Source organism: Rutidosis leptorrhynchoides, chromosome 2 (genome assembly GCF_046630445.1).
Source record: "Rutidosis leptorrhynchoides isolate AG116_Rl617_1_P2 chromosome 2, CSIRO_AGI_Rlap_v1, whole genome shotgun sequence".
Taxonomy (NCBI): domain Eukaryota; kingdom Viridiplantae; phylum Streptophyta; class Magnoliopsida; order Asterales; family Asteraceae; genus Rutidosis; species Rutidosis leptorrhynchoides.
The window spans coordinates 511,245,839-511,317,927 of record NC_092334.1 but is presented as its reverse complement, the minus strand read 5'-3'; the positions used below and the strand labels follow the sequence as shown (position 1 = coordinate 511,317,927).

Sequence of the window (72,089 nt, the reverse complement as noted above, 5' to 3'; positions counted from 1 at the left end):
TAGTATTATTACCCTTATTATTACTATTTATTATTATTATTATTATTATTATTATTATTATTATTATTATTATTATTATTATTATTATTATTATTATTATTATTATTATTATTATTATTATTATTATTATTATTATTATTATTATCATTATTAAGGCAAGTAGTATTATTATTGAAACTAACTTTTTATCAAAATTGTCACTTTTATTATTAAAACTATTATTATTATTATTATTATTATTATTATTATTATTATTATTATTTATTATTATTATTATTATTATTATTATTATTATTATTATTATTATTATTATTATTATTATTATTATTATTAGAATTATCATTATTCTTATTATTATTATTTTTATTATCGATTTTATCATTACTTTTAATATTATTATTTTTATCATTATCATTATTAGTAAATCAAATAAAGATTTTCTATATATATTATTAACATAAAGCATAACTATATTATTATTTTTGTAATAAATATTAATTATCTATTTAAAATATATAAAATAAATGGGTTAATTTAGTTATTAATGTAAACATTGTATCACTAATAATAATATATATCTTTGTTCAATTACAAGTATAGTTATTAATATATATACAAATGATATAGGTTCGTGAATCCGAGGCCAACCCTATTTTTGTTCAATGTCGTCATATGTATTTTTACTACAAAATACATTAGGTGAGTTTCATTTGCTCCCTTTTTAAATGCTTTTGCAATATATATATTTTGGGACTGAGAATACATGCGCTGCTTTTATAACTGTTTTACGATATAGACACAAGTAATCGAAACTACATTCTATGGTTGAATTATCAAAATCGAATATGCCCTTTTTATTAAGTCTGGTAATCTAAGAATTAGGGAACAGACACCCTAATTGACGCGAACTCTAAAGATAGATCTATCGGGCCCAACAAGCCCCATCCAAAGTACCGGATGCTTTAGTACTTCAAAATTTATATCATGTCCGAAGGAGGATCCTGGAATGATGAGGATATTCTTATATGCATATTGTGAATGTCGGTTACCAGGTGTTCAATCCATATGAATGATATTTTTGTCTCTATGCATGGGACGTATGTTTATGAGAAATATGAAATCTTGTGGTCTATTAAAATTATGAAATGATTATTTATGTTAAACTAATGAACTCACCAACCTTTTGGTTGACACTTTAAAGCATGTTTATTCTCAGGTACGAAAGAAATCTTCCGCTGTGCATTTGATCATTTTAAAGATATTACTTGGAGTCATTCATGACATATTTCAAAAAACGTTGTATTCGAGTCGTTGAGTTATTCAAGATCATTATTAAGTCAATTATAGTTGGATATATTATGAAATGGTATGCATGTCTGTCAACTTTAGATGTAATGAAAGATTGTCTTTTCAAAACGAATGCAATGTTTGTAAAATGTATCATATAGGGGTCAAGTACCTCGCGATGTAATCAACTGTTGTGAATCGTTTATAATCGATATGGACTTCGTTCGGATGGATTAGGACGGGTCCTTTCACTATGACCATAAATTCTAAATTAAATAATAAACATGATATCAAATCCAAAATCGTAATCTAATTATTATAACTAGGTTACGGCTACCGCGCGTTGCAGCTAGTGGTTCGATTTGTGTTTCATTTAGACGTTTTATTTTAAAAAATTGTTGATACAAACATAATAATGTAGGTAAATTATATACGAAACTGAAAACAAGGATACATATTATCACAAACATAATAATATGTATAATAAATGATCAAGATAATAGTGGAAAGTTAAACGATCTAACCGAATTGAAGGTTGAACCCGGCTTGTGTTTGACACAATTCCCTTAAATAGATTCTTCGTCTACCAAAGGGCTCTTAGTTTAGCGGTATGAGAGGAACCCTTCAACCAAGAGGTTGTGGGTTCAAGCCTCACTTGAGGCAGTGAGTTGTAAATATTCGTGGTTTTGTGTATAGATTGTAGGTTTGCCTTTCAAAAAAAAAAAAAAAATAGATTCTTCGTCTGTTCCCATGGTACACCGGTCCGAAGCAGCGTACTGCCGGACTTGAACACTTGTCTGAAAAGAAATCGGAACGGAGAGACCTTGTTGCGGCTGAGAGGAAAAAAACTAAATGTGTTTGTGCTCTCTAGTTTTTGGTGTTTCTTTCTACAAGCCAAAGACCTTTATTTATAGTGAAGACTATAGCTTTAGGTTTGCTCCCACAAGTGATGTGGGACAAAAAACACTTGACTTAATCTTCAAGTTAATTTTGCACCAAACTAGCAACTTTGGGACTCGATATCTCATTCACCTTTAATCCGTTTTGGACACACTTTAGGTCGTTGTAAAGCCCTCGTCAAGGACTACAAAACCCATTAAATAATTTTTAATATATATAAATTTATCATATATTAATTAGTGTCCAAAGTTGATGAAAACGCACTTGTTTTATCTAATTTTTCCAACAAATAATTAATACGGAGTAGCATAATAATTAAGCAACGTTACCCATAACGAACGAAACAGAAACAAAATTATTCGTATTCGTATTCGTATTCGTAGTGAACATTAAAGTTAAAGCAAAAAAAATTAAACACGTTAAATTTAAAAGACAAAAAAGACAAAAAAGAAAAAAAGAATGGAATTAAGCACTTGGTTTAAAGTGGTACCATGACATGAATAAGATTGGAGTGAAAAAATTAGGGAGTAAATATTAAAGGGTTGCCATGGATAACAATAATAATTTTCAGCGTTGGATTTAAAAATATAAAAAAACAGTAACACTGTTCGATCCCGAGTCAACCGGGTAGCAATAAGGCAACAGTAGCAACCTAAACAATCTTCTTAAATACATTTTTTATTTTAACATATATAAATTATGGGATGAAATGTTGAAGAAGGCGGTTTGAGTCCGTCTTTTGTTTTGTGTCATTGTTTTTATGCTTCATCTCTATGTTAGTTGGTTTAGTTGCTAGTTGGTTTGTTTCGAAAGTTATTTATGTTTCTTGCATTATTGGAGGTTCGGTGATAGATAGCTTTATAATTTTGTTAGATTCACTTTTTAAGTTCGAACCTCTAAACTTTCGTTTTGCATCTTTCGGTGCAGAACGTTTTCTTTTGAAAAAAGTTTTCGTTTTTATACGAGTTTGCGTTATATATATATATATATATATATATATATATATATATATATATATATATATATATATATATATATATATATATATATATATATATATATTGGAATGATCCATAGCTAAGCACTAAATGGGGTACAAACTAGATAAGTGAATTTGGGCCTCTCATTTTATAATTTTAAGAAAAAGTCTAATTTAATATGAAAAACGCGGAGGGGTAATATGGTCATTTAATAAAAGTCTGAACACACTTTAATTTAACGAGATTAAGTCCGGCCGCACGTTGTTGCGGCGAGAGTCGTATTGTGATATGGTTACGTTTTCATTGTCTCCCGAAACAACCTACATACCAGAGTGTAAAAATAGTATACACACGACTGGACATCACCAAAAGCGGAGACCGAAGCAAAGACTAAAGACTCATGCACATAAAAATGACAGTAAAATTAAGCATAGAGCGGGTGTAGTTTAATACAAAAATAGAAACAACACATACCTAAATATTAAGTACCGATTCACTACAATAATAGATTGCTTACTAATAGAAAGTTACAAATTGCAGTAGTTTTCAGGAACTCATGTGGCTGAGAAAATGGCTGTTAAAGCATCTGTATCTATATAGTCTAATAAACTTCTAAAATGATGATGTCATCATTAATCTTAATTTTCATAATGATGATGTCATAATTATATATTAATTTAATTTAAAAAATAATACAAAATCTTTTATAAAAGGAAATATTAATTTCTCCTAAATTGTAATTTTATTTTGCTAAAAAAATTTAAAAGGCATTTATTATTATTATCATTAAAAATATAAATATAAATACTTAACTTTGAACGAACTTTATGTTTGTAAAATCAACGACAAGTTTCTTAGTCGTAATCCGTGGTTCCACAGGACAATAAACTAAATGACTTTTATTTGCATTCACTTAATACGTAAAACATATCATTAAACGGTTTCGTTTAAACAAACCTCCACGGGTCATTTCACTAGTACTGACGTAATTAGCCATAAAACAATATAAGTTTCAATAAATAAAATTACAAAAAAGAAAGAATATACACCCCGTTAGCATGAATATATTACCGGCAACATTAAGTTAAAAAGGAAAAAGAAATCCTATTATAATACACAACATCCAAAAACAAACCAATATGAATCAAATAATATACCGGTATTGCAAATGGCTGCTGACTTAGACAATCAAAATTTGTATCAGTAACTTGAGAGAAAAAAAAAACATTTATTAACACATATGACTAAAACGATGCTTATCATTAAAATCATAAGGTGAATCGAGATGAAGCAAATAACATACGAAAGGAAGCAGTAAGAACATACCTTTTTCGATCTGCAGATGGCTGTTGACTCTGGCCTTCGGAATTGCTATTAATAACTTCACAAATAAAAAGAATTTTCCATCCTTCCTCCATGAACAAAACATTTAATTATTATATCAATTCATAATGGCCATATATGATGAGCAAATTTACTGTGATTAAGATGGAAAGTATTTAGCAGGTACGGAGTACTAAACATTTAATGTGTATACTATCCATCCATCATGTAATTAATTTGTAAATGCATAAACATCTTGCACATTAATTATAAAAGGCATATCACTAAATAAAGAGACATGAATCAAAACTACTACGCGATTAATAATTATCTACAGAAACAATGAATCTCTATGCATACACACTAAATAAGGTAGTACAAAGCCCATAAAACAACACAATTAACAAAAAATAGCAGTGAATATAAATTGCATAAATCAAAGGATTACAAATGCAACTCACCTTAATCAACATCAAGTCGCCGAGTCCCGGTCTATCGCCCCTCAAATGGATGTTAAAAAAAGAAGATTTTACATATATTATGCAATTGCAGCAGATAACAAATTATGGTTTATTGCGGCATATAACGCTGAATTTTTATGTCGATCGCAACAAAGGAAGAGGCAGAAATCTGATGCCAATCGAAGCAAACGGAGAGGCTGAAATCCAACAATAAAAGTACCTTAGAAGCGATTGTAGACAACAACACAAAAGGTGTATCAAAGACAAAAGAAACATCATCTGCATTTTACACAAAAAAAGCTATAGTCATCAAAAAAAGAAGAACAACAATTCAGTAACACAAAATAGAAATAAATTATCAACAAATACCTGCATTATTAGAACGTCCAATAAACGGCAGACCACTCTCATTATAAACCATAGATGCAGCAGAATCAGAAGATCCAACATTTCCATTTCGATAAGTTTGTCCCACAAATTCAGTAACATTAATATTATATCTGAGAGATGACTTCCTATTACGATTGTTTTTCGCAACCAAAGAAGGCATGGAAGCATCATTACTTGCACCATCATTCATAGATGATGAAGCAGCACCCGATGGTCTTGTTAAACATTCTTTTAGGCGGCATTGTAATGCCAAATAACAACCATTTAAAGTAACAAAATCAACTACAAACCTCGTATTAACTAATCCTTACTATTCGTGTACTAAATAAAAAATACATATATTTTCACAAACTGTAATTTGTACACAATTTATTGTTAAAATACAATGCAAATTTAGAATAATATGGAATTAGTAAATGTATATGGGTAAAATATCTAGATATTAATATGTATAAGAAAATATCTATATATTAGAATATGAGAGAAAAATCTAGAAATTGAAATGTAAAAGAAAAATCTAGATATTTATAGGTTGTAGAAATATCTAGATATTTATATATATTCATGGAAATATCTAGGTTCTAGAATGTTCCATGGAGTAGTATAAATATGGGAGGAGATTTCATTTGTGTTGTGTGAAGTTGTGAGAGTGAAATAAGAAGTGAGTTGTGAAGAAGAGGAGAAGAGTGTGAGTAGAGAAGAAAAGCTTGTAAGTAAGTAATATTGTAATTGTATTTTGTATTAATAAAAGTGTTCTTTGTTAAGTTTCCCGGATAAGCCTTAGTTTGTGTTTAAGTTCTTAGTGCACTTTTGTTGTTCTTATTATATGGTCGGCTCTGCCGCCTAAGTAATACATGGTCGGTTATACCGCCTAAAGATATATGGTCGACACTGTCGCCTAAGTACATTGTGCACTAAGGATTCATAAAATTAAAGGCTAACCAACGTCAAAGTGTTGGTGTAGTGAGTCTAGTATAGTCTAGATCCTCTATAGTGGGTGTGTTGGGCTTGTCAAAGCTTCCAACAATTGGTATCAGAGCGGTTCGTTCGGGACCATTGCTAGTGGAGGTACTCATCGGTAAACGTTGGACGTTTACATCGTCTTGTTAACACCAAGGCCCTAAGGGAGATTCTGTCAGAGCACAGTTAGGAACTGTGAAAGCTCATAGGTCTGGGACCAAGCTTATTGGACGTTGGACGTCATGATGGCAGATCTTGCAAGTACGAGCAGTGGAATCAAGAGTCTCAATAACCACAACTATGGTTATTGGCGGACTTGCATAGAATCCTACCTACAAGGACAGGATTTATGGGAAATAGTTGCTGGCAGTGATACAACGCCTCCACCGAAAGAAAATGCCGAAGCCTTGAGAAAATGGAACATCAAGGCTGGGAAGGATTTATTTATACTGAAGACTACAATCGAGGAGGATCTATTGGAGCACATCCGTGACGAGAAAACACCAAAGGCAGCTTGGGAAACTTTTGAAAAATTATTTTCAAAGAAGAATGAAGCACGCCTCCAGTTCTTGGAAAATGAGCTCGCAGGTATCTCACAAGGAAGTCTATCTATTTCTCAGTATTTCACCAAGGTGAAATCTATTTGTCGTGAGATATCTCAACTTGCTCCTGAAGAGAAAGTGAGTGATGCAAGGATGAAGAGAATTATCATCCATGGCTTAAGATCCGAGTATAATGGATTTATAGCCGCTGTGAGAGGATGGCCTACTCAACCATCATTAATAGAGCTGGAGAATTTATTGGCTAACCAAGAGGCATTAGCCAAGCAGATGAATGAAGTGAGCATAAAAGGAGAAGAAGAAGCACTCTTCACCAATAAGAAGAAAGCTATGTCTCGAAGACAAGAGGCGATGAAAGAAAGTAAGACATATGGGTGGAAGGGTCACCTAAAATCAAAAGGCAACGCTTCAGGGGGAGCTCAACAAGGAAGAAGAGATCATCGCCAACAATACGGGGAAAATGATAAGAGAAAGAATGGTGAATGCCTCAATTGTGGCAAGAAGGGTCATTTTGCTCGAGATTGTAGATTCCCCAGAAGGCGAACTTTCGAAGGAAATGTGGCCGCCGCAAGAGATGAGAAGAAAGAGGTCACATCCGAAGCAACCATTAATGAAGAAACATGGGATGCAGAAGCTGGACTCTCTGTTGAAGCTGACATAGATGATCAAGCTCTTACAACAACTTTAAAGTCAAAAATAAACTACAAAGATGATTGGATCATCGATTCTGGGTGCTCAAATCATATGACCAACGATGGGACAAAGCTGCAAGAAATGGAGGATTACAAAGGAAAGAGAGTCGTGATGACAGCCAACAATTCAAGGTTGTCTATTTCTCACATTGGAAAGACAATAATTCCAAATGAAGGCGATTCTCAAAAGCTCCAACTCGAGAAGGTGTATCTTGTCCCTGGCCTAAAGAAGAATTTACTGTCAGTACCACAACTGACAGCAGAAGGGAATTATGTGCTCTTTGGACCAGAAGATGTGTCCGTATTCAAGAGAGTGAAGGTGGTTGGCAATCCAATTATGCAAGGAAGAAGAATAGAGTCGGTCTATGTACTATCTACTGAAACATCATATGTGGATAAGACTCGAAAGAATGAGACGGCTGATCTTTGGCATGAACGTCTTGGGCATGTGGGCTACAACAAGTTAAAGGAGATGATGGTAAAACACATAGTAAATGGGCTTCCTCAAATTGATATCCGAACAGATACAATATGTGTTGGATGTCAATTTGACAAAGCTCACCAATTGCCATTCAAGGAGTCAGCGCATCAGTCCAAGACACCACTAGAGCTAATACACTCAGATGTCTTCGGACCAGTGAAACAAACATCACTTGGAGGTATGAAATATATGATGACATTCATTGATGACTTCTCAAGATATGTGTGGGTTTACTTCATGAAGGAGAAGTCGGAGACTTTTCTGAAGTTTAAAGAGTTCAAGAACAAGGTAGAAAGTGAGCTCAATACTAAGATTCGATGCTTACGCACAGATAATGGAGGAGAATATTTATCAACCGAGTTCAATATCTATCTTGAGAAGCACAAGATCAGAAGGCAATTAACTTGCCCTAATACTCCACAACAGAATGGAGTGGCAGAACGTAAGAATCGTCATCTTGCTGAAACCTGTCGAAGTATGCTTCATGGTAAGAATGTACCAGGAAGATTTTGGGCCGAATGTATGAGGACGGCTTCATACGTGATTAACAGACTCCCACAAACTAAGTTGGGATATATTTCACCATATGAAAGATTATGGAAGATCAAGCCAACCGTCAACCATCTCAAGGTTTTTGGATGTGTATGCTACGTCTTCGTACCAGATCATCTACGAAGCAAATTTGATAAGAAGGCAATCCGATGCATTTTTGTCGGTTATGATGAATCAAGAAAAGGATGGAGATGTTGTGATCCAAATACTGGAAAGTGTCATACTTCAAGAAATGTGGTATTTGATGAAGCTTCTTCATGGTGGTCACCTCAAAAGATAGAGCTTCCAGAATCTCATGGATTAGAAGAAGTTCCAGAAGAAAAAGAAGAACATAAAGAGCACATATCAGATCCAATTAAAGAAGGAGATGGATCGTACTCTAAGGAAACGAGTCCATGGAAAATTGGGGTACATTAATCTACATCCGAAGAGGTTCATCCAAGCCAAATGGATGCCGAGGAGCATGTGCAAGAATTACGGAGATCAACAAGGCCGAGGCAACCTAATCCGAGGTATGCCAATGCTGCTCATGTGGATGAATCAATACCTATTGAGCCTTCCACTTATGAAGAAGCAGCACAAAGTCAAGAATGGCAGAAAGCGATGGAAGAAAAAATTAATGCTCTAAAAGAAAACCAGACATGGAGTTTAGTTCCAAAGCCAAAAGATGCAAAACCAATATCTTGTAAATGGGTTTACAAGGTGAAGACTCGATCAGATGGCTCCATTGAAAGGTATAAAGCTCGACTTGTTGCTAGAGGTTTTTCTCAACAATATGGGCTGGATTATGAAGAAACGTTTAGTCCAGTGGCGAAGATCACAACAATTCGAGCTCTACTAGCTTTAGCAGCTAGCAAATCTTGGAAGCTGTGGCAGATGGATGTCAAGAACGCTTTCTTACATGGAGAACTTGACAAAGAAATTTATATGGAGCAACCAAGAGGCTTTGAGAACAAGTCCCATCCTGACCATGTCTGCAAATTAAAGAAAGCACTATACGGCTTGAAGCAGGCTCCAAGAGCTTGGTACGGGAAGATTGGCGAGTTTTTAGTAAAAAGTGGTTTCACAGTTGCTCCTTCAGATTCTAGTTTATTTGTGAAACAAGATCAAGGAAAACTAGCCATAGTGCTAGTATATGTGGATGACTTAATCATCACGGGAGATCACTATGAGGAGATTCAAAGAACAAGAGAGAATCTGTCTATCAGATTTCATATGAAGGAGCTTGGAGAACTCAAACATTCTCTTGGACTCGAAATAGACCAGAAAAGAGAAGGATTATTTCTGGGACAACAGAAATATGCGCGAGATCTTTTACAAAAGTACGGAATGCTTAATTGCAAACCTATCTCAACTCCGATGGATCCGAATACAAAACTGCGTGCAGATGAAGGAAAAAGTCTTCAAGATGTTACCATGTATCGAAAGATGGTCGGAAGTCTTATTTATCTCACACTAAGCCGGCCAGACATATCTTATGCAGTTGGAGTGGTTAGTCGATACATGAGCAATCCGAAGAAGCCTCACCCTGATGTTGTACGACGCATCTTAAGGTATGTTAAAGGCACTATTAACTTTGGCATTTTGTACAAGAAAACAAAAGAATGTCACGTGACTGGATATTGTGACGCTGATTACGCTGGAGACTATGATACACGACGATCAACAACTAGATACATGTTTAGTCTTGGATCAGGAGTAATATCATGGTGCAGCAAGAGACAACCAACAGTATCCTTGTCAAGCACTGAAGCAGAATATCGATCGGCATCGTCAGCAACACAAGAAATTACATGGTTGAAACAACTAATGGAAAATCTTCATCAATCAACAGACTATCAAGTAGAGCTTTTCTGCGATAACCTATCAGCTATACGTCTAGCAGAGAATCCAGTCTTTCATGCAAGAACAAAACATATAGAAGTACACTATCACTATGTTCGCGAGAAGGTCCTTGAAGGGGAGATCAAGATGGTGCCAACAAAGATAGATGAACAGGTAGCAGATATATTCACCAAGAGCCTAAGTAAACCGAAGTTTACAAAATTCAGAGAAGCACTTGGAATGGTCTGCAAGACATCGTTGGAAGAAAATTTGCATTGAGGGGGAGTGTTAAAATACAATGCAAATTTAGAATAATATAGAATTAGTAAATGTATATGGGTAAAATATCTAGATATTAATATGTATAAGAAAATATCTAGATATTAGAATATGAGAGAAAAATCTAGAAATTGAAATGTAAAAGAAAAATCTAGATATTTGTAGGTTGTAGAAATATCTAGATATTTATATATATCCATGGAAATATCTAGGTTCTAGAATGTTACATGGAGTAGTATAAATATGGGAGGAGATTTCATTTGTGTTGTGTGAAGTTGTGAGAGTGAAATAAGAAGTGAGTTGTGAAGAAGAGGAGAAGAGTGTGAGTAGAGAAGAAAAGCTTGTAAGTAAGTAATATTGTAATTGTATTTTGTATTAATAAAAGTGTTCTTTGTTAAGTTTCCCGGATAAGCCTTAGTTTGTGTTTAAGTTCTTAGTGCACTTTTGTTGTTCTTATTATATGGTCGGCTCTGCCGCCTAAGTAATACATGGTCGGTTATACCGCCTAAAGATATATGGTCGACACTGTCGCCTAAGTACATTGTGCACTAAGGATTCATAAAATTAAAGGCTAACCAACGTCAAAGTGTTGGTGTAGTGAGTCTAGTATAGTCTAGATCCTCTATAGTGGGTGTGTTGGGCTTGTCAAAGCTTCCAACATTTATTTCGTGCTAGATCTTAGTTTTGCTAGTAAACCGAAATATAAAGTTTGAACAGTGGAGTAATCTTTGATGAACAATTATATGTAATATCTTAAACTAATTTCACATTGACCGCCAGTTCTTACCGTCAACGTCAGGTATATTATAGTAACAAAATCAACTACGTTACTGTAACAAAATCAACCACACATATACAAATTAGCATCCCAAAATCAATTTCAGGAAAATAACGTAAACACATCTGAAAACACGCAAACCCAAATCAGGAACCCTAATTGGGTAGACACAAAATAGCACAATTTTAATAGACAATGTAGAACATAACATAGCAAAATATCTGTCGCAATAGCAGATCAGCGAAATCTACATTTGTCAACGAACAGATAGAGCAATATCCCCAAATATAACTCAAGCCCTAACTCATATTGTCCTTCGCCATACAGTTTCCACTATGAAAATGAAATTATAAAAATTAACCTGATTACGATTTCAATCGCAAATTAGAGAAAAGAGAGTTGGAGAAAGAGTAACCTGAATGAATCATATGAAGGCTTAAAATTGATTCTTCATATACTCTGTGTGTTGACGTTCGTTCATTCCGGGACGACATTTGGAGTAATCGATTGAGCGGAAGTGGTGAGCAATCAGATATGTGGGAGCGGTGTTGGAGCTGCTGGACATTGGTGGCGATGGAGGTGATGTGGCGGTGACGGAGCTGGTGGCGATGGAGGTGATTGTTTGGGTGTGTAGCGTGGTTAGTGTGTTACTCTGTTTCTTCCTAATATGTATTATAAGGGTTAATTGTCGTTTTTAAGTAATCAAACGGCGTATTTAGGCACGCCTTTTAGTATAAAAGATAATAAAAGTAAATAAATAAATAAATAAATAAATAAATAAATAAATGAATGAATCTGGACATCTATCGCATTCAATCTGTACACCTGCAACCAACGTTTATCAACACAATTTGAACATAGAGAAGTGATCTACATCAAAAACCTAACGATCGTATATCATCAGATCGGATTAACAACTTTAAAACAGTGAAGATTGAGATCGTGTTCATAGTTCTTCATAAACTCGAGCTGTTTTGGTTCATGGATAAATTTGGAACGACTTAGCAAAAACTGTAAGTATAGAGTTGTTCACAATCATTATGTGAATGTTTCTGCAAGTTTTTAGCTCTTAATTCGCTAAATCGAATGTGAATTTGTGAGTCAAACATCGAAATCAAAAAGTCAACAGAAATTTTGAAGATCGAATTCGAAGCATAGATGTTGTTTCTGATTAAGCTAATGATTAACGAAGGTTAGGAACATGATTTTCAACATATTTCGTGTAGAAATCACGACCTAAAAACTTATAAATCGAAAAAATCATTGTTGAAGATGAAGATTGCTATTTCGTTCATGTTCATCACAAGAGTCTTCAATTTTAAATGAGTTTTGTTCTAAGTAATTGTGACAGTAGCCAATCGTTAATGAAGTTAAGTAACTGACTGCTATTTTTTGTTATATTAATACGGTATTAAAATATGTTCAGTTAAACTGTAGGTACTCGTGTATGCATTCATTTGTATGTATTCAAATTATAAATATGTGGAAATTGGCTGAACATGTGTTTGAATAATGCGTATGATGTTTGCAGGACTAGCTTGATAAGTGAATGGTTTAGAAACGGACTTGTTTATAATGCTCCTAAGGTGTTTGAGGAAATGCCTGTGAGAAAGGCCTGTTTATTTTACTACTTTTAGGTGATTAAATATTTAAGTTCTGTTATAAATGTAATTTTTTATACAGATTTGTGATGGAAGAAGGGATGCTAACATACGAAATAGGAAGATGAATTTCGGAAGATAACGACAATTTAGAATTCTGATTTTGGTATTCTGTCACTTTAATTTTTATCTTACTATACATCAGACTTACTAAATTGCTTATGTTGTATTGCATTGGACACATCAGGAAATATACATCAGGAAAATTGCCATTAGCATTTAAAAGCATACCAGCAAAGCAACACTGGGAAGAACTTCTTTACTTGACCGAACTAGAAAAATGGTCGCCTAATGCAGTGTACCAAGCCACCGGAATCCTTGCTTCAAATATGAGTTCAAAGAAAGTGAAGAAGTTTTACAAATTTGTTTTACTCCATTGTATTAGACAAGATATAAGGAAGAACAAAAAACTCCATTTTTCATTATATCAAGCTTTAAAAAAGGCTGTATACAAACCAGCTGCCTTTAATAAAGGAATTTTGTTTCCTCTATGTGAGGTACAAATTTATCAAATTTTGACTAAAATGTGATTATATATATTTGTTTGAGTTCATCGGGTCTTAATTATAAGAGAATTTTGAATCTTTATTATAGTCAAGGACATGTAATTTGAGAAAAGCAGTTATTATTGGAAGCATTCTTCAAAAAGTGTCCATTCCACCACTTCATTCGAGGTATCATTGTCAACTTTAGTTTAAATACGAATTTCTATCAGAGTGTTGAAACAGGAAAAGTGAAACAAAATTATACTAGAACTCTAAAAGTTTAAGCTTTTTGTGCTATATGACCAGAAATATAACTAAAGTGTTGTCTAAAAGGTGCAGTCTTGCGTTAATGAAACTTGCAGACATGGAGTATGGAGGCACAACAAGGTTTGCACATGCTATAAATCAGAGTTACCTGATGTTCTGATTATTAACTAGGTATACTTTATTAATAATGGTTTCTTGATGCAGTTATTTCATAAAGCTGTTAGTTGAGAAGAAATATGATTTGCCATTTCGAGTTATTGATACAATGATTTCACATTTTATGAGATTATGTGAAGACTTTAGAGATATGCATGTGATCTGCCATCAGTCACTTCTCGCCTTTATGGAAAGGTTTAGTTCGTCATATTTTGAATACTCACATATCTTGAATATTAATGAATAATGATTAATCAATAATTATTTGCAGGTACAAATATGAACTGACAAAGGAGCAAAAAAGATGACATCAATTATCTTGTGAAGAAGCAGAGACATAAATTAGTATTGTGTCGCCATCTATAAAGTAGCTAATTAGGTTTTAATATGTGAAAGTGCTAAGAGTAAAAGGTGATCCCTTTTGATGCAGGTCACACCTGAAATAAATCATTCGTGGGCGAAACAGAGGATATCTCGATTGGGGAGAAAAAGGGAAAATCCCATATGACCCAATATATCTGACAAGTCGCACTATATGTCAACCCAAGATGCATCTTCCTCTCCAAGACTTTGAAAAGGTACTTTTGGAACACCAATAGGCATTAAATGAAAGAAAAAAGAACTAAGTACTATATTTTACTTTGATGTGGAAACGTAACAAAGCCTTTAAAAGGGAGTTGAATAACAGCCGTAACCGAGGGGAGAAGGAGGACGACCTTATGTCAATTTATATCCTTTTGTTAAATTCAAGATTGACCATTTCATGATCTTTATTTAGACTAGTGGTAGCAAAATAGAGGGTCAACTGGTTTGGGTAATGGAACAAAATGGATATGCAGCATGCTAGATAATATAGAATAAAATTGTTAGATGGTCTAATGTTCATTTTATAGTTAAATGATTATGGTTGGGCTGGTTATGGTTTAAAGTGGGTGACTTTCTTGGGTTGTGTTGGTTAGAACTGCAAGAGTTTTGTCCTAAGCTTGTGGGTTAATAATTAATAAGTCAAAGTGAACATCTATTACAAGGTTGCAAAATTCGCTATTCGGGGATTAATCGGTCGGGACTTTGAAAGGATTAATAGGGGATTAATCGGATTGTACTATATATATTTAAATATTAAATTTTAGAAATTATATGTGTAAATATAGAAGGAAATCATAAATATAAAAGTAAACTTTAACATAATTGTCTAAAATTGTTAATTTTGCTTCAAAACTATGCAGTTCTAGTTTAAATTCGTGTTAAAATGTTAACCATTTTTTACTTTGACTGACTTTGATTACCAAATTCGATTTTGACCCATCAATTGACGTTGACCGTTTAATTAAACGGATTTTTGAAAATCGAAACGGATTGCTCTTAAAAATGATTAATCGGAGATTAATCGGCGAGTAATCGGATTTTTTACAACACTGATCTATTATACGTACGTGCATGATAGACCAAGTTTTATTAGTTTTTTTTTTTCTTAACTTTTTATCACCTTTTTCTATTTCGGTGATTAACAAAACCATAGATGAATGATATAAAATGAGGTGATGAATGATAAAAATGAGGTGATGATAAAAAATTTCTGATGAATGATAAATTTTTTTAATCATTCATCACCTAGTTTTTCTCATTCATCTTGTTTTTTTTAATTATTCATCGCCTTATTTTTATCATTCATTACCTCATTTTTATCATTAATCACCTCATTTTTATAATTCATCTTGTTTTTCATCATTCATCACCTCATTGTTATCATTCATCACCTCCTTTTAATTATTTATTATATCTTTTTATCATTCATCTCGTGTTTAATCATTCATCACCTACTTTTTATTATTCATCATGTTTTTTATCATTCATCACCTTCTTTTTATCATTCATCACCTTATTTTTTTATCATTCATCACTTTTTATATGAATGACAACAATTAGATAAATGCTAATTGTTTGATAATTGGGCATTTGGTCTAGTGGTATGATTTTCGCTTTCGGTGCGGGAGGTCCCGAGTTCGATTCTCGAAATGCCCTATTCTTTATTATAAAACTAATCATATTATATTAACTATTTGAAATTCCACTGCTTTTGTAACTATATTAAATGTTTGATGATATAAAATATTTTAATGCAAGATAATCATTTTGAGATGAATGGTTATTGTTATCTTATGAATAATAACCGATTTTTAAAAAATGGTAACTATTTGATGAAAAATAATTTAGATGAATGATAATTTTTCTCTAATGAATGATAAATGTTTGATGAATGATAATTGTCTGATGAAATGATAACTATTTGATGAAGGATAATTGTTTTTCGATAAATGTTAAATGTTTTTCGATGAATTATAATTTTTTCGATGAATGATAATTATTTTTCGATGAGTGATAAATATTTTTCGATGAATGATAAACGTTTTTCGATGAATGATAAATGTTTGATGAATGATAAATATTTTTCGATGATAGATAATTGTCTGATTATATTTGTTTTTTGATGAATGATAAATGTTTTTCGATAAATGATAGAAATTATTCTGATGGTTGGTGGTGGTTAGGATGGTTGGTGGTGGTGGTTGTTTGTGGTGGGTGGTGGTGGGTGCTGGTTGGTGGTGGCAGGTGGTGGTTGGTGGTGGGTGGTGGTGGTGGTGGTTGTTTGTGGTGGGTGGTGGTGGGTGCTGGTTGGTGGTGGCAGGTGGTGGTTGGTGGTGGGTGGTGGTGGTGGTGGTTGTGATGGTTGTGATGGTTGGTGGTGGGTGGTGGTGGTTGGTGGTGGTATGTGGTTGGTGGTGGCGGTGGTGGTTGCTGATGGTGGGTGGTGGGTGGTGGGCGTGGTGGTGGGTGACGGTGGTTGGTGGTGTTGATTGATGATGCTGGTTGGTGATGGTAGTGGGTGGTGGTTGGTGGTGGGTGGTTGGTGGTGGTGGTTGGTGGTTGGTGGTGGTTGGTGGTGGTTAGTGGTGGTGGTGGTGGTTAGTGGTGGTGGTTCGTGGTGGTGATGGCGGGAGATGAGTGGTGGTGATGGTGGTATGTGGTTGATGGTGGTTAGTGGTGGTGGTGGTTGGTGGTGGTGGCGATGGTTGGTGGTGGTGGTGGTGGGTGGTGGTGGTGGCGGGAGGTGGGTGGTCGTGGTGGTGGTAGGTAGTGATAGAGGGCGGTGGTGGCGATGGGGGAGGCAGTGATTGGTGGTGGCGGTGGGTGGTGGTGGGTGGTGGTGATGGGTGTTAGGTGGTGGTGGTTGGTGGTGGTGGTGGTGGGTGGTGGTGGTGGTGATGGGTGGTAGTGGTGATGGGTGAGGGTAATGGGTGGTGGTTGGTGGTGGTGGTGATGGTTGGTGGTGGTGGTTGGTGGTGGTGGTTGTTGGCGAGTGGTGGTGGGTGGTGGCGGGAGGCTGGTACTGGTGGTGGTGGTGGTGGGTGGTGGTTAGTGGTGTGCGTGGTGGTGGTGGTAGGTGGTGGTTAGTGGTGTGCGTGGTGGTGGGTGGTGGTTAGTGGTGTGCGTGGTGGTTAGTGGTGTGCGTGGTGGTGGTGGTGTTGGGTGGTGGTGGTAGGTGGTGGTGGTGGGTGGGGGCGGTGGTGGTGGTTGGTGGTGGTGCTGGTAGGTGGTGGTTGGGGTAGGTGGTAGTTGGTGGTGGTGGAGGTTGGTGCTAGTGTTGGGTGGCGGCGGTGTTGGTGGTGGTTAGTGGTGTGCGTGGTGGTTAGTGGTGTTCGGTGGTGGTGGTGGTAGGTGGTGGTTGGTGGGTGGTGGTTAGTGGTGTGCGTGGTGGTGGTGGTGTTGGGTGGTTGGTGGTAGGTGGTAGGTGGGGGCGGTGGTGGTGGTTGGTGGTGGTGGTAGGTGGTGGTGGTGCTGGTAGGTGGTGGTTGGGGTAGGTGGTGGTTGGTGGTGGTGGAGGTTGGTGCTAGTGTTGGGTGGCGGCGGTGTTGGTGGTGGTTGGTGGTGGGTAGTTGTGGTGGTTGGTGGTGGCGGTGAAGGTTGGTGGTAGTGTTGGGTGGTGGTGGTGGTGGTTGGTGGTGGTGGGTGGTAGGTGGTGGTTTATAGTGGTGGTGGTTGGTGGTATTGTTTGGTGGTGGTGGTAGTGGGTGTTGGGTGGTGAGTGGTGGTGGTGGGTGATGGTGGAGGGGGTGGTGGTGGTTGGTGGTGAGTGGTGGTGGTGGTGGTTGGTGGTGAGTGGTGGTGGTGGTTGGTGGTGGGTGGTGGTTGGTGGTGGGTAGTGGTGGTTGGTGGTGGTGGGTGGTAGATGGTGGAGGTGGTTGGTGTGGTGGTGATGGTGGTGGAGGTTGGTGGTGGTGGATAGTGATGGTGGTGGTGTTTGGTGGTGGTGGTGGTGATGGATGGGGGTGGTTGGTGGGTGGTGGTTGTGGTGGGTGGTGGTGGTGGAGGTTGGTGGTGGTGGTTAGTGGTGGTGGAGGTTTGTGATGGTGGTGGTGGTTAGTGGTGGTGGTGGTGGTTGTTGGTGGTGGTGGTAGGTGGTAGGTGGTGGTTGGTGGTGATGGTTGGTGGTGGTGGAGGCTGTTGGTAGTGTTGGGTAGTAGTGGTGGGTGGTGGTTTGTGGTGGTGGGTGGGGGTGGTGGTGGTGGTGGGTGGAGGTTGGTGGTGGTGGGTGGTGGTGGGTGGTGGTGGGTGGTGGTGGTGAGTGGTTGGTGATAGTGGTGGTTGGTGGGTGGTGGTGGTGAGTGATAGTGGTGGTTGGTGGTGGTAATATAATCCCGGAAATTATATTACCCAAATTCATATGTGCATTCGACATTATTTCACTAAGTCAAGGTGGCGTGTCAATCAAATTAAACAACGTGAGATTAAGATGGAATAAAAGTTAGATATGAATAGAAGAGTTCGAGTATAAATGCACAAGTAGTCAAGTAATTCCTACTTCAAGTCTATATGCCGGTTGTAGTCTAGACTCACTAATGTACCCTATGACTCGGGGTTGACACCAATGAACTCTAAATCCCTACAACCAACGCTCTGATACCATCTGTAGCAACCCGACAAAATCGTCATTGACGGCGCCGTCTACTTAGGTCCCGTCACGTGGTCATAAGTCCTTAAAACAACGTTTGACCAAAATATGTCGCATTCATTTCAATTATAAAGATGTTTCAAAGTTTACAAAATAGTTCGACGTCTAAACATGTTACAACGTTTTAAGTACAATTGAAACATATGCGACACAAATTAAGTTAAGCCAAAAGACGCTCCATGTATGCATGTATACTCGACATCCAAACAAGTATCAAAAATAACGTGCGGAAGCATGTATCACCTAGCGTTCAAGGACCTGAGAAAACATATAGAAAACTGTCAACGAAAAACGTTGGTGAAATCATAGGTGTAATAGTAACGTTGTTTTTGAACCGCAAGATTTAATATAGTTGATTATCCAAATCGTTTGTATTCCAAAAGTATGTTCGCGAGCACCCAATTATCAAGACTTAACTGTTTTGCACCCTGTTACGTAGTGTTAGAACATACACTATACTCGAAAATATATTTCATCCGCTAACGGTAGCGAACCGTCCGAATGAGGGCTCGTCAAGCCCAATGTGATCATATAACATAAGTTCACGTTTACACCCTGCAAGTGTAACTAATGATAATTGAATTGAGGCTTTTTGTTCTAACTCGCTGTGGAATGTTTGTTTTCGTACTTGTGTTTAAAGCATAAAAATATGATACGTATATGTTTCCCATCCCATAGTTTAAAAGCAAAAGTTGTTGAAAAGGTGGGACTATGATCTCACCTTGAGTGCACGAGTAAATAAGGTACTTCACAAAGTAACGTGTGCAAGAACGAATACTAGTCTTGACCTAAACAAATAGGTTGTATCAATATCGGTAAACACGGCCGGTCAAAGTGTTCAATTAGTCCTATGGCTCGTTATGACTCGATTATTTTAGCATGTGAGTCAAATTGTCAAGTTTCATGCAAGATACAAAGATAAAAGCACGTTGGGACGATTGCATAAGTATTTGGTTAAGTTTGGATAAAGGTCAACTTTGGTCAAGTCAAAGTCAACGAAAAAGTCAACACATTCGGGTCGGGTCCCGAACTATTTTTCTGAGATTTTTAATCATATATAAGCATGTTAGAACAAGTTACATGTGAATCGGAGGTGCGTAGCATAGTTAGAATTAAATGGTAAACGGCCAACCAAATCAGAACCTGGTAGTTCATCTGGACGGCGTCCAAAGATTCTGGACGGTGTCCAAATGTGAAAGACTGGACGGCGTCCAGATGGTAGGACGGCGTCCAAATCAGTATTCAGGTCTGCTTGCAAAATTGACACAAGTGCACGAACCAAAACTCAAACAAACACAATTTATGATCCGCAAACAATCAAAACATGTATCTTATCTCGTTGGAAAGGTATTTTGACGAGGAAAACAACTAAGCACATTTCATCAATCAATTCAACATTTTCAACAACCAAAATCGCATTAAATGCTCACCATTTATTACATTCAAGTTCCTTAAATGCGTTTCTTGATTTGGTGATCCAATTTACATATATGATATGCCGTTTCGAAGTTAATTAAACACACATTGCAACTAAATACTTACCAACAACATTGTCAAGCATTTAATGCATCAAAAGTTCATAATTAAGTCTATCAAACCCTAACCAAAATCACACAATCAATAATCATGTTAATGAAGTTTTCTTAATCAACATACACATCAAAATGAAGCTAGTGATGCTAGTAACACATTTAATACATGCACTTTTAACATCTAACAATATTTAGGCAACCAAATCACAAGATCAAACACACCAAACTTTAAGTTCATGCTAGTTACTTAAAATAACAAGATCGAGCATATAAATCACATATTCATGTTAGACTTGAGCCATAGACACTAATTAACACTTTTATAAGTCAAAATTATCAAGAACATAAAATCTAGTGTTTTTAGAAAGTTACCCAAACTTGATGAAATCGGTATGGAATCGAAGAGGAAGATGCAAGGATTCCAAATATGTAATTTGTTTTAGTTGATGCTTGCTAGATTTAAAATAGATGATGATTCTTTGTTTGGTTGCTTGAGAGAAAAAGAATGGAAGTATTAGAGAGGAATGTGAATAATGAATGGATGAGAAAGGCTTGACCATTTGACCTAGTCAAATGTTTGCAATCTTGGAGAGTTTAGTCCCTCAAGTTTGAATCGGGTGCGTGAATTACCTAAACGAGATAATTTAAAATGCGTATTAACAGAAGATGTCATAATTATATAACAGACTTTAAAATAACATAACGGAAGGTAAACGGAAAAAGGCGGGATGTTCCATTACCTACTCCTTAAAAGAAATTTCGTCCCGAAATTTAAGTAGGCGTAGTGGTCATTGTTTCTTCTTCGAGATCTTGCGTTTCCGAATCCACGAATAAATGAGGATACTTCCCTTGCATTTGATATTGTCTTTCCCAAGTAAACTCGGGTCCCCTTTTGGCATTCCAACGGACCTTAACGATCGGGATTCTACTTTGTTTTAGCGTCTTGACGGAGGTGTCCACAATTTCAACCGGTTCCTCCACAAAATGAAGTTTGTCATTAATAGTAAGTTCCTCGAGAGGGATGACGAGTTCGGGTTCGGCAAAACACTTCTTCAAGTTCGATACATGGAAAGTAGGATGAACGGAGCTCAGTTGAGGTGGAAGATCTAAACGATAAGCAACGGTTCCAACACGCTCCAAGATTTCGAAAGGACCAATATACCGCGGATTTAGCTTCCCGCGTTTCCTGAAACGGATTACACCTTTCCAAGGTGCGACTTTTAACATTACGCGATCACCGACTTGAAATTCGAGGTTGTTGCATCTTTTGTCGATATAGCTCTTTTGACGACTACGGGCCATCCGGAGCCTATCTCGGATTTGAACGATCTTCTCGGTTGTTTCGTGAATGAGTTCGGGTCTGGTGATTTGTGTGTTGCTTACTTCGGCCCAACAAAGAGGAGAACGACATTTTCGGCCATACAAAGCTTCGAAAGGTGCGGCGTTGATACTCGCGTGGTAACTATTATTGTAAGAGAATTCGGCGAGAGGCAAGTGCTTGTCCCAAGCTTTTCCGAAATCGATAACACAAGCTTGTAGCATGTCTTCTACGGTTTGAATTGTGCGTTCGCTTTATCCGTCAGTTTGTGGATGATATGCGGTGCTCATGTCTAAACGCGTTCCCAACGATTCTTGTAAAGTACGCCAAAATCTAGAAACAAAACTGCCATCTCGGTCGGAAATAATCAATAAAGGCACACCGTGACGGGCTACGATCTCTTTAATGTAAAGTTGTGCAAGTTTTTCCATGTTGTCGGTTTCCTTCATGGCTAGGAAGTTCGCGGATTTGGTGAGACGGTCAACAATAACCCAAATAGTATCATAACCGCCCACCGTCTTTGGTAGCTTGGTGATAAAATCCATCGTTATCCTTTCCCACTTCCATTGTGGGATTTCGGGTTGTTGAAGTAGTCCGGATGGTCTTTGATGTTCGGCTTTAACTTTGGAGCAAGTTAGGCACTTTCCAACATAGGTAGCAATGTCCTTTTTAATGTTCGGCCACCAATATTGTTCCTTAAGGTCGTGGTACATCTTATTGGCACCGGGGTGAATCGAATACCTTGACTTATGGACTTCGTCTAGAATAAGGCTTCGTAAGTCCCCATAACTAGGCACCCAAATTCTTCCGGTGAAATATCAGAGTCCGGTCTCCTTAACTTCGAATCGAGAGGTGAGGACGTTCAAGTGTTCGAGAGAGATGTTTTCATCCTTGAGAGCCTCGTCTTGGGCTACACGAATTTGACTATTAAGATTGGCGTGGATGGTGATGTTTAAAGCTTGGACACGAAGAGGCACCGCTCTTTCTTTTTGACTTAAGGCATCGGCTACTACATTTGCCTTCCCGGGATGGTAACGAAGCTCACAATCGTAATCGTTCAAAGTTTCAATCCACCGTCGTTGTCTCATGTTTAGTTGCTTTTGGTCGAAGATGTGTTGGAGCCTTTTGTGATCGGTGAAGATAGTACTCTTGGTTCCATAAAGATAGTGTCTCCACATTTTAAGTGCAAAGACAACGGCTCCGAGTTCGAGATCATGTGTCGTATAGTTCCGTTCATGAATTTTTAATTGTCGAGAGGCATAAGCAATGACTTTCTTTTGTTGCATCAATACACACTCAAAACCATGTTTCGAGGCATCGCAATATACAACAAAATCATCATTGCCTTCGGGAAGTGACAAGATAGGAGCGGTGGTTAGCTTTGTCTTCAAGATTTGAAACGCGGATTCTTGCTCGGTCGCCCAAATGAATTTCTTTCCCTTGTGAGTTACCGCGGTTAGAGGACGTGCAATCAAAGAGAAGTTTTCGATGAATCTACGATAGTACTCGGCGAGACGCAAGAATTGACGAATGTGAGTAGGAGTAGTAGGAGTCTCCCATTTACTAATGGCTTCGATTTTTGCAGGATCGACTTTAATACCTTGATCACTTACAACATGACCAAGAAATTGAACTTCCTTCAACCAAAATTCACACTTGGAGAATTTGGCATAGAGTCGTTCTTGTCTCAAGAGTTCGAGCACGAGTCGAAGGTGTTGTTCGTGTTCTTCTTCGCTTTTAGAATAGACCAAGATGTCATCGATGAACACAATAATGAATTTATCGAGATACGGTTTGCACACGCAGTTCTTAAGGTCCATGAACACCGCTGGTGCGTTAGTGAGACCAAATGGCATTACAAGAAATTCATAACTACCATAACGAGTTCGAAAAACGGTTTTGGAGACATCTTCCCCCTTAACCCTTAATTGATGATAACCCAATCGGAGATAGATTTTCGAATACACACGAGATCCTTGTAGTTGATCAAAGAGGTCATCGATGCATGGAAGAGGATTTCGGTTCTTAACCTTCAATTTGTTTAGTTCACGATAGTCGATACACATTCGTAGGGATCCATCTTTCTTCTTAACGAATAAAATCGGAGCGCCCCATGGTGAATGGCTAGGTTGGATAAAATCACGGTCAAGTAGTTCTTGGATTTGGCTTTGCAATTCTTGCATTTCGGATGGAGCAAGTCTATACGGTGCACGTGCTACGGGTGCGGCTCCCGGAATAAGATCGATTTGGAATTCAACCGGTCGATGAGGTGGAAGACCCGGCAATTCGTCGGGAAATACATCGCAAAAGTCACTAACAATTGGCACATCATCGATATGCTTCTCGTCGGTTTCAACTTTCTTAATGTGGGCTAGAATCGCGAAAAAACCTTTACGAAGGTTTTTTTCAACTTTAAGGCACGAGACGAGGTTGAGTCCGGTGCAGCTCTTATCGCCATAGACAATCAAGGGTTCACCATTCTCGATATGAATTTGAATTGCTTTAAGATCGCAAAGAATGTGGGATTTCATTTTGGCTAGCCAATCCATACCAATGATTACATCAAAGCTCCCTAGTTCTATAGGTATCAAGTCAATTTCAAACTCTTTACCCATTAAGTTTAACGTACACCCCCGGTAAAATTTGTCGGCACTCAATAGTTTCCCGTTGGCCACTTCAATGGTATAAGTAGTATCTAGTGGGAGTGGTGGAGTGCTAAAAGAATGAGTCAAAGTCTTGGATACAAAACTCTTGTCGGCACCCGAATCGAATAAACAAGAGACATAAGAATTGTTGAGAAGAAACGTACCCGTGACTAGTTCATTGTCATCTCGGACTTCCTCGGTGTTGATGTTGAAAGCTTGGCCGCGTGCATTGGGATTAGCTTTCTTCTTTGGGCACGCATTCCTATAATGACCCTGTTGGCCACATTCAAAGCAAACGCCCGATCTTGGTGCATTGGGCCCCTTTTGAGCAACGGGAGCGGCGTTTCTACAATCGTTGGCCACATGGCCACTCCTTTGACATTTTTTGCAAAATGGCTTGCCATATTTACCGTAATGATGTTTGTGGCACTTGTTGCAAAATGGTTTATTCCCGACATAACCTTTCTTGTCGTCGGAGGTGAAAGGCTTTTTGGTGAAGGTATTGTTGTGGTAGTTGCTTGATGGAGTGGCTTCCCATTTTCTTTTGTTGCCACCCGATTTATCCTCGGCCTTTGGTGTCGGTACTATGACTTCATCCACCGTTTCAATCAATTTGCGAGCCATATTCAAAGCTTCTTGATGATTAATGGGTTTGGATGACATTACCCCGTGTTTGATGCTCTTTGGGAGACCATCCATGTAAAGTTCTACCCTTAAAGACTCGGGGTTCACAAGGTTTGGGCACATCAAGGCTAGTTTGGAAAATCATTGATTATAGGCCTTGAGATCGTTTTCGACCGCTTTTAAAGTTCTTAGCTCTTGTTCTAGCCTTCGGGTTTCTTCACGAGGGAAATATTCGATGATCATATTTTCCTTTAACTCGGCCCAAGAGAGGGCGTGAGCTTCATCGGTACCCACCGATTGTATATAGGTGTTCCACCATGTAAGAGTGACACTGGCGAAAGTGTGAGTGGAGTATTTGACCTTGTCTTGGTCCCGACAACCGCTTATGCTAAAGACGGCTTCCGTTTGCTCAAACCATCGGGTGAGCACAACCGGTCCCCCGGTTCCATCGTAAGTGTGAGGTTTGCACCCCATGAAAGCTTTATAGGAGCATCCCTCATTTGACTTACCGGATCCATTATTGTTGTTGTTGTGGTTGTTGCTATTGTTGTTGTTATTGTTGGATGAGTGACCGGTCATTGCCGCATCTACGGCGGTGGCTATCATGCGTTGAAGAGCTTGTTCGGGAGTTTCGTTGCGTGGTACACGGCGAGGAGGCATTGTTCCTTCAAAACACAAGAATATCGTTGATTACTATTCTCAATAATACTAACCGTGATATGGAATGAGGATAAAGAGAAAATTTTCCTTGACTCGCCTTAAATTCTTTATGTCATAATGTCGGAACGTTCATATGAGTCACCGTAATATAATCCCGAAAATTATATTACCCTAATTCATATGTGCATTCGACATTATTTCACTAAGTCAAGGTGGCGTGTCAATCAAATTAAACAACGTGAGATTAAGATGGAATAAAAGTTAGATATGAATAGGAGAGTTCGAGTATAAATGCACAAGTAGTCAAGTAATTCCTACTTCAAGTCTATATGCCGGTTATAGTCTAGACTCACTAATGTACCCTATGACTCGGGGTTGACACCAATGAACTCTAAATCCCTACAACCAACGCTCTGATACCATCTGTAGCGACCCGACAAAATCGTCATTGACGGTGCCGTCTACTTAGGTCCCGTCACGTGGTCATAAGTCCTTAAAACAACGTTGACCAGAATATGTCGCATTCATTTCAATTATAAAGATGTTTCAAAGTTTACAAAATAGTTCGACGTCTAAACATGTTACAACGTTTTAAGTACAATTGAAACCTATGCGACACAAATTAAGTTAAGCCAAAAGACGCTCCATGTATTCATGTATACTCGACATCCAAACAAGTATCAAAAATTATGTGCGGAAGCATGTATCACCTAGCGTTCAAGGACCTGAGAAAACATATAGAAAACTGTCAACGAAAAACGTTGGTGAAATCATAGGTGTAATAGTAACGTTATTTTTTAACCGCAAGATTTAATATAGTTGATTATCCAAATCATTTGTATTCCAAAATTATGTTCGCGAGCACCCAATTATCAAGACTTAACTGTTTTGCACCCTGTTACGTAGTGTTAGAACATACACTATACTCGAAAATATATTTCATCCGCTAACGGTAGCGAACCGTCCGAATGAGGGCCCGTCAAGCCCAATGTGATCACATAACATAAGTTCACGTTTACACCCTGCAAGTGTAACTAATGATAATTGAATTGAGGCTTTTTTTCTAACTCGCTGTGGAATGTTTGTTTTCGTACTTGTGTTTAAAGCATAAAAATATGATACGTATATGTTTCTCATCCCATAGTTTAAAAGTAAAAGTTGTTGAAAAGGTAGGACTATGATCTCACCTTGAGTGCACGAGTAAATAAGGTACTTCACAAAGTAACGTGTGCAAGAACGAATACTAGTTTTGACCTAAACAAATAGGTTGTATCAATATCGGTAAACACGGTCGGTCAAAGTGTTCAATTAGTCCTATGGCTCGTTATGACTCGGTTATTTTAGCATGTGAGTCAAATTGTCAAGTTTCATGCAAGATACAAAGATAAAAGCATGTTGGGACGATTGCATAAGTATTTGGTTAAGTTTGGATAAAGGTCAACTTTGGTCAAGTCAAAGTCAATGAAAAAGTCAACACGTTCGGATCGGGTCCCAAACTATTTTTCTGAGGTTTTTAATCATATATAAGCATGTTAGAACAAGTTACATGTGAATCGGAGGTGCGTAGCATAGTTAGAATTAAATGGTAAACGGCCAACCAAATCAGAACCTGGTAGTTCATCTGGACGGCGTCCAAAGTTTAACGACCCGTCAAAATTGCTATTGACGCGGCACGTTAATCATTGATTCCACAGTGAGGTTTTGACCTCTATATGATACGTTTTGATAAAATATTGCATTCATTAAAATAAGTGACTTTCTAAACATAGAAAGTTATAAACATGTGGGCGAGTGCTTAGGTATAAGAAAAACCCCAAAATACATAAGTCTTTAATTTACAGGTTGACATCACAGTCCAATTATTTATTACACAACGCAGTTTTATTTTGAATGCAATAAACTTTGTACAAAGCATGAGAGACTCCATGCAGGCAACTAGCACATCACAGCAGAAGCAGTCTAAGGACCTGAGAATAAAACATGCTAAAAAGTCAACACGAATGTTGGTGAGTTATAGGTTTAATTGCTCGAGTCATAAGTATATAAAGATAGACCACAAGATTTCATCAAAACTTTATCAATAGATTCTACGTAACAGAGCACCCTGGTAACTAAACTTAACGCTATAATGATAATTACCTCATTCATTTTAATACACGCAAACCAACGTGTCATAAACTCAAATAACATACGTCCGTTAAAAGGCTAGCGCTCTAGCTCGGACGGGGATGTCAAGCCCTATGGATCCATATACAATTATTCGCGCCCACCAGTCCATATCCTATGTACTGGCAGCTACTAGTTACCAAAGCTAAGGGATTTTCGGTTTAACTCAGTGTAGAATTTAGTATGTACTTGTGTCTTATTGCGTTTAAAATAAATTGCATGTATTCTCAGCCCAAAAATATTTAAAGTATTTAAAAAGGGAGACTATAAACTCACGGTTCAATATTGAGACTCAATATTGTAGGCAAATTGCGTAGACGTAATGATGGTAGATGACTGTATGGTTGGCCTTGGATTCAAGAACAATACCCTGAATAATACCCAATATTTCCTTAGTTTAAAATGGTTTGAAACCCGAATTAAAACATCCGCGTATTATACCTTATTATTATTAAATTTAAATTATAAATTATAAATTATAATTATAATTATAGATTACAGATGAAGAAAATAAAAAAATGTGAGTAACTCGTCCGAATTCGTGGCTATTTATAGCACTTGGCTAGAATTTTGGGGCCATGCGATCGCATGGCTTTCCAGGCCATTTCCCATGCGATCGCATGGGGTGATCTGCCAGCTCATTTGTGCTTTGTTTTCTAGTTCGTCGACATCAAATTGTTTTTACTGTAGCAAATAGTGTTTTACTGTAGCAAAGTCGTTTTTACGGTAGCAATTAGTGTTTTACTTGTACATCTTATAATATATATATATATATATATATATATATATATATATATATATATATATATATATATATATATATATATATATATATATATATACCGGTTTACATAATATTAAATCATATAGAGAATTGGTTTAAATTAGTCGAAATTTTTCGGGTCATCACAGTACCTCCCCGTTAAAGAAAATTTCTTCCCGAAATTTTGATTAGTACCTGTTTTATGAGCGATATCAGTGAAAAAATGTGGATACTTTTGCTTCATTTGATCCTCACATTTCCAAGTAAACTCGGGTCCTCGTCTAGCGTTCCAACGAACTCTAACTATCGGTATTTTGCTTTGTTTTAATTGTTTGACCTCACGGTCCATGATTTCAATAGGTTCTTCGATAAAATGGAGTTTATCATTGATTCGTATTTCGTTAAGAGGAATTACGACATCCTCTTCAGCTAAACATTTCTTTAAATTTGACACGTGAAATGTGTCATGAACACTACTAAGTTCTTGCGGTAGCTTTAATCGATAAGCAACTGTTCCAATTCTTTCGGTGATTTCAAAGGGTCCTACGTACCTAGGACTTAGCTTTCCTCGTTTACCGAATCGTACAACGCCTTTCCAGGGTGACACTTTCAACATGACTTTGTCGCCCACTTGAAATTCTAGCGGTTTTCTTCTTATATCAACATAACTCTTTTGGCGACTTCGAGCTGTTTTCAGTCTCTCTTGTATTTGGACGATCTTCTCAGTTGTTTCATGTATGATCTCAGGACCTGTCAGTTGACTATCCCCTAGTTCAGTCCAACATACGGGAGACCTACACTTTCTGCCATAAAGTGCTTCAAAAGGCGCGGCCTTTATGCTCGTGTGGTAACTGTTATTGTATGAGAATTCTGTCAGTGGTAGATGTTTATCCCATTCGTTTCCGAAATCGATGACACATGCCCTTAGCATGTCTTCTAGGGTTTGAATGGTTCTTTCACTTTGGCCATCTGTCTGGGGGTGATATGCTGTACTCATATCCAAACGTGTCCCCATTGCTTTCTGTAAAGTTTTCCAGAACCTTGAAGTAAATCGGCTGTCGCGATCAGAGATGATGGACACATGCACACCGTGTCTAGAAATAACTTCCTTTATGTAAACTTGTGCCAACTTTTCCATCTTATCGGTTTCTCGTATCGGTAAGAAGTGAGCAGACTTAGTGAGACGACCCACAATAACCCAGATGGTGTCATAACCTCCCACTGTTTTCGGTAGCTTTGTGATAAAATCCATGGTAATATATTCCCACTTCCATTGAGGAATCTCTGGTTGTGTCAGCAGTCCTGACGGTTTCTGATGTTCAGCCTTGACCTTGGCGCAAGTCAGACACTTTCCAACATAAGTAGCAATGTCGGCTTTCATGTTGGGCCACTAATAGAACTTCTTGAGATCGTGGTACATATTCCCGTTTCCCGGGTGAATTGAGTACCTCGTTTTGTGTGCATCATCCAGTACTAGTTGCCTTAGGTTACCATGTTTTGGTACCCATATCCTACCAGCAAAATACAGGGTTCCATCGGCTTTTACTTCAAGTTGTTTTTCTAACCCATTGCTCATTTCGCCTTTTTCATTTTCTTCTTTTAAAGCTTCTAACTGTGCTGCTTGAATTTGCTTTGTGAGATCGGTACGAATTGTAATGTTCAAAGCTAGGACCCTAAGAGGTTTTACTCTTTCTTTTCGACTTAGGGCATCAGCTACAACATTAGCCTTTCCGGGGTGGTAACGGATTTCACAATCGTAATCGTTCAACAACTCTATCCAGCGACGTTGCCTCATATTGAGTTGTTTTTGATCAAAAATATGCTGAAGACTCTTATGATCGGTGTACACTGTACACTTGGTGCCATATAGATAGTGTCTCCATATTTTGAGTGCAAAAACTACTGCTCCAAGTTCCAAATCGTGCGTCGTATAGTTCTTTTCATGAATTTTTAGTTGTCGTGAGGCATATGCGATAACGTTTGTGCGTTGCATTAATACACATCCTAAACCTTGGCGCGAAGCGTCACAATAGATCACGAAATCATAATTTCCTTCCGGTAATGACAAAATGGGTGCAGACGTTAACTTCTTCTTTAATAACTGGAATGAGGATTCCTGTTCCGTGGACCAATCATATTTCTTTCCCTTTTGAGTTAATGTAGTTAAGGGTTTGGCGATTTTAGAAAAATCTTGAATGAATCTTCGGTAGTAACCAGCAAGACCTAAGAATTGGCGGATTTGTGTTGGAGTCTTCGGTGTTTTCCATTTACTAATGGCTTCGATCTTGGCAGGGTCAACTTTAATTCCATGTTTACTGACAACATGGCCCAAAAACTGTACTTCTTGTAACCAGAAATCACATTTTGAAAATTTTGCGTACAATTCTTCTTTCTTGAGTATCTCTAGTACCAGTCTTAAGTGTTGCTCATGTTCTTCCTTGTTCTTCGAGTAAATCAATATGTCGTCGATAAAAACAATGACAAATTTGTCTAAATACGGTTTACAGATGCGATTCATTAGATCCATGAATACTGCTGGAGCATTAGTTAATCCAAAAGGCATGACTAGAAACTCATAGTGACCGTAACGGGTTCTGAACGCGTTTTTAGGAACATCTTCTTCCTTCACTCTCAGCTGATGATATCCGGAGCGTAGATCAATCTTGGAATAAACACTTGATCCTTGCAATTGATCAAATAAATCATCAATCCTCGATAATGGGTACCGATTCTTGATCGTTAATTTGTTTAATTCTCGGTAATCTATGCACATTCTCATAGATCCATCCTTCTTCTTGACGAACAGAATAGGAGCACCCCAAGGTGAAAAACTGAGACGAATAAATCCACGGTTCGATAATTCTTGCAACTGGTCTTGTAATTCTTGCATTTCTGAAGGTGCAAGTCTATATGGGGATCGGGCTACAGGTGCGGCTCCTGGTACGAGATCAATCTGGAATTCTACACATCTGTGTGGAGGTAGCCCCGGTAATTCTTCTGGAAATACTCCGGGATATTCTCTTACAATCGGCATGTCATCAATGCTTCTTTCTTCAGTATCGATCTTCTTTACATGTGCCAGAATAGCATAACAACCTTTTCTTATAAGTTTCTGGGCCTTCATACAGCTGATAAAGTTCATCTTCGAGTTGCTCTTCTCCCCATAAATTATTAATGAAGTTTCATCCTTACGAGGGATGCGGATTGCTTTCTCAGCGCAAACAACTTCCGCTCTTGTTTTGGACATCCAGTCCATGCCAACGATTACGTCAAAACTTCCTAATTCTACGGGTATCAAATCGATTTTGAAGGTTTCACCAGCGAGATTTATTTCGCAACCATGGCAAATTTTATCGGCTTTTATCAGTTTACCATTAGCTAATTCAATAGTATATTTATCGTCTAGAGGCAATGATGCACATTTTAGTTTAGAACTAAAGTCTTTACACATATAACTTCTATCAGCACCCGTATCAAACATAATAGAAGCTAGTTGATTATTAACGGTAAACGTACCCGTGACAAGATTAGGATCCTCACGTGCTTCACTGGCACTAACATTAAATGCCCTCCCACGTGCGGGTTCTTTGTTCTTCTCCTTATCAGGGCATTGATTTATAAAGTGACCAGACTTCCCGCATCCAAAACATTTCTTGACATCGGTCGGTTTTGTCTTTACTTCAGAAACGGTGGCATAACAATCTTTCGCCACATGTCCTTTCTTGTTGCACTTATCACAGACCACTTGACAATAACCTGCATGATGTGTGTAACATCTTTTGCAGAACGGATGGGGTCCCTTATAGTTTGGACTTGCAGTTGCCCCATCTTGTTTACCTTTAAAAGTTTCTTTTTCTTCAGGTGAGTACTTTTGCCCTTATAGTCTTCCCATTTTCTCTTTCCTTCAGTTGTCTTGACTTCGGTAATTGGTACCTTAATCGAACTCTCTGTGATCTGGTCCATGAGTTGGTGTGCCATTGTCATGGCTTCCTGCATTGTATTCGGTTTGGACGATGTAACATTTCCTTTGATATTGATCGATAAACCGTCAATATACATTTCTATCTTTTGTTTCTCGTTTGGCACCAATTCGAGACACAACAAGGCTAGTTCCATGAAACGCTTTTCATAGTTATTGAGATTCGTGCCGAAAACCTTCAGATTACGTAACTCAGATTCCATTTTTCTGATATCGTTTCGAGGACAGTACTCCTCGATTAGCATCTTTTTCAGTTCTTCCCAAGAGATATCATATGCCGTATCTACTCCTTCTGCTTTAGCATAATTGTTCCACCAAGTAAGTGCACTGTCTTGCAACGTGCACGAAGCATACTTTGACTTGTCTCCGTCCACACAATTACTGATTTTGAAAATGGACTCCATCTTTTCAAACCATCGGGTTAGACCGACTGGTCCCTCGGTTCCACTAAACGTCTGTGGTTTGCATCATTGAAAAGTTTTGTATGAGCATCCGTTTCGTGAGTTTGTGTTTACGGCTGCTGCTTCGGCTGTTGCTTTTGCTGCCTCAGCTGCAGCAATTCTTTCATTCACACGTTCCTCGATTAGTTCCTCAAACTCAGCATCCGACATTTGAGACATGTTTCTTCAATAAAATCAATAGAGATAATTTAATCATATAGAATATTATAGGTAAAATGAGTTGTCAATAGTTAATCGTAGCATATTAATAATATGAACCAATTATTATAAAAGCCTTTTCTTCTTATTAGCATTTTATAAATATTTCTAGGGTATTACCTACCCGTTAAGTTCATACATAATAGCTAGTATAAGGAATTAACTACTAAAATCCTAATAATATTCCACTATGAAAAATTATAGCGAGTTACTATGTTATTATGTAATAATAATAATAAGAAGTAGTAATAATACAAATAATCATTCCATGCATTTATTATTAATAAATCAAAATAATACAATACCATACAATACCGATATTTTACATATGCTTATTCTACATAACAAGATAGAGTAGCACTCATAAGCAAAAGAATAGCGCATGGAAGATTTATGGTTGCGAGGTCGTTTATTCAGAACTATCAGAAACTTCTTCCCATTTGGTTCTCTCTGCCAATTGTTTGTGTGTGCAAGGTCCGACAGACATTCTAGCAGTGTATTTAATTTTTGGTTGGGGTTTTGAGGTACCCGTTGCCTCAGTGGGTTTAATATAATAAGGGTGGTTAAGGATCGAATGGTCCTGTTCCTTTTTAATAACTAAGGACTTTTTATTTTTGTGGTTGTTTTTATTATCTATAGCAAGTTGGAATTTCTCCTTAGTGACTTCTTTTATTTCATTAGCGAAATCCTCTTCCTCACTGATCTCGTCTGATGACGAACTGTCTGAGTCATGTGTAGGAGAATATGATGACGAACTGTCTGAATCATGTGTACGAGAATATGTACCGGTGGTCATGAACCGAAATCTGCCAGGCGTAATCGGCACAACCCGCCCGTCGGTGGTGTATCTGGCCCAATGTCCATGTTCTTTAGAAATGGACGATCCTCGTTTACTCCAGGGATCATGGGTCCATGCCAACGATACTGTGGCTCCGAAAAACTAAAGCTGGGTGGAGCTGGGACCTCCTCTGGGTTAACCTGAAGTTGAGATTCCCCAGCTAACACAATTTCTTCTTTAATATGTATTGGAATGCTCTTTTCAGTTGTGGATAGAATAGATTCAGTGTCTGATTCCGAGTCGTACAAAATGATAGGATTAGAAGAAGTCATCTATCACATAATTGAAACAACAATTACGTTAGTATATAAATATATCACATATAATGTTTTTGACAAAATGATAAGCAAAAATCGGTAAAAACAGATATGGTCATAGTCCAGACTCACTAATGCATACTAACAATTTCCAGTTAAACACATTAATGCAAATTCTGGTTCCCTATAACCTCAAGCTCGGATACCAACTGTAACGACCCGTCAAAATCGCTATTGACGCGGCACGTTAATAATTGATTCCACAGTGAGGTTTTGACCTCTATATGATACGTTTTGATAAAATATTGCATTCATTAAAATAAGTGACTTTCTAAACATAGAAAGTTATAAACATGTGAGCGAGTGCTTAGGTATAAGCAAAACCCCAAAATACATAAGTCTTTAATTTACAGGTTGACATCACAGTCCAATTATTTATTACACAACGCAGTTTTATTTTGAATGCAATAAACTTTGTACAAAGCATGAGAGACTCCATGCAGGCAACAAGCACATCACAGCGGAAGCAGTCTAAGGACCTGAGAATAAAACATGCTAAAAAGTCAACACGAATGTTGGTGAGTTATAGGTTTAATTGCTCGAGTCATAAGTATATAAAGATAGACCACAAGATTTCATCAAAACTCTATCAATAGATTCTATGTAACAGAGCACCCTGGTAACTAAACTTAACGCTATAATGATAATTACCCCATTCGTTTTAATACACGCAAACCAACGTGTCATAAACTCAAATAACATACGTCCGTTAAAAGGCTAGCGCTCTAGCTCGAACGGGGATGTCAAGCCCTATGGATCCATATACAATTATTCGCGCCCACCAGTCCATATCCTATGTACTGGCAGCTACTAGTTACCAAAGCTAAGGAATTTTCAGTTTAACTCAGTGTAGAATTTAGTATGTACTTGTGTCTTATTGCGTTTAAAATAAATTGCATGTATTCTCAGCCCAAAAATATTTAAAGTATTTAAAAAGGGAGACTATAAACTCACGGTTCAATATTGAGACTCAATATTGTAGGCAAATTGCGTAGATGTAATGATGGTAGATGACTGTATGGTTGGCCTTGGATTCAAGAACAATACCCCGAATAATACCCAATATTTTCTTAGTTTAAAACGGTTTGAAACCCGAATTAAAACATCCGCGTATTATACCTTATTATTATTAAACTTAAATTATAAATTATAAATTATAATTATAATTATAGATTACAGATGAAGAAAAGGAAAAAAATGTGAGTAACTCGTCTGAATTCGTGGCTATTTATAGCACTTGGCTAGAATTTTGGGGCCATGCGATCGCATGGCTTTCCAGGCCGTTTCCCATGCGATCGCATGGGGTGGTCTGCCAGCTCATTTGTGCTTTGTTTTCTAGTTCGCCGACATCAAATAGTTTTTACTGTAGCAAATAGTGTTTTACTGTAGCAAAGTCGTTTTTACGGTAGCAATTAGTGTTTTACTTGTACATCCATATATATATATATATATATATATATATATATACCGGTTTACATAATATTAAATCATATAGAGAATTGGTTTAAATTAGTCGAAATTTTTCGGGTCATCACACAAAGATTCTGGACGGCGTCCAAATGTGAAAGGCTGGACGACGTCCAGATGGTTGGACGGCGTCCAAATCAGTATTCAGGTCTGCTTGCAGAAATTACAAAAGTGCACGAACCAAAACTCAAACAAACACAATTTATGATCCGCAAACAATCAAAACATGTATCTTATCTCGTTGGAAAGGTATTTTGATGAGGAAAACAACTAAGCACATTTCATCAATCAATTTAACATTTTCAACAACCAAAATCGCATTAAATGCTCACCATTTATTACATTCAAGTTCCTTAAATGCGTTTCTTGATTCGGTGATCCAATTTACATATATGATATGCCGTTTCGAAGGTAATTAAACACACATTGCAACTAAACACTTACCAACAATATTGTCAAGCATTTAGTGCATCAAAAGTTCATAATTAAGTCTATCAAACCCCAACCAAAATCACACAATCAATAATCATGTTAATGAAGTTTCCTTAATCAACATACACATCAAAATGAAGCTAGTGATGCTAGTAACACATTTAATACATGCACTTTTAACATCTAACAATATTTAGGCAACCAAATCACAAGATCAAACACACCAAACTTCAAGTTCATGCTAGTTACTTAAAATAACAAGACTGAGCATATAAATCACATATTCATGTTAGACTTGAGCCATAGACACTAATTAACACTTTTATAAGTCAAAATTATCAAGAACACAAAATCTAGTGTTTTTAGAAAGTTACCCAAACTTGATGAAATCGGTATGGAATCGAAGAGGAAGATGCAAGGATTCCAAATATGTAATTTGTTTTAGTTGATGCTTGCTAGATTCAAAATAGATGATGATTCTTTGTTTGGTTGCTTGAGAGAAAAAGAATGGAAGTATTAGAGAGGGAGGTGAAGAATGAATGGATGAGAAAGGCTTGACCATTTGACCTAGTCAAATGTTTGGCATCTTGGCGAGTTTAGTCCCTCAAGTTTGAATCGAGTGCGTGAATTACCTAAACGAGATAATTTAAAATGCGTATTAACGGAAGATGTCATAATTATATAACGGACTTTAAAATAACATAACGGAAGGTAAACAGAAAAAGGCGGGATGTTACACAACTTATGTATACGTGCATCGTAATACACAACATCATTATCGAAGACAATGATTACAACCTTGCTGAGAAAGATTGGGTAGTTGAGCCCGTTCACCATATACAACGCACTTGGATCGATAGGTGCGACGCTCGTGCAAGAAGAACAAGGGAGCTACGTGATAGAGAAGTGCATGAAGGCTTACGATCTGATTTGGTTGAACATTTATGGAATCTTCGAGACGACTTATGAATTTTATGAGACGAATTATTACGTTATCTAGTTTATTTTATGAATGTTTTGAATAAATGTAATCTAGTTTATTATATGAATTTTAATAAATTTAATGTAGTTTATTTTATGAATTTCAATTTAATATTTTTTTATTATATTAAATTAATTTAAATTAAATAAAATATTAAAACTCATAAAAAAATAAAAAATGAACACTGTGAATACATCCACTTTAGTCAATTCAGTGTCCAAAATGGACAATGAAATTGACCTTGGTGCGACGACATAGACACCTTGTCTCTTATACAAGGGGTCATATTGTAAATGCACAGAAATCAAACCCTAATAAAAACCCCTGTTTGGCCTTTTTCATCCTTCAATTACGAACCTCAGTTTTCGTATTTATCAAAACACCCGCGATAACAAGGTACTATCAATTTTCTTCTATCTGATCCATTGAATTCGAACACCCACCATTTTAATTTTGTCAAACTTACTTTATTAATGCAATTGTAAAAATTTAAAAGTACATGTCGAAGGTTTCACTAGCTAATTATTAAAGCTGGTGGAGCTCTAAATTGCGCAATATTGAATAATCAATTAATCATCTGTCATTGATGTGTTTATTTTAAAAATTACCTGGATTTCATGACATGATGAACATGTGTTTATTAGGGTTTGCTATATTGTGCACAATTTATTTATAACTAGTACATAATGGTGCTCTATTACTGATGCTATTTGTATTTGTATTTGTATATAATTCATAATAAAATGTATGAATTATGTGCTTGCTTTTTTTTTTCAGCAAAAAAGTATCCATATATTGATAAACAATCATGAGAGAGATGATTCAATTCATGAGGTTACAGTACTTGAAACAAACTTGAACAAAAAACATTACATGGACATTTGAAATCACAATCAGACATGACAAAGTAGAACTTAAGCGTTTCGAATGAGGATCTTTCTTTGGGTACAGAATTATGTGCTTGCTCATGAGACTATGCTTAACATTATTTAATAACAGAAGGTTAAACTTGTTAGTATTATATTATATATATTCTAGTAGAGCTTGTTTGTTGGAATGAATGTAAGCTCAATTGCTTAAAATCAGAGGTTTCTGTTTATACCTTATGGATATCGATATTATAGAGGGAAAATAGGAACCAAATTGGATCTAAAGTTTTCAGAGTATGGGAATTCGAAAATCACAATGTAATTGTTATGTGAAAAAATGGACTATGAACAATTGGAACTTGTTTTGGGCTAATGGTTCAAGCCCAATGCCCTACAGCAACTACTCTGTGCATTTAAAGGCTTTTGTTTTTCAAACTGAGCTGAAAAATGATCTGTTTTGGTTCAGGTTATTTATGGGTGATCATCTTTGCATACTTTTAAATCAGGTGATTGGCAATGGGTCAAAGTGGTATACATTAAGGGAAGGTTGACTCACATCTCAACACCTTTTAATTCTTTCGGATTTGGATTTAAAATAGTTATATAGTAAAATACAAATGTTGTAAAAAAAATTATGGTCCATATTTATTTGATTATTCTACCAAGATGTTTTAACACTTGATTATGGGATGGGAGACTTTTAATGTGTTTTACTTGTTGAGTTGTTTCCTTTGTAGTTTGGTTACTAGCTAAGAAGCAGCTAACTCAACCAAGCCTTTTGGCCTAATGGTATCAACTTAATTGAATGGTTCAAAGTTGAATGATGAAACTTTTGGCATTGGACGTGTTTATTTGTGAACTCTGAATGACATGATATTGTTGAACCATTCAGAGTTGAAACACTCTCATAACCATTAAGCAGCTAAATTTTTTGTAATATCCTCCTCAAATCATATCCAAAACACTTAACAAACAAGTATATTGAATATTTTAATCATGTTAACGTCAATAAGGTAATTTTACCTAATTCATATCGTTCATTCCAAATGATTATCTAACAGCTTCTTTTCATTCAAAATCAAGTTTATTTAGAGACGTTGAATCATTCATATTTTGAACCATTAAAAGCTAAATTATTTAGTTTTATCAAACGCAATCTAAGTCTTGGCTGCGTAGAAGGTGTAGGTGTGGATTTTAAGGATATAAGTTTTTTGTTCATAAAGAAGGCTTAGCTAACTCAACCACTTATATTATGACTACTAGATTTTGAGCCCGTGCGATGCACGGCTACTCAAAAACTTCATGTACATAGATTTTGATTACGTCGATTTCATATGGACCTGCTAATTTGAATAACTACATGTTGATCTCAAAACACACATAGATGATTTGGATCACGACTGGAGGCACATTTAGACTTAAATGTATCATTTTATAAAATAAAAAAAAACAGTAATAAGCAGTGAGATAAAAACGAATGTACATAGTTTTGATACAAGGGGTCATGTAAACCCAAACACAAGAAGAAGAAGCCGAACAATAACTCCCATTATGGCAATTAATTGAATATATCAAAAGTAAAACATAGAAAAGTATGTAACAATATGGTCTCGATCTTTAAGCATGATATGGTTGTTGGTGATTTTAGTGTCACGGTCATTTTGTGTGATAAGTGATTTACTTGAGACAAGAGGATTTCGAGTTAAGCTCAAATACAAGTTAGGAGAGTGTGGAGTGCACGCTTGTATAAGCTAACTTGATTAATCCAAGTGAAAGGTTATGTTTGTAAGTTGGTGTCTTTTTGCCAAAAGACACAACTCTTTATGAATATGTGTCATTATTAATGAAATGGTGTAAATTATAATGAAATGGTGTCTTAATAACCTTTTAATCATAAGGTGTGACTTTTCATGGAAACTTTTATACCAAAAGATGCATCTTTTCATGGTGACCTTTCATAATCTATATATAGATGATACTTGTCTCATTTTCTATGATGATGAAAAATTGAACATTCATAATAAACTCTTTGTTCTTGACTCTAATTTAAATTGCCTATATTGGAGTTGTACCTTTGTCTTATCTCGAATAAAGATTTCGTGTAACCCTAAGGCAATTTACGTATAGGGTCGAAATACTTTATCGCGAAAGTGATTACACGATTCAAAGGTTTATCCGGACATTCAAACCCTATTATCCAACAATGGTCTTATTCTAAACATCCCAAAACCTCACGTGTATCTCTTACCTGCAACATGAATATGACTAAATCTTGAAAGGGATGGAACATCCTTGAATTTAAAGCAATTAATTTTGTGTTCGCGAACCTTCAATTGGCCGCTACCCGTTGGCTATCTTCATCAACTGGTATAAATATTCTCCTTTCCCCTGTTGTCGTTTTTGATTTTGAAAGTAACCGTCAATTTGTTCAACCTATGTTTCTAATTTTGTATTCTTATTGATATAATTGAACATTTATTATACTATTATCTGGTTAAAATACCTAAAACATATGAACAATCAAATTAAGCCAAAAGTAATATCTTTATAATTTACAACTAAAAAAAAAAACCGTACATAATATAATAAAATCTCACCGTTAGCCGTTTTTGGTTTATTAATAAAATCTCACCGTCTAAAAAAGTATATGTATATATGTACGTGTATATATACACACACGTATAGGAACATTAGGCTACCTAGATGGGTACATCTTATAGTGTGTCAACTAATGAAAGTTTTAAAAAAACCGTACAACAAAAAAAAAAAATATAAAAGATAATATTTTTAATAACTTACACTTATGATATTGTGCAGAAGGGAAAAAGATGGATGATTTGAGTAAATGTGATGAAGATGACCACTGTATATATAGTTGAAATACGTAGCTGGTTTAAATCCTGATAACACACGTTTATAATTATAATTATCTTAAATTTAAAATTTGATAGAATACAATACTCCAGAATTTACGGATCATCTTAAATTCGTGGTTATTGTTATGTGTTTTTTCCTTTTTTTTTTTTTTTTTTAATTCAATATTCATTAAGCTTAAATGTTGTTCACATTTAATCCCATCCTAATAATACGTATTTATATTTAGGGAAAATTGTTTGAAAATACATTGAACTTTCACTAAATTTCTATTGTATGCATCCAACTTTCAGATCTTCTATTGTATACATTGAACTATTCTAATTGTTCTATTGTATGGATTAAGTAACTTGGAGAGAATGTATCAAGTTAATATGTACAAAAAGTTCGTGGATGGTCCCTAGACTTAACATTCGTTAAATTTTATCGTTAAGTCTTTATCTCATTCTACCATTCTCTTTATTTTCAAGAACATGTCCATCTTATCTTAAAACACCTTTATCACCGGTAATTTCAAAAACACATTTTTCATCTCTCCATATTTCAGTAAAGAATTTAAACATCTAAATCAACATATAAAAATTAACAATACCACATTATAAACTCTAATAATTCAACAAACAAAAGAATGCCTGAAAAAATGAATGCTATTTTCTCATCACCCTTTGGACACACCTGCTTAGCACTGTAAATAAGGACACTTCCTTTGGTCTCAGTTGCAGTAGTATCAACACCACAGGCAATCACAACCACCTATATGAAAATAGACATTCTTGGCATACAAATTATTGTAGATTTTAAAAACCCAAAAATATGGGTTTGAAGATAGACATTCCTAAAAACCCAAAGTATTGTATAATCAGAAGATCACTTTGCAGCAACATCTTCTAGACGTTTCCATACAACTTCATGTTTCGATTTGGTTTCTTCGTCATCTTGATTGCATATTTGGCTTCTTGAATACTAGCTTAAACTTCGAGAATAATCAATTCGATTAACAGAAGTACTGAAATTTCAGATCTGAGATTAAACCTTTAAAACCTAAAAAGTAATAATTTCGATTTGAGCTAATATGTTAATTTCAGGTTCTAATCTTAATTTTCGAGTGTTCGTTGATCTATTTGAAGCATATTTCATTCAAGATTCAACATAAAAAATGTCCAGATTTAAGAAAGCGTATTTTTTGGATCAAGTTTTGGAGATGCCCCTGTTAATCATCATTTTTGAAATTATTTGTTGTTTTTGATTTTGTTTCTTCACATAATATTTAATCGCAGGCGGTGGAAGAATTTGCAATCGGATTGGAGCCTCAATTCAATCAAACTGATTTTAGGAAATTTTTTTTTTTTTTTTTAATTTATCGATGAAGATGAAACATAAATGAGGGAAACACAGGAAGAAGATGGAGTTAAAGATAAACATAAATGAGGGACCAATGACATAAAAAATAAATATAACTGACTACCATGCAATATCTTATAAACATGGGGGACTAATGATGTAAATTGGGGGAGGGGGAACTTGGAGTTTATCTTTACAATTGAATAATTAAAATAGTTGCAAGCATATAATAGGATATTTAAAAGTTGAATGCATACGATAGAAATTTGGTGAAAGTTCAATACATTTTTAAATAATTTTCCCTTATATTTAATACGCCTTTTAATCACACTTGACACCTGGAATTAACAGTTGTCAGTAATCCGGAATTTAACTCTTCTGCTGACAATTAGGCTAATTACAACTCTCTTTTATATTAGTATATATATATATAGATTGGGTTTGATTATATTGCTTTGTACTATTTTTGGGTTTAGAAATATTGTTGTAATTCTTGAATCACCTTTTTAGTGATATTATAATTTCCGTACAACATATATTTTAATGAGGAATAATGTTTAAGAATCACCCCACTTAGGCCTAAGCATCCCCTAGGTTTTGAATTTTACAACTAAACAAGTATAGTGGGGAACAATGAACTTTTCTAAAGTTGTAAGGTAGCTTTATATGCAGAGTGAGTTTACTATTTTTTATTTTTTCAAATTGAATCACTGTAGCTTCTACTTAATCCCCTCACAAGCAATTAAGAACCAAAAACCCACTTGACCGCATAGCTCTGATAGTGACGATTAGAACATAGTAGATATATGAAGAATGTTAGTCGATTACTATTCATAATCTTCTCATAGATTCGATTCTGAATGCCAAATTTGAGAAGGGTCTGAAAAAGTGTACCATCATTGCTTGTTATAATAAGACTAACTAGATCATGTAAAATCTGATGTTCAGATCATGTTTTTATATATTATTGTGTTATATACCCTTGATAACCCGTGGTATTAGTATAGTTTTATGTTTATTGTGTGTTTTAAAATTGATGAAGTGATTATCTTAATCCAAGAATACAAAAAACTGTGTGGAGGTGCTTCTACTGCTATAATTTGTAATAATCTCTTTTGATGTCATTTATTATTTGGCAAATTATAAAATCAACTTTGAATAATTTTGACTTTTTTTTTTAACGAAAATGGCTTCATCAATTTTTTGTCTACAGGTCATTTTTATTGAAAATTGAAAAGTAAACGGATATGAATTCTTTAAATTAGGTGTAAGACTTAACTACGCTTGTCTCTAAAGTTTTATCTTTTTTTCATCATTGCCCCTAAAGATCTGTTAACTGGGAACCTAAATGAAACCATATCATTACTTTAAGGGTTAGGATGAAACAAAAATATTTTAAGAACAAGAATGAAAAAAACATAAAACTTTAGGGACCAAGGCTTAATTAAGTCTAGGTGTAATTAACCCTTTGTGTGATTTTTTATGAACGAAATATGTTGATTTTATGAAGTTTTTGTAGCCAAGGAAGCTACATGGACTTGCAGCCATCTTAAGCCCATTTAACAAAGGTATAGATAAACTATTACCAGCAGTATCTAAGTAAATTTATTTCACTATGTTGAATTTAGCTACACACAAGATATCCAACCCGGAGGGTTTTTTTGGCATACTAATCGGCAAGATGAAAGCTGGCCAAGTTTTCATGGAACTATTCGCTGATGTCACCCCAAAAACCGCTGAAAATTTTCGAGCCCTTTGTATTGGGTGAGAAAGGACTCAGGTCTTCCAGGAAGCCATTACACTACAAAGGGTCAGCATTTCACCGCATCGGGCTGACCTATTAAGGGTTAACCGGGGTTGGCCGCCCACACGACCTAATTTTTTCCAGTGTATTTATGTGTTAAAGTTCGATGTTTAGCGTATTCATATGTTAAAAGTAGACATTTTACCCCTATTTACCCCTTTTTCAAATTGTGAACATTTTACACCCGTCGAAAAATATTCCAGAACCCGTCACTGCCGCGCCATCCCAATTTTTATGTGTCAAGAAGGATATTTCACCGGAGGTAATGGGACTGGAGGTGAGTTTCTACGGGCAAAGTTTGCAGAAGATAACTTCAAGCTCAAGCACATGGGCCCTGAGACTCTTTCCATGACGGGTTTATCACCAAAATGCCCAAATAATTTTCCCCCTTGCACCAGAGCCCAAAAAAAAAAAAAAAAAAAAATTGACAAAATGCCCTCGCAAGGCGCAAGATACCTTGCGACCTTGCGTCCTTGCGTCTTTTTCTAAACAAATTACGGTTAAATGACATCTTTTAACCTGGCACTCCACACTTTCAACCCACTTCGCAAACACGCAAAAAAACACATAGTCAGGCGATCCGCAAAAACGCAAGCACAAACGCAAACCATCTTCATCGCTTCGATTGCTATTACCAGATCCTCCTCCATCATCACCTCCACTACCACGTAACCCCTCTTGCCACCACCGTTACCTTTTATACAAGCCTAACAGGGTTTTCACGAAGTATTAGGGTTTTCACGCAAAAGAATTAGAGTTTTCACGAAGTAATCAACCAAATAATCAAGGAATCAACCTTGCAACGATGGCGAGCAACCAGGTTAGTGATTACTTCGTTGTATATCTGCGTTTTATCTGTTTATTTTGTGTTCGATGCGAATTGTATAAGTGTGCACACCAAGTGCTCGATGAAATGCCTGTTTGAGGTGTAATTGTGTTTAATGAAGTACAACCGTTTATTAATGATATGCATCTGTATTGTGGGTTATATGATCGAGTGAAACACTCATTAGTAGCTCGTAAAATTATGGAAATTGACAAGACGCAAGGTCAAGTTTGCGTCCTTGCGTATGGTGCGTGAGTGGACGCAAGGGTGTCTTTGCGTCCTTGCGTCTTGCACATAAGCTTGTCTTTGCGTTCTTGCGTTGGTCAATTAAACGGACACAAGGTTTGTCTTGCGTGCTTGCGTCCTGACACTAACTGCTGATTTTATTGTTACTTATGCATGGATTTGTGGAAGGAAAGTTAACTATGAAGAATAAGTTGAGCGTTTGAATAGTGCGTTAACAGACTCTACACTGTTGCTAGTAAGGTATGAATACCTAACATTTTCAGCTCTACTTCTGGACCATTTGTGGAAACCAACTTGTTCTAAATAATTGTAAGACGCTCTCAATCTTCTTCGAAATACACTAAGATGATCCTCAAAATCCGACCCACTGTAAGCTTTCACCATTTTCCAATAATGCCATTCAAAATATTTGAATTTGTTAGATTCAGTTTTGATGCTTCCAAACAAATGACGTGCGCAAAAACAGTGAAACGCTTCAGGAAGCACAGTTGAAACACCATGTGCTATTTAAGCAGCACGATCAGAAATAAAAATAAGCTCTGAAATACGATCACTCATACCATAACTCATTAAATGATCTCTTAGGTTGCCTAAGAACCATGACCAAACCTCGCTTGTCTCGCCGCCACCAATTCCATAAGCCAATGACAGAATTCCATTATTGCCATCCATCGCAACGGCTACTAAATTTATCCCCGAGTACCCTGCCTTCAAATGCGCACCATCGACGATGGTTATCGGGCGACAATGTTGAACAAATGATCGAACCTACATAGATTTTAGCAGGTCAAAAGTGTTCAATTATAATAAGGTCAATTATAAGTTAAAAATTGAGAGAGATTATCGATACTTACAACTACGCCAAGGGAATAGTAACACATCAAAAATCTATCTTCTTTGTCGGTGACCAAATTACTTACGCTTCCCGGGCTGTGAATCCTAATGTTATATAGGTAAAGGGGAAGCATTCGGAACAAGTCTTCAGCACTGCCACGAAGCATCTGTAATGTATGACATTTGGCCCTCCATGCTTGATTGTAAGATATGTTGACACCGAACCGGTGTCCTATATCCGCACGTATATCATTTGCTTTGTATTCCCGGTTTGCAAATTTGAACGAATCCACAAGCATACTACCCAACACCTTTTTGGTGGCATGTTTATTGTTTCCCATAATTAGTGTGCTTGAGCATGTGTGTACGTCATGCAATTTCTTTACCATAAAGTTTTCAGTGTTCCATATTTTGTAAGCACTAATTTTCCATTCACAGTTTGGCAACACACAATTAGCGGTGTATCGCGATTTTTCTGACTTTACAGGCTTAATTTGGAAGTTTTCTTCAAGGCATTTTGTAAATAGAGTGTTTATGAACTCGGCCTTGTTCAAAAAAGTTTGACGAACTTTAATTAAATCTGATACCCTATACGTGGTTGGTGTTTGTGTCGTAAATTCAGGCTCTTGCTCTTGCTGACTCAATAGAGGTGGCATATTCCAGAATAAATCTTGCTTTTCTTCTTCATATTGATCTTCTTCGTCTTCGTCTCCGTCTTTTTCTCCGTCTGAATCACTAGATGCGACAACAGATATCTCAAACGGGTGGTCTCCTTCTTTAATTTTACATACGTTTTCAACACCATAGTTAAACATATCAAACTCTTCAGTGTTTAGAGGTGGCATTTCAGGCTCTTCCGCTTCTAAATTATGAAGGTTTGGTTCAGTGACTTGTGTTGGATGTGTTTCTGGGTTTGGTTGTGGTTGGAGTGTTTCTGGGTTTCGTTGTGGTTGGTGTGTTTCTTGGTTTCGTTGTGGTACGTGTGTTTCTGGGTTTCGTTGTGGTAGATTCATTCGTACTTTCTCAACAACATAAATATCAATCAGAGCATTTACAATTGCATATTGTAAAAACTCTTGAAAGTCTTCATAATCATCCGTAATATCAAAAACATGGTTATTATAAATGTATCTCATTGAAACAGGTGAATTGGGTGGCATTTGTATTTTTTTAAGAACATTTTTTAATAATATTCTCTGATTAATTGGTTTTATAGGTGCAACAGGTAGTTTTAGCCGAATTCTAAAACAATCTAGGGGTAAATACATGAGAATGTTGTTAATATACTCAAAAGAACCTCCACAACATATATGAACAACAAATTTATCTTCATTAACACAATTCATAAATACTTAAGTAGTGCAAAAATGCTTAAAAATGTACCTTGTGTAGCCAATAATCACTGAAATTCTTTTGAAATGAGTTGTTAGGAAATGATAAATTACAAGTTCCAGGGACATTCTTTATATAGGATCGAAATTTTATCCATGAAAATCTAGAAAATCTAATGAAATCTTATCTTAAAAATCTTATCCTGATAAGAAAAGGACGCAAGGACGCAAGGATGCAAGGTTACTTGCGTGCTTGCGCCGATTGGTACGCAAGGTATCTTGGCCTTGCGAGGGCATTTTGTCAATTTTTTTTTTTGGGCTCTGGTGCAAGGGGGGAAAAATTATTTGGTCATTTTGGTGATAAACCCTTCCCTGACAAATTCAGGCCCAACTACTATGGGCCCAAAGTTTGCAGATGGGAAGCATGTTGTGTTTGGGAAGGCCTTTAACGGTTATATTATTGTGTTGTGAAAGCGATGGAGAAAGTTGGGAGTGATGGTGGTGGGACTTCAACGAGCATCGTAATTGAAGATCGTGGTGAAGTTAAGGAGACGATCATATGTTTGTGAACTATGACTCCAGGAGTAATCGCTATGAGTTTGAATTTTGGTTTTTAGCAGCTTAAATAATTTGCTTGATTTATTATAACATGAAATAGATTTGAATAGAGTTGGGATAAGAGGGATTGTTAGACTTTTATAGTCTCTTGTGGGCTGTACCAAAATAAAACTGAAAATGAATCATACTGGAATTGGAGATACTAACCGAATTTAAAAATGTTATGTTTTGTTGCATCAACTGTTTTTGCATACTCTATTGTTTCAATTGTTTCATGCAAGGCAATACAATTGCAATTTATTGGGCTTTCGATTGCGACCTTGTGGCTTTTGGATGTAGTTTGGGGGACTCCTAGTTCAGGTTTGGTTGTAGATTGTGGTTGTTGTTGTCGTTTGGTTCGCTATTGTTTTTCGGTTGTTGCCAGGTTTCGGAGATGATTGGTGTCAGTTAAGTTAGAGTTAGATTTTCGGAGAATTTCAATTGTTGGTTCAATTAGGTTTGTAGTTAGAGAGCATTTGTTCAGTGAAATGGGTTTGTAATTGATTGATTATAGTTCAATATAAGTGTCAAATATATTGTCACACGCACTTGAGTAATCCTGACGAGGGCATGAGTCGCCATAAGGAGGTTGAAATGAACAAATGGATATCGAACAAGTATCCTTGAAACATACAAAAAACAACTAAAAAGAAGAACAGAAGCATCACGATTAAAGTCCTAGTACAGAGGTAGCGAGCAAAAGAGCAGTAACACAAGACGAAGCACACATGAGGGTAATCTGATAAGAAACAACAACGAACAAGGAGGATACATGGGAGGTAAGCAGGTTCGGACTGACTGTTTAGTAGACAGTGTGAAACCCACAGTCTCCTTATGAACCGGGCAAAAACCGATCTCTTATGCGTTTGAAACACCTAGACGGCTAGACCCAAATATAAGCGATAATTATAGAGCCACGATTATTTAATAAATTCTATACTTGGTTGTTAGTACTATCATTAATTAATACGCGTAATAGTATTGTTATTAATATACATAAAAGTATTGTACAATTATTTATTTGTTAATTCATTTATGCATGTTATTTAAGTAATAGTAATAAGAACTGCATCTAGAAAAATTCAACTTATATAAGATCTGGTTACATTCCAGATTTGCACTATAAATTAAGATTGATGTTACAAACTACTCGTATATTTTATCTGAAAAATACATGTTGACTCTTGTAAGATTTTCGAAGATTTTATGACGTATACTTAGCCGCATAAAAATGACTTGTAACATTTTCTTTGTCACTCTCTTGTTGAATGTTGCTTATTTTTTTTTTTTTATTATTATTTTTTTTAATTTTTATATATCATATATACACTTTACCTAGAGTATATTCCAATTATACACATATATAGAAACAAACAGTTTTCCAAGGATACCTTATGAGAATAACTGTAATTAGAAAGTAACGTAAATGTCTTACAATCTAGCTTATATTCTTATTTCATAAGAACGTTTGGTTCATAAACATGGTAGTCTGTCATTTTAAACCCACAGGGAAATTGAATATATACATCCCAGATTTTGAAACGGATAATGACTGTTATAAATTGGGTATGAAATGATATTGATAACCTAGATTTATTCCTTAATCGTGTAAATATTTTTTCATTTATGTATTTTAACTCAACAATTGTCAAGGTTCATGAAATCTTTAGAGTGATAATTCATGAAATACATTTGTGTTTTTGGCAACAAAATCACAAATCAAAAATTATATAATTTACATATTTTTGTGTGTTCAAAAATGAAAGCATTACCACCAATATGCATCTCGAGTTTTTGTTAACTAGCAGTTGATGACATAAAGGTGCAAAGGTTGAAAAAGACGCGAGACGGGGCCGAAACGTTAGCGACATCAAAACGTCGCAACGGAAAAAACGGGGCCGAGACGAGGTCGAAACGGATGTTGACTAATGTTGACTTCTATATATATAAATATATATTTACACATGTTTTAGAGCTAAAAAATCTTCGTTGACAAGTTTGTATCTATAAGTGCTATTAGCGTTACTATAATATAAAATGGAATACTAAACTAAGTCAATTTTGATGGATTTGACCAACTTATGACTGATTTTAACAGAATTTCTGACTTTTGACTGGCGTTGACCCAATTTTTTCTGCATTTGACCTTACTTTTGACCGTTGACCGGCTTATAAGAAAACGGGACGGGGTCGAAACGATTTAGTCATCAAAACGCCGCAACGGGCGTCGCAACGGACGCAACGGACGTCGTTTACAACAGTGGGTGCAACCCTTATATGTTGGAATATTGGCGACAAAAGTAGTTGGTCACAACTTTTTATTAAATGAGTATAGTATATATGACGCTTGGGTAGGGGCGTTGCCCGACACCTCGAGAGAGATGGCTTCTCCGCAACATTGAGGCACTGCCCTCAAGGCACCCCTGGTGGCTGCAACCCTGACCCACTATTTTTCTAAAAGTATCAAGCAAACTTTGTGCAATCCTACCCCACTATTTTTATCAAATAAAATAAAATAATATAATATAATATAATAAGAGCATGTGGTGTTGACAAATTTTAAAAGTTCTTTTGAGTTTAATAGCCCGTGATGTTTACAAATACGACTACTATTTTTTTTATTTCTCACCATTAATATTTTTTTAATTACATATAAATTATATAATACATAATATTTGAAAAAATATGAGTTATATATATACATATATATATATATATATATATATATATATATATATATATATATATATATATATATATGCACTAGTTAAAGACCCGCGGTTTCGCAGAATTTTTGAAAGGTCTAATCATTTAAGCTATAAAATAAAATTAAATATATAAATTAAAAACTATTATTATATCTAGATGAACATTAAACTCAATGTTTTTTAGGGACTTGAAATTTTTAAAGTTTAAAAATATACTAACGAACTATTATTAAATATATGATGAACATTAAACCATATGTTATATAGGGAATTCAAATTTTTAAAGTTTCAAAATGTATGGTAATGCTAAAAACGAACATATACTTCATAGCATTATCCCTCAAGAAAGACAAGCTTTTAGTTGCAATTGTTCTATTTACAAGTGATATTCGTTTAAATAATAAAAGGTGAAGACAAAAGACAGATTCGACAAATTGAAGACGCAAATGACTAAAAAGCTCAAAAGTACAAAGTACAATCAAAGTGGTTCAAATTATTGATGAGAAACGTCTCAAAATTACAAGAGTACAAGACGCAAAACGCAAAGTACACGATATTAAATCATACGAAAGGACGTTCGAAAATCCGGAACCGGGACCAAAGTCAACTCTCAACGCTCGACGCGACGGACCAAAAATTACAAGTCAACTATGCATAAGAATAAAATATAATATATAATTAATTATATATATTATTATATAATATAATTTTACGCAGCCCACGTTTTGGATCTAATATGTGAGCTGGTTTCCAGACATCCGCACTCGCGGTACTTTTGTGAAGGAGACATTCGCACTCGCGGAGCTCTACAGTACAACGTGGGCCTATAAAAGCCATCGAATTCTGCACGAATTTGACACACTTTTTCTAATCTTTCCTCTATCTATCTCACGTATATATATATATATATATATATATATATATATATATATATATATATATATATATATATATATATATATATATATATATATATATATATATATATATATATATATATTATAATTTTAATTTTAATTTTAAATTCTAATAATAAGGGTATGTTAGCGAATGTTGTAAGGGTGTAAGTCGAAATTCTGTCCGTGTAACGCTACGCTATTTTTAATCACTGTAAGTTATGGTTAATGTTATTTTTAATTTAATGTCTCGTAGTTAAGTTATTATTATGCTTATTTAAGCCGAAGTAATCATGATGTTGGACTAAAATATTAAAATTGGGTAATTGGGCTTTGTACCATAGGGTTTGGACTAATGAACGACACTTGTAGATATTAGACTATGGGCTATTAATGGGCTTTATATTTGTTTAATTAAATGATAGTTTGTTAATTTAATATAAAGATTTACAATTGGACATACCTATAAATAATCATATACACTCGACCGGACACGATGGGAGGGATATTTATATGTACGAATAATCGTTCATTTAACCGGACACGGGAATGGATTAATAGTCTATGGAATTATTAAAACAGGGGTGAATTATGTACAAGGACACTTGGCGTAATTGTTAACAAAGTATTAAAACCTTGGGTTACACGCAGTCGATATCCTGGTGTAATTATTAAACAAAGTATTAAAACCTTGTTACAGTTTAAATCCCCAATTAGTTGGAATATTTGACTTCGGATATAAGGATAATTTGACGAGGACACTCGCACTTTATATTTATGACTGATGGACTGTTATGGACAAAAACCAGACGGACATATTGAATAATCCAGGACAAAGGAAAATTAACCCATGGTAATAAACTAAAATCAACACGTCAAACATCATAATTTCGGAAGTTTAAATAAGCATAATTCCTTTATTTCATATTTAATTGAACTTTTAATTATCGCACTTTTATTTAATTGCACTTTTAATTATCGTTCTCTTTAATTATCGCAATTTTATTTTATCGCACTTTTATTTATCGCAATTTCATTATCGTTATTTACTTTACGCTTTGAATTAAGTTATATTTATTTTTAATATTTTACATTAGGTTTTAACTGTGACTAAAGTTTTAAAATCAACAAACCGGTCATTAAACGGTAAAAACCCCCTTTTATAATAATAATTGCAATATATATATTTATTTACAAATATAATTTTAAAAATATAGCGTTAAACTTGGCGAGTTCCCTGTGGACGAACCGGACTTACTAAAAACTACACTACTGTATGATTAGGTACACTGCCTATAAGTGTTGTAGCAAGGTTTAGGTATATCCACTCTATAAATAAATAAATAACTTTTGTAAAATTGTATCGTATTTAATAGTATTTTGTTGTAAAAATTAATAGTATTTTATACCCCTTCGCTTTAACATTAAGTATTTTTGGCGCAGCTGCCGGGGAACAACACTTAACGCCGAAGCGAGACGCTATTAAAAAAAATAAAAATTAGTTTTTACGTTATTTTTTTGTAAAAATATATTTACATAAGTTTTAAATATCAAAAATATAAAAACATAAAAAAATATATATCTTTAAGTCTTAAAAAAAGAAGAAGGTATTTTTAGTTATAAAATACTAATAAGTTATTTTTATTTAAAATATAAGTTTTAGTTATATTATAAAACATTTTCTATAAAATAAAAATAGAAAATTAAAAAAATAAAACATAAAAAGTATAATAATAAAAAAAACAGAACCTGTTGAATTTTTTGACCTGCATCTGATCTGCATCTGAGGTATCCGCACTCGCGGTACTTTTTGCCAGTTGGCATCCGCACTCGCGGAGGTCTCTGACAGGTCAAACATCACAACATTAATTACGAAATTAGGGTTGTTTAATTAATTATTATTATTAATTAGGGTTTAATTAAAATATTAATTAGTTTTAGTTAATTAAATTTGTATTTTTAGGTTTTAATTAGTTTTATTACTTATAAAATTTAATACTTTTATAAAATATTAATTTAAAAATAATATTTTTGTAAAAATTGTATTTTTTTACAACTTTAAGTTTATTTTTATATTTTGTATCTTTTTATTTGTTTTCGCGTAATATTTGTACTTTTCGTTCGTATTTAGTTTTAATTCATAGTTTTTGCCATAGTTATTTTTATTTCTAGATTTTTAGGCTTTGCCGTAAAATTCCTTAAGTGCTTTTTCTTTATACTAAGATTTAGGTGCTTTAGAATTTTGCGACGCCGTTTTTAAATTTTAGTACCTTTTTAAGTTATTGCCATTTGGGATATAGAATTCCTTTTAAGCTTTAATACACTTAGACGCAACTTTTAATTCTTAGTTTTTAGACTTTTAAGTTTCGACGCGCTACTTTCTTATTTTTATTTTGCGACGCCTATTATTTTTCAGCCTTTTATTTTTCGACGTTTTTCGACGCGCTCTTTTTCTTTCTTATTTCTCGGCACTCTAGTTTTTAGGGCTTAGAATTTTCTATTTCTTCTCTAAAATTTCTTTAAAATTCAACGAAAAATTATTTTAAGCGGTTAAATTGATAGACATCCAAAATTTTCTGCTTCGTAGTAATAGTTGGATTTGTTAGTAGCTGAGTTGTGAGCTTCCGATTTAAAGGGTTCTGGCTCCCTGCTGCATCTATTGGCTATTCGAAACGTGGGCAAAAGCAGAAAAGTCTATTAATTTGATAACTTATATAATTTTTATCTTTTATAACTAATAGGATATTCAGTGAATGCACCGAGCAAAACGTTCACCACCTTTTGTACGTTCACCACCTGTAACTCGATCAAGACATCTAGCAAATATTGTCGCCGTTGATTTTTCTTTAGAATCGTTATCAAGTCGACCAAGTACTCCAATTCAAATTTCCGATAATCCATTTTTTAAACCCGACCTCACAATTGAGAATCCGGAGAATATTCAGGGACAATTCATAGATCCTGAACCACTAATCTTTCCTCCGGAACCACCAATCATTCAAACAGAAATTGTTGAGGAACCAACCATTAAATCAGAATCCTCTAGTGATTCAGATTCAACAAATTCAATTATGGAAAATCTGGAACCTCTAAGTATGGAAGACCGAATGCGAGCTAAACGTACTGGCCAAGGTCACGCAATTACTCAACCAGACATTAATGCACCAGATTATGAAATCAAAGGACAAATCTTACACATGGTAACTAATCAATGCCAATTTAGTGGTGCGCTGAAGGAAGATCCAAATGAACATCTTCGTACCTTTAATAGGATCTGTACACTATTTAAAATCCGAGAAGTGAAGGATGAACAGATATATCTCATGTTATTTCCCTGGACTTTAAAGGGAGAAGCCAAAGATTGGTTAGAATCGTTACCTGAAGGGGCAATTGATACATGGGACGTTTTAGTTGAAAATTTTCTTAAACAATTCTTTCCGGCATCTAAAGCCGTAAGACTTCAAGGAGAAATTGTTACGTTCACACAGAAGCCAAATGAAACTCTATATGAAGCATGGACAAGATTTGGAAAGTTATTGAAAGGATGTCCGCAACATGGTTTAGACACTTGTCAAATAGTACAAATATTCTACCAGGGATGCGACATCACTACACGAAAAGACATAGATATAGCAGCTGGTAGTTCCATTATGAAGAAAACAGCAACTGACGCTTACAAAATTATTGATAACACTGCTACCCACTCACATGAGTGGCACCAAGAAAAAGATATCGTTAGATCATCTAAAGCAGCTAGAGCTGATTCTAGCCATGACTTAGATTTCATTTCCGCAAAGATAGATGCTGTCGAGAGACGAATGGAAAAGATGACTAAAGATATTCACTCAATAAGAATTAGTTGTGAACAGTGTGGAGGACCACATTTGACAAAAGATTGTCTCAGTATTGAACTAACAATGGAACAAAGAGAGAATGTTTCATACATAAACCAAAGGCCTGGAAATAATTATCAGAATAATTATCAACCGCCAAGACCAAACTACAACCAAAACTAGAATTATAACCGAAATGTTCCATACAACAACCAACAAGGTCCTAGTAATCAACAAGTATCCAATAATACTTACAACCAGCAAAGACCTAATTTTCAAAATAAACCACCACAAACCGATGATAAAAAGCCAAATTTAGAAGACATGATGTTGAAGCTAGTTGAATCTCAAACGCAGTTTTTTACATCTCAGAAACAAACCAATGAACAAAATGCTCAAGCATTTAGAAATCAACAAGCTTCTATTCAAAATTTGAAACAAGAAGTGAGCAACCTAGCAAGGTTAATAGGTGAAAGAAAACCGGGAAGTCTACCTAGTGATACAAATGCTAACCCCCGGAATGAAACAGCTAAAGCCATTACCACAAGAAGTGGTATTATACTTAAACCACCTGAAATACCTGTAATTTCTGATGAAGCTATTCCTACTCCACAAGAACCACAACCTGAACAAGATAAGGAAACAGAACCGGTAGTTGAAAAGGTTAATGAAGATAACACAGTTAAGGCTAAACCTTATGTTAAACCATACCAACCACCACTTCCTTACCCAAGTAAAATGAGAAAAGAAAGACTTGAAGCCGAGCAATCCAAATTCTTGGATATGTTTAAGGAAAAATAAATGTCAATCTTCCTTTCATTGATGTGATTTCAGGAATGCCTAGATATGCTAAATTTCTGAAAGATCTAATCACAAATAGAAAGAAAATGGAAGAACTCTCAGCTGTTACTATGAATGCTAATTGTTCTGTAGTGCTGTTGAATAAGATACCAGAAAAATTATCAGATCCAGGAAGTTTCACAATTCCATATTTTCTGGGAAGTCTTAGTCCAATAGAAGCATTGGCAGATTTAGGTGCTAGTATAAATTTAATGCCGTATTCACTATACGCTAAACTAGACCTTGGAGAATTGAAACCAACACGAATAAGCATACAACTAGCCGATAGATCAGTAAAATATCCTAGAGGGATAATGGAAAACATGCTAGTTAAAGTTGGTACTTTAGTATTTCCAGTAGATTTTGTTATTCTAGACATGGAAGAAGATTCTCGAGTTCCTCTCATATTAGGAAGACCATTCTTAAACACGGCTAAAGCAATAATAGACGTGTTCGGTAAGAAACTGACCCTAAGTATAGAGGACGAGAGTGTTACCTTTTCAGTTGATAGAGCTATGCAACAACCGCAATCTGCAGATGATACATGTTATTATATTCAAACTATAGATTCACATGCAAAATTGTTAGAAGAATTTCCAGAATTACAAGGAACAGGAGAATGTTCTTTAGGAGAAAGTACTGAACCAATTGATGAAACTGAAATGTTAGCTACACTTATGGCTAATGGATATGAACCAACAACAGAAGAAATTCAAATGCTAAAAGAGGAAGACAGATATCGATATAAATCATCGATAGAAGAACCACCGACATTAGAGTTAAAGCCACTTTCAAACCATTTGTAATATGCTTATTTACATGGTGAGTCTGAATTACCTGTAATAATATCGTCTTCTCTTACTGAAAATGAAAAATCTCAACTCATTTCTGTGCTAAAAGCTCATAAACCAGCTATTGCATGGAAAATTCATGATATTAAAGGAATAAGTCCTTCGTATTGCACACATAAAATCCTTATGGAAGAAGGTCATAAAACGTATGTGCAACGCCAACGAAGACTAAATCCTAATATGCAAGATGTTGTTAAGAAAGAAATTATTAAACTGCTTGATGCAGGTTTAATTTATCCAATTTCTGATAGTCCATGGGTAAGCCCAGTTCAATGCGTACCTAAGAAGGGTGGCATGACTGTCATCACAAATGAGAAAAATGAGCTTATTCCTACTAGGACTGTAACAGGATGGCGTATTTGTATTGATTATAGAAAATTAAATGACGCCACCAGAAAAGATCACTTTCCCTTACCTTTCATTGATCAAATGTTGGAAAGATTAGCCGGAAATAGTTACTATTGTTTTCTTGATGGTTTTTCAGGATATTTTCAAATTCCAATAGCACCCGAGGACCAAGAGAAAACCACATTCACGTGCCCTTATGGTACTTTTGCTTACAAACGCATACCATTTAGACTTTGCAACGCCCCTGCAACCTTTCAAAGGTGCATGATGGTAATTTTTCACGACATGATAGAAGAATGCATGGAAGTTTTCATGGATGACTTTTCAGTCTTCGGTGATACTTTTGAAACATGTCTAGTTAATCTTGAACGAATGCTTATTAGATGCGAACAATCAAATCTAGTACTTAATTGGGAGAAATGCCATTTCATGGTTAAAGAAGGCATCGTTCTTGGACATAAAATCTCAAAGGAAGGAATTAAAGTGGATAGAGCTAAAGTAGATGTAATTGCTAAACTTCCACATCCCACCAATGTTAGAGGAGTTAGGAGTTTTCTAGGGCATGCCGGTTTTTACTGACGTTTCATAAAAGATTTTTTCTAAAATTGCCACTCCTATGAATAAACTCCTAGAAAAGGATGCTCCATTCATCTTTTCAGATGAATGCATCAAATCTTTTAATATTCTTAAAGAAAAACTCACTAATGCGCCGATCATGATAACTCTAAATTGGAATCTACCGTTTGAACTAATGTGCGATGCAAGTGATTTTGCAATGGGAGCCGTTTTAGGACAAAGGATTGAAAAACGATTTCAACCTGTATATTATGCTAGTAAGATGTTACAAGGAGCACAAATGAATTACACAACTACTGAAAAAGAACTCCTTGCTATTGTCTTTGCTTTTGATAAATTTCGATCATATCTCATTCTAGCTAAAACGGTGGTCTATACCGACCATTCTGCTCTTAGATACCTATTTTCGAAACAAGATGCTAAACCACGATTAATCCGTTAGATCTTACTCTTACAAGAGTTCGATATTGAAATCCGAGATAAAAAGGGAGCAAAAAATCTCGCCGCTGATCATCTTTCTCGTCTTGAAAATCCTGAATTAGAAGTTCTGAATGAATCGGCCATACAAGATAACTTTCCTGATGAATATCTATTGAAGATAGATTATAATGAAATTCCATGGTTTGCAGACTATGCAAACTACTTAGTATGTGGATTCCTTGAAAAAGGATTGTCGTACCAAAAACGAAAGAAATTCTTTAGTGATATAAAATACTATTTCTGGGAAGATCCACATTTGTTTAAAAGTTGTCCCGATGGAATAATACGCCGATGTGTATTCGGAAATGAAGCTAGTAAAATCTTAAACCATTGTCACACAGGACCAACAGGAGGGCATTATGGGCCTCAACTTACAACAAGAAAAGTTTACGACGCTGGATTCTATTGGCCTACAATTTTCAAAGACGCACACCTTCTTTGCAAATCCTGTGATGCTTGTCAAAGGGCCGAAAAAATAAGTCAACGTGATGAAATGCCACAAAATGTCATTCAAGTATGTGAAGTGTTTGACGTTTGGGGTATTGACTTTATGGGTCCATTTCCAAAATCTCATAATAATCTCTACATTCTCGTTGCCATTGATTATGTATCTAAATGGGCGGAAGCACAAGCTCTTCTAACTAACGATGCACGAGTTGTAGTCAACTTTTTAAAACGTCTTTTTGCTAGGTTTGGAACACCAAAAGCTTTAATAAGTGATCGGGGTACTCATTTTTGTAATAATCAACTTGAGAAGGTTCTCAAAAGATATGGAGTAACTCATAAAATCTCCACCGCTTATCATCCACAAACAAGTGGACAAGTTGAAAATACCAACCGAGCTTTAAAACGTATTCTAGAGAAAACCGTAGGATCAAATCCGAAGGAATGGTCCATGAAATTGGAGGATGCACTCTGGGCTTTTAGAACAGCCTACAAAACTCCAATTGGAACCACACCTTTTAGACTCATTTACGAAAAAGCATGTCATCTTCCAGTAGAAATTGAACACAAAGCATTTTGGGCTTTGAAGACATGTAATCTTGATTTACATGAAGCTGGACGTCTACGGTTAAGTTAACTAAATGAATTAGAAGAATTAAGACATGAAGCATACGAAAATTCATTAATCTATAAGGAAAGAACGAAGAAATGGCATGTTAAAAGAATCAGAAGATCAAAAGAATTTAAGGAAGGAGATAGAGTTCTTCTTTTTAATTCACGATTCAAGCTATTTCCTGGAAAATTGAAATCAAGATGGTCTGGACCATTTATAGTCAAAAGAGTTTTCCCATACGGAACAGTAGAATTAATAAATTCAAATGGGATTGAATTTAAGGTTAATGGTCACAGAGTTAAACATTACATAGATAGTCCAATGGAAGTTGAAGATGAAGTTAATCACAATTTCGACACCACAACTAACTAAGTGTGGGGAGAATCAAGTCTTTAAAGGATAATATGTATTTCTGTTAGAGTTAGATTTTCTGTTTTCGTGTAGTTTCCGAGAATGGAACCCGAATAGTCTTTCCCTAGCAGACCCTAAAGAACTAGTATTCTCCCCCCATTCTGAATTTTTATTTTTTTTAGGTTTTACGAGATGAAGACTTCCTGTGAACTAAACCATGGTCTAATGCTACACGCTTTGATCACTAAACGTAATAATGACACCCTTCTAAGTGAATTGGTATTATTAATCAGAGGTAAATTGGACGGAGTAAGAAAAGAATTTAGGAACGAAAATAATAAGTTACATTTTGGTAAAGGAAAATCAAAATCCGCAGCAAAAAGAAGAGCACGACACCTTGAAAGATGTCACAAATGCGGAAAATGGTCACACGAAGGAAAATGCTCGACGAATCAGACATATTCCAATACCGAATTTGTTACTTTATGCAGAGATGGACCGTTCATATGTTTCGAAGAAAAAACGTTGAATGCTCGAGGTTACGCCTATGTAATTATGGAAAACCAATTAGTCCGACTATCTTATGAGTGGGCTAAAACATGTCACTGAGAATTCTATCTCACAGGTAAGTATGTACAGTTTTTATTTTTATTTTATTGCTTTTAACCTTTTGATAATAAACGCTAAATCATTCGCTATAAAGTATTAAATTGGTACTCAATAAAATTAGGTTTTGCGATCGAAATTATTGATATCATACAAAAATTTATTACATCACTGCGAAAATTACCGTTTATTCTTAAGGTATAAATATCTTTAATCAATCAACCTAAAATATTTTAAAAATTCGTCAGGAGTAAAACTAGGTAATATAGCCGAAATTACTTTACCGAAAAGAGGGGCGTATATTTTTGATAATATTTGATTGATTAAGTGGGATAAAAGACCAAAAAGATTTTTAATTTTATTTTTATTTTGTTTTTAAAATTAATATATAAATATTAAATTGATATTTTAAACTTTTTAAAATCAACATATTTAAGTTTGTAAATATTTGAAAAATTTATGTTTTTAATACAAGTTTGTATGTATAAAAACAAAATTATAATATAAATTTGGTGTAAATTTGTAATTTTAATAATATGAATTTTTAATTTTATGCATTTTAAATTTAAGGTTGGTGTGAATTTAAAAACAAAAATGTACTTTTTTTCGTTAAGTTAAAAATATGATTTTTAAAATTCGTCGTGAGTTGAAAACTAGATCGTTGAACCGAAATTGCTCTACCCAAGGGAGGGACGAGAACTTTTATTATCATTATTTTTAATCTTATTGAATTAAAGTATGCCAAAAACATTAAAAAACCCAAAAATCTTTACTTTTAAAACAACGCTTTAAAAAATGACGAAATTTTAAAATTTTGTCGAGGGACGGACTAGGACGATGATCCGAAACGCCCTCATCCTAAAAAGAAACAAATTTTTAAAATTTAATTTAATTATATGTTTTATTAAGTATAAAGTTTTTATATAAAAAAAAACCAGCACTCGCGGTACTTTATGGGTACCCACCACAGCACTCGCGGAGGTCTGGAATCCCAACCCAGATAAACTGGTCGAACAGACCAGTTTCCACACACCCCATCTCATTTTTTGCGAAAAAACCCACAAAACCACTCCCAAAATCGCGATTTTTCACCGATAAACATCAAATTTTTTGCTAAAATCATGTTGAGAAGGATGCTACCAAGAAGTTACTCAAGAAAATCAGTAATTTCTACATCTAAACACCCTTTAATTCGGATTATTAGTGTTCTTGAATAAAAATATTCATAATTTGATTTTGATGATTTCTAGTGTAATTGTGTTTAAATTGATTGTATATTGTGCTTGTATAACCTAGATTGATGCTATTTAACATGATTAGAAGCCTTAAACTTTAAATTTTAAGTAATCAAGGGTTTGTGTTCTTGAGCAAAATTGGGGCTTTTTGATATAAACGAGTTATGGCCGAATTTTGTTGTTAGTTTATACTAAATTGAGTAGTGTAACATGTTTAGGTTGTTAAATGATCAAAACTTTGATCCTAAACATGATTTTCAAGAATTAAAGTGGACTTTTTGAGTCAAAAATGCATGAACTTAATTTAATTGATATGAATGCCAATTGAAACTTGTTTAATTGCTAGTAATGATTATTTTGACATGTTATTTGAGATAAAAGCTAAAGAACAGTGTATACATTCTCATATATGTTCATTTGTAAAAGTGTAGAATTGTTAATATTACGAAAATGTGTATAAAGTTTTATATAGATTAAACATGTCATTGTAATTGTTTTGATTTATGATTTTGCTAACACTAATGCATATTTGGATGCACAAAAATTGTGTTTAATATGTTTTGCAGACTGAAAGGGGTGAATCTTCATCCGCATCTCAGGCTCACAATGCTCCTCCTGAGAATGCAGAAGAACAGGAGATTAATGACCTATATAGACAAGATCTACCACATCAATACATTCCATATTCAAATATAGAATTGGCAGATTTACATCCTAATTTAAGGTTTGATCGACATTGGATAGATTATCCAAAATACCAGAGGAACTTGCACACCCTTCAGTCTAATGTTGTTGAAGTACCTAGAGTCATAGATTGGGAACCGTTAGAAATAGTTGGATTGGCCGGTCCAATCAGAGAATTACTTACACAAAGGTATGGTAATTCTACTTTTACTGATTGGGAACGTTTGTTTAATATACGTAGGCGTGTATATAGAGAATGGTGTGTGGTGTTATTGTGTAGTATTGAAATAAATGATCAGGTATCTACCTTAACCGATCGTAGTTTTAGTAGATTTTTATTAGGAGGTGTGATGCGCCATATGTCTCTACTAGACATGGCTCAAGCTTTGTGTATATATACGCCTGAGGAACTAGCATCTACTGATTGTCAAAGGTTGATAGTTGAGGGTAGGAGGGTTGATGAGAATTTTGATATGAATGGTGTATGGAGTAGAATGACTAGGCATAACCGATTTCGTGGGGGGAATAACTCTTATGCTGATATTGATAGAGCTGAGCTAAGAGTAATCCATAGGTTCTTAGCAAACTCGATTACACAGCGAGGTAAGAACAAAGAGAAAGTAAATGAGAATGATTTATTTTATCTCATGTGTATTCGAGACCCACAGATCGCTGTGAGTATACCTTATTGTGTGGGTTATTATTTATCATCTATAGTTAAGAGTATACGGCCTAATGGTATAATAGGAGGTGGTATCTTTGTTACTCTAATTGCTGAGTATCTCAGTATCGATAGAAATCGGGGGGGGGGGGGATTAATAATTGCAGCACCGGAACCCCGTGATACAATTGGTTTGAAAGTATATCATGGTGCTAAAGTTTTAAAGAAAAAACATAACGCTGCAGCACCATATGATGGCTCGCATCCACAGGTCGAAAGAGATCAGAAGCAAGGTAACGCGGGAGGGGGGAATGAGATGACAGAAATGCAACTTTTTATGGCTCATCATGAGTATGAAATGGCTAGAGAACGAGCATTTCAAGATTGACAGTATCATCAAAACCAAATCATGAGTCATCGTGCACACATAAATGCAACTTACATTGCGACTCTAATGCCCGTATTTCCTCCCTGGAATATACAGACCCGACCATCGTACCCTACATATGACCCAGCTCAAGCATTCTACAGTACATACGTCTATGAATGGGATCCCTACTGGCACCATCCTTATCAACCTTGATTTTCTTTTACTTTTATTTTTATTTATTTGGTAACTTGTAATTTTATACTTTTAATATTTCTTTTGATACTTTAATAGTTTTTATAATTTTCTAACTTTTCTTATTAGATTTTTAATAATTTTTGAATGTGGGGTGATATACCCAACTTCAAAAATATGTATATATATGTTTGTAGTTTATCTCATGTACAAAACAGGGTAAAACAGCGCATTTTCAAAGACTGGCATTAAGTTCAGCAAAAGCTACTACTTTTGACGACAAAACGAAAAACAAATGTGATGAACAACAAGACGGAATGAACAAATGATGTGCACCATTTATCATTCAACAAACAAACACCAATATGTTTGGAAACTTTGGTAAAATTTAATCATTTTTCTACGCTAATCACCCTCAATAATTTAAATTGTACTGATTTCTTGCAAATGAGGGCATTGCAAGATCTTAAGTGTGGGAAGGGTTAAATTCTTTCGGATTTTTAAAAATTTTAGACTTAAAACACTTGGTTACCATTAAAAATAATAGTAACGCAGTAGTTGTATTAGAATCTAGTGCTCTCTGATAATAAAGAACAGCCCTAGTCTTATATACTGACTACCCAATTCTAGTAAAATTTTTCAAAATTTTCAATTAAATGAACTCAAAATCATGTTTATACATATTTATGAACGATAAAACTAGGTGTCAACACCGAAATTATTGTTACCTCAGAAAGGACATAAATTGAGAAACAACCTAAAATGTTAGAATTCATTTAAAATGGAATAGAGGACAATAAAATGGCAAAGAAAGAAAAAAATAAAAATAAAATCCAAGTGTGGGAAAATTTACCAAGTTATTTTGAACATATATAACATATTTTTGTACAAATAATTGAAAATACTTTTGTTTTGGACAATTTTATCAGTTTTACCCGATTCACTGTAATATATTTGAAAGAAAGATGGATCTACACGATAAATCAATTCCATCATTAAAAGGAAGTAAAGTCTTCCGAAAAAGACACACGCTTCTTGATTTAGGTCATGAAGTTGTCGTCCAGACCAGCTGTAGGTTGACGAAAAATCTAGAAAAGTCATCACTAAAATCAGCAGGAAATCCACGGACCTCAGCATCAAACAGGGTCGCCAAGTGGTCAGACTTATCCTAACCATGAGAGGATCTATCTCGTAAAATGGGGAGGACGCCGTGCAAATTAGCTGGATAAGACTAATGAATCAGATCCCCAGGAAGGATAATCTCCTTAAAGATTAAAAATCAGCTTCTAAGTCTGATATTACTCAATCCTAGAGATTGACATTAAAGATTGAGAATTACAAACTCATAGAATTCGATGATATCTAAAATCGAGTTTGAACGAGAAAATATTTCGATCAAAATTACAAACTGATTTGTTTTCTGAAAACCCATTTTCAATGCGTTCATTACCATTGAATGTAAAATCCTAGGAATTCACCTGGAATTCATTAGGTCACCTGAACCAAATCAGGTGTCGACCATAAGAACGGTGGTTGCATAGCATAGTCAAAGACAGGACCTTGTGCCAGACCAAAAAACTATAGGGTGAGCTTTACTATTGCTCCTACAAAGGATAGTAATTGCATCCGACACGTTATAGACCATAATTAAAAGCATGTCAGGGAACATTGCCTTAACAGTTACTTGTTCAACGCTTTCCTTTACGATCGGATGGTAGTTTACCGAAAGGTAATATACGGAACAAGTATATTGGACGTGTTGCTTTCCCAATACAAGGTTAGCAAGTGGGTGACACAAAACCGTAAGTTTTGAGCTAAAATTTTCAAATCTGAAACCCACCAAACCCACAAAAACATTTTACAACACCGGTGAAGGGTTATTTCGGAAAATTTATCTAGGGTAAAAGCTAGATTGAATTTACAAAAGATCAAATGTTTTCATAAAGATCCAATTTCCTTAAGGATCTAGATTTTCATAGTCATGTGGGACTGTAAACCACAACCTTACTACCATTGTTTATACCGCCGTATAGAAATCACTGATGTACAAAGTGTGTAGAATAAAGAAGTGATTCTAGTATATTTTTATTTCAAGACTATATTGCTTGAGGACAAGCAACGCTCAAGTGTGGGAATATTTGATAATGCTAAAAACGAACATATACTTCATATCATTATCCCTCAAGAAAGACAAGCTTTTAGTTGCAATTGTTCTATTTACAAGTGATATTCGTTTAAATAATAAAAGGTGAAGACAAAAGACAGACTCGACGAATTAAAGACGCAAATGACCAAAAAGCTCAAAAGTACAAAGTACAATCAAAGTGGTTCAAATTATTGATGAGAAACGTCTCAAAATTACAAGAGTACAAGACGCAAAATGCAAAGTACATGATATTAAATCATACGAAAGGACGTTCGAAAATCCGGAACCGGGACCAAAGTCAACTTTCAACGCTCGACGCGACGGACCAAAAATTACAAGTCAACTATGCATAAGAATAAAATATAATATATAATTAATTATATATATTATTATATAATATAACTTTACGCAGCCCACGTTTTGGATCTAATATGTGAGCTGGTTTCCAGACATCCGCACTCGCGGTACTTTTGTGAAGGAGACATCCGCACTCGCTGAGCTCTACAGTGCAACGTGGGCTTATAAAAGCCATCGAATTCTGCACGAATTTGACACACTTTTTCTAATCTTTCCTCTATCTATCTCACGTATATATATATATATATATATATATATATATATATATATATATATATATATATATATATATTATAATTTTAATTTTAATTTTAAATTCTAATAATAAGGGTATGTTAGCGAATGTTGTAAGGGTGTGTAAGTCAAAATTCTGTCCGTGTAATGCTACGCTATTTGTAATCACTGTAAGTTATGGTTAATGTTATTTTTAATTTATTGTCTCGTAGCTAAGTTATTATTATGCTTATTTAAGCCGAAGTAATCATGATGTTGGACTAAAATATTAAAATTGGGTAATTGAGCTTTGTACCATAATTGGGGTTTGGACAAATGAACGACACTTGTAGAAATTAGACTATGGCTATTAATGAGCTTTATATTTGTTTAATTAAATGATAGTTTGTTAATTTAATATAAAGATTTACAATTGGACATACCTATAAATAACCATATACACTCGATCGGACACGATGGGTTGGATATTTATATGTACGAATAATCGTTTATTTAATCGGACACGGGAATGGATTAATAGTCTATGGAATTATTAAAACAGGGGTGAATTATGTACAAGGACACTTGGCGTAATTGTTAACAAAGTATTAAAACCTTGGGTTACACGCAGTCGATATCCTGGTGTAATTATTAAACAAAGTATTAAAACCTTGTTACAGTTTAAATCCCCAATTAGTTGGAATATTTGACTTCAGATATAAGGATAATTTGACGAGGACACTCGCACTTTATATTTATGACTGATGGACTGTTATGGACAAAACCAGACGGACATATTGAATAATCCAGGACAAAGGACAATTAACCCATGGTAATAAACTAAAATCAACACGTCAAACATCATGATTACGGAAGTTTAAATAAGCATAATTCCTTTATTTCATATTTAATTGCACTTTTAATTATCGCACTTTTATTTATTGTCATTTTATTTAATTGCACTTTTAATTATCGTTCTCTTTAATTATCGTAATTTTATTTTATCGCACTTTTATTTATCGCAATTTCATTATCGTTATTTACTTTACGCTTTAAATTAAGTTATATTTATTTTTAATATTTTACATTAGGTTTTAACTGCGACTAAAGTTTTAAAATTGACAAACCGGTCATTAAACGGTAAAAACCCCCTTTTATAATAATAATTACAATATATATATTTATTTACAAATATAATTTTAAAAATATAGCGTTAAACTTGGCGAGTTCCCTGTGGACGAACCGGACTTACTAAAAACTACACTACTGTACAATTAGGTAAACTGCCTATAAGTGTTGTAGCAAGGTTTAGGTATATCCACTCTATAAATAAATAAATAACTTGTGTAAAATTGTATTGTATTTAATATTATTTTGTTGTAAAAATTAATAGTATTTTATACCCCTTCGCTTTAACATCAATGTACTAACGAATAAATAAAAAAATAAAATTTTGATTCAAATTAAATAAATCATCTCCGATATCGTGATGTAATTTTAGGCCACCAAATTAAGGATTGTGGATGGTTATCTCAGATATTCGTTCTATTTTCTCACATATTCGACAATATAGTTATTCTTGTTAAATGATCATGAATTGTGAATAATGTCATAACTCTTTGTCTTGTTGTTAGTATTTTGTGCATCCCTGAGAAAGTCTTCTGTCGTAATTCGTCATCCTATAATGAGTTGAAACATTATATTTGTAATAAAATGCATAATATTGTAATTTTTTTTATTATTTAGAAGATGTATGAAGTTTATAATTTAGTATACCTCATTCATAAAGTTGTGCATAATAGTAAGCTTTTCAACTAAAAATAACATAGAATTGTGTAACTTGACATTGCCGTTTCGTCTCCTTTAATCACAAAATCTTTCCCTGCTAAAGTATTTGATATTGTGGCTTCTAAATTTCTAAATTTTGTAGTAAGTGCAATCTCTTCGGTCGTAATTTCAGATGTTAAAGATTTCATTTTTTCAAGTTTAGGTCCAAAAACTTTAATATGATTGTTGATTAACTGTCACAATCAAGATTAAATTAATGTATGTTAATTTCAAAATTGAAATATGAAAAGTAGTTAATATAAAACCAATAATAATAAATAAGGTAAAGAAATAGTTTCGTGTACTTGCCTGTAGCATATCAGTTGGACGTAATCCACCAATCCACATTATACACCGCTGAGTAGGACAAATCCAAGTTGTAATACTAAAGACATCAAATTTAGTAGCAAATTTTTTCATATTAAATAAATTATAGAATTATGATAATATGTTTTCGAGAATCGGTAGAATGTCGTCTTCAATGAATTCTCCAATTAATCTTCTACGTACTTGTAATATACGTTGGTGATGTTCAGCACATCAATCACTATACTTTTTGCTAAAGTTAATCGGATCTTCAGGAAATATTTAAACAAAAACTTATAAGGTATACATAGTATTGTTTTATAAAAGATCGAAGTATATAAATTATATTAAATTAAGATATACCACTATTGAGGTCTTAGTTCCTGGCAATCTGTAAATATGATATAATACTTTAGCAATGTAATATAATTTAAAGTTATAAATTCGTATATTTTCTATTTTTTGGTGAACATGTATTAAAAAAAATTTCGTTTGTAGTACTTAGTTTTTTAGCTGTATTTCCCTGTTCAGTTGTATAACGTTTTCTTCCATCTTAGTAAACTACGTCTACAATAGAAAAAAAATAATTGTACTTTAATTATAACAGTTTGAAATTAACAATTACTATTGTCATTCTAACAGTTGGAACCTTTTTTTTTTCGTTGTTTCATAACTCCTTCTTTATTCTATGCTTTTTTCTTTTCTTTCTGCAAATTTTAAAAAAATAAATAATATAGTACTTATATTTGACTCATGTAAATGTACTTAGAATAAATTATTTCAATTTTTGTAATATCATACTTTATAAGTTAATAAAACATATTATTAATACTTTGTCCTTTCAGAACTTCTACCAGAGTAAATATTGTGCATATATATATGGCCTCCTACATATTATGTACTAATACTCCTCCTACTGATCTTAATTTTCTACCTGCAATTCAATCAACATTTCTCGCTCCCTAAACACTAAACCCTAAATCATAAACCTAAACCTTAAACATATTAAACCCTAAACCCTAAACAATAAACCCTTAACCCTAAACCATAACTTTTAAAATCTAAACCCTAAACCCTAACATGTAAACCATAAACCCTAAACACTAAATCATAAACCCTATACACTAAACTCTAAACCTTAAACCCTATATCTAAACCCTAAACCAACCCTAAACCCTAAACCACCAACCCTTAACCCTACACACTAAACCCTAAAACCTAAAATCTAAACCACCCTATACCCAAAACCCTAAACCTTAAATTCTAAAATCTATACCCTAAACCCTAAATTCTAAACCCTAAACCCTAAACCATATATTCTAAACCCTATACACTAAATCGATAAACCTCAAACCCTAAATTCTATACACTAAACCCTAAACCCTATATCTATACTCTAAACCATAAATTATAAATTGCAACTGTACAGAAACAATCTTTCAAACAAGAAGTTTTGCAGCCTTCTTCGTTAGATGGGTCCATGTGGACATAATCATATTGTGGCAAATCAATATTATTAAGCTCAATGAAGTCAAATTTCTCTTCCCCATAATCTTGATCGCAAATCGGAACAAAATCAGGCTTGTAGTCACTATTCGAGACGTTAGATGTAACAACCCCAAATTCGTTTACCAAAAACGGAGCACATTTTTTATTATAAGTTAGGTCCCATTAAACATCCACTTTAAATGAACCATTCCAAATAGTTTTAACCGAATACACATTATCATAATGACACATTTAACATTTTAATATGACTCTTGGTACACAAATGACAATTACAAAAGCATTTGCAATAATGACTAAATCACACGAATTACGGGTTAATACTCAATAACTCAACTCAATACCAAGAGCATAATCCCGGGGACTACCAAATCCCCAATCCGTGTCCAATTATCCAAAAGCTACCCCATCGAGCCCAAACGCTCCTACGCATCTAGTCTAACAACTAGCTAGCTTCACAATACCTGTAAAAAGATGAACAACGAGAGAGGTAAGCTTAAAGCTTAGAGAATGCAATAATTATACACATACATATATAATCTACTTACTTGCAAACACTTACACAAATACCGCATACGAGCTAGCAACTCAACAACTATGCAATCACAATGCATATCATAGTATCCGTAATACATAATAAGCTATCATCACCAATAGCATATAGTTCACGATATAATATGCTAAAACTACAACACATAACCATGGTTAACCATTATCACACACACATGGGAACGGTACTCTCACAATGACCGTTGGTACTCGCACAATGACCGTTAGTATAAACTAACCCCTAAGGTGGACGTCCGCACTTACCGAACCACCCTTCACGCACATGATTAACCATCGACACACACACACAAGGGAACAGTACTCGCACAATGACCGTTAGTATACACTAACCCCCTAAGTGGACGTCCGCACTTACCGAACCACCCTTCATGCACATGTGGTCTCCATCGCACAAAAGAGTAGTGAATCCACACGCCCGGATAGCCACTATAGTGAATCCACATGCCCGGATAACACTAACCACAAGCCCGCAAACAAATAAACTATATACGCATATATATAATTATTCCACTCACCTTGGAATGTCCGCACGAGTAGTGTATTATGATCTCCGTCCTCATATCCGAGCAAATAGTTACCTATATCGTACATAGGCACAATATACACATAAATATACATTCTCTAAAAGAGAATCCCACACAATTATCCCGTAGCCGAGGGATCACACATTGCTCGCCAAAACCCGCCCATCTAACACCTAATGAAAACAAACCAATTACCACTACGGGTGGAAATTCCGACCTATACAAACAAGTATAACTTAACCCAAATTATACTCGACACTAATAGACCAATTTAGGTCTTAACACTAAGTTACTACTTAGGTAGTAATTATTTCAAACGCCAATTACACCAAAAGCCCAACACGTGCAATATTGACCCATATTGCTTTTGACCACGTTTGACTTATGTAAAAATATCATTTTAACCCAAAATTACTTCTCGCGAGTAATTACATCCAAAAACATAATTTAACACTTAACAAAAGTGTTTAACATCCATTTAATCTAAATTAGTCTAATCATCAATTTTGACCCAATTCAAAGTCAACCCATTTTGACATAAGTCCCAAAAATGTCAAACTAACCAATAATCACTAACACAAGTGAAAATGGCCCTAATACACCAATTAATCAAATCACAAGTGTTAAACACTTCTCTTACCCAATTTGACACATAAACCCTAATTTTGACCCAATTCAAAACTAGTCCATGAAACATACCCAAATGGGTTCCAATACTTCCATAATCACTAAACGAAGTGATTACACCCAAAATCAAATCCTAATCATGGCCAAATCTTCAACCAACCCAAAACCCGCCAA

The 72,089-nt window shown here is 35.1% G+C and overlaps 1 protein-coding gene, 1 non-coding gene and 2 pseudogenes across 2 annotated transcripts; 2 read left to right on the top strand and 2 right to left on the bottom strand.

The window, feature by feature from the left end:
• Nucleotides 1-4,329: 4,329 nt before the first annotated feature.
• On the bottom strand, nucleotides 4,330-5,644 carry LOC139892827 (uncharacterized). Its single transcript, XM_071875954.1, has 2 exons — nucleotides 5,321-5,644; nucleotides 4,330-5,230 (listed from the first exon to the last, which is right to left on the bottom strand). Exons 1-2 carry the CDS (start codon nucleotides 5,529-5,531, stop codon nucleotides 5,061-5,063), a joined length of 381 nt encoding a protein of 126 aa, XP_071732055.1. The 5' UTR covers nucleotides 5,532-5,644; the 3' UTR covers nucleotides 4,330-5,060.
• A 7,645-nt stretch (nucleotides 5,645-13,289) lies between these two features.
• On the top strand, nucleotides 13,290-15,563 carry LOC139889545 (bystin-like; annotated as a pseudogene).
• A 28,565-nt stretch (nucleotides 15,564-44,128) lies between these two features.
• On the top strand, nucleotides 44,129-48,123 carry LOC139889544 (peptidyl-prolyl cis-trans isomerase CYP19-3-like; annotated as a pseudogene).
• Nucleotides 48,124-55,210: 7,087 nt separating this feature from the next.
• On the bottom strand, nucleotides 55,211-55,317 carry LOC139894844 (small nucleolar RNA R71). Its single transcript, XR_011775324.1, has one exon. It is a non-coding gene; the product is annotated as a small nucleolar RNA R71 (small nucleolar RNA).
• Nucleotides 55,318-72,089: the final 16,772 nt, after the last annotated feature.

Bases quoted from the DNA above. Each gene is read 5' to 3' on its own strand.
- LOC139892827 (XM_071875954.1), bottom strand. From the start codon at position 5,531: ATGAATGATGGTGCAAGTAATGATGCTTCCATGCCTTCTTTGGTTGCG. The intron at 5,231-5,320 runs GTATTTGTTGAT...TGTAAAATGCAG, and splicing joins TGGACGTTCTAATAATGCAG to ATGATGTTTCTTTTGTCTTT.